Raw genomic sequence first — 72,089 nt, 5'->3', positions numbered from 1 at the left:
CTCAAATCAGGGACGGACCAGTGAGCCGAATACTGATGGTGAAAAAAAAAACATTTAAGAAGAAAGAAAAAAAATTAAATGAATAACTAAGATTACTACAACATGAGCAACATGAAAAAAAAATCGAGAAGATCCAAATTCAATATTTTGTCACCATTTTAAGTATACAAATCTAATTGAGGGATCAAAACTGAGTGATTTTAAGATAGAGGGACTAATTTTGTGATGGAGTAAAAATAAGGGGACCAAACTGTAATTAAACCTAATTTTTTTCAAATTTAATGACGTGTATTCAATGTTGAGTTAGCCGGTGATTTGTGTGTGTGAATTTATGATGATTTTTTCATTTCGTCCATATATCAAATAAGATACTATGTTTAAATATTGAGATGATAAAACATTAATAAATATGCGGATGTGGCAAGTGGTATCATGAGCAAATAAGAACTTGGGAAATAGTCCCCTTAACATAGTTCAATTGGTAGGGATATCGTATTTATATAGGAGAGTTTAGGTTAGAACTCAAATTCTCCACTTATTCACTTTAAGAACTAAATGTTTATTCACTAGACTACTTGACGGGGAAAAAAACTTGAAAAATAAGATGAGGAATAAAATTAGGATATTTAACTTGTTGTATTGTATAAAAAAATATTGTTTTTCTCATTAAATCTCTATTGGTTGGGTTGTGTGAGTTTCATATTATTGAAATCATAATCCAACCGAAAGGAGTTGGGTTGGTAAAAAATTAGAGTTTTTTTTTCTTTCGCACCTATGAGCATCTCACGCACCATCTTTCTTCCAATTTTTTTTCCATTACTATTTAGGTAACGAGTGTGTGTAAAATTGCAGAATCTAGGGAAAAACGATTCGATGGCTACAATGTGAACGAATTTCGCATTGTAGACAATGAATCTGTTGATAGTAAAAAAAAAAGTCTCACATGCAGTCAAATGTGTTTGACACATGACAAATGTGATTGCCCACGTGTATGACTGTGACATGGGTTCAACCAATCATAATTCATGGTGAATTCTATAAATTGGGACCCTTTGTGTTTTCACACTCATCCTCCCAATTTTTGATATTCTTTCGTTTTTTACTTTTTTTGTTGTTCTTATTTTCTTCGTTTTGTGTAAACCGCTGCATAGTCCACCGTCGGTTAGTCATATTGATCCCTATAGTGTTGTTTAGTCATCATGGTCGAGAGCAATATAATAATCAACAAGAAACTTTTTGTGTCTAAATTAAAAACGATATGCCTAACTGAAATGGACGCTACTCAAAAAGTTTTAAAATAGTTTTTAATGTCATTTTTTTAAGAAGTCGTTAATGTTTTTAATTAAAAAAATTGCTGACATGGTCAATTTTTTATGACATGGCACTTGCCAACTGTATAGCTATAACTCTTTAAGATTTTGGTGCTCTAGTCTAGACCAACTAAAGTATATTATTATAATTGTTTCATTTGTGTGCCAGTGATGGATTTTGAACAAACAATTTGATAATATCAAAGTAAAGATAAAAAAATTATAAGTTTCAGATTTTTAAGAATGAGTAAAAATTCAAAAGGCAAATTCATTAATATATATATCGGGTATCAATATGTATTTTGGATGTTAGACATGTTTATGGATGTGGCAAACGTTTGAATAGAAGTTGATTTCATTGTCATCTAATATAAGCAAAAGATGAGGTGAAGTCTTCTTTGTCTCCTGATATGTAGATTTTTTTTTTTTTTGCTTAGAAAAGAAAAAATCCAATAAACTATTAAGTTTTTTTTTTTTTTTGTTAATATGGAATGGCCTAAAAAGTAAAACAAGTTAAACTTTACTAAGAACCTAAAAATTAAAAGAATTTGCTTGAATCAATTAATAAATAGAAGCATTTTAGAAATTTACTGGACCTTTGTATACATGTTTTATTAATTAAAGAGAAGATAAAAAAATTATAATTAACATATTATTAATTTTAAATTAAAAAATCTATTTTAAATATTAGATTAGATAAATTACACACAATTGATTTTCTCTTATTTACATGAATTAAACATGAAGTCATTCATTTCAATTACAAACTACACCACCAACTACGTACCTACACGAACCACAAATATATCAAGCATATCAATCAACGATATTTTACAGAATAAAGTTTCCTCAAATACTCTCGTGCACTAGAGAAGTGAAGAAATGATTTAGATATTATAGGCATAATTTCTTACTCATGGAAAGATGTTTTTTTGTTATGTTTTCTGCCTCCTAAGTGTCTCTATTTATAGAGAAACTTATGTCAAATGATGAAGGGACATAACCCTTGAAAGATTTTCAAAAATGTAAATTTGAATTTCAAATTAACCATCGCAACCTTTCAAATATATTTTGGAAAATCTCCAACACCCTTATTTTAAAATTTGACAGTTTTGGTCATTCCATCAAATATTTTGTCTAAAATATGGTGATACAACAATTTTTAAATTAAGTTTATAAAGGAATTTTCTTACAATTTCATCGATATTGATATTTTCTCATCATCGGATTATATATCACATCATTTAAAACATATTACATCGCCAATTTATAGTTAAAAAATATGATAGAGAGACCAAAACTATCATATTGTAAAATAGGGGGACCAATTCTGCAAAATGATAAAAATAAGAGGACCGAAATTGTAATTAAGTCTAAGCTATACCAGTATACTGTTGGAAGTAAGCCCTAAAAGCCAATCTATTTGATAATATTTGCTTTTGTATTGTGATTTTATTTATATATTTAATATATATAAGAAGGTATTTCTTTATTATGTTTGTTTTACAAAATAATAAAGTTCCTAGAATAGTTAGTTCATGTAATGAAACATTAAGTGAGACTTAATCGTGAGATTACATTAACTTAAGAACACTATTCTAAAAGTATCTGTAGCCATATGAATTGAGATAATAATAAAGCGTAGAGACTATTATGTATGTAGACTGATGACCACATCTCACGGGTCATGGATATGAGATATTAAGCCTATATATATATATATATATATATATATATATATATATTAGGAGTAATATTTATATTGGAGTGACCCGCCATGAGAGTACTACATAGTATGTTATGAAAGTGTCATAGGATACTCTCATAGTGATAATAGTGTATATCACTCTTAGACCTGAAACCACTATGATCCCAAGATGTGGACTTAAATGTTTTATTTCCGCTCAAACGTTATCTGTAACAAGATAATCATAACGTCGATTAATGGACATTTGACGAACCACGCTGAGGTACATGAGTGTCCTAGATGGGATTTGTCCCTCTTGCATAACAGGAGATATATCTTTAGGCCTCTTGATGAACATGACTGAAAAATTGCATGGCCATGCCGAATTAAGTGAATATGAGATATTTGACTTATTCGTTACTCAATATGCTTCGGGATCAAGAAATATAAGTATTGAACTATACAAGGATGACACTATCTATGTCTTGTGTTCAATAAAGATATGAGGACAAAGGAGTAATTGTACACATATACATTATCATGGAAATGTTTCGTAAGATCACCTGACATTCTTGTCACTTGGGTATCAGTGATGTATTGCTAGATACTGCTCACTGTTTATAATATTAAATATAAGATTTAATATTATTGCCAACGTGGCAAGATCCTATAGGGTCACACACAAATGAACGGTCATAAGGAGAAACATAAGTAAGACTTATGAATGGGGTGCAATTAGTAAAAATTGCTAATTAGTTAGTGGGCTTAAGGAAGTCCACTATCACTTGACTTAGAGAGCACACAGAGAGGTTCTATAAATAGAACCCTTGTGCCATAGTCACAGTTTCGACTTTGGTTTTTGAGAAAAACAAAAGAGCACTCTCTTCTCTCTAACCTCTGATTACTTGGCTAGTATCGGGTACCGGAGGAGAACCGTTCGGTATGGACGAGTAGAGGCTTTGCTATGTTGCTCAGCTTGTGATCGAAACTTCTCTTCCACAATTTATAAGGTAACAATACTATCACTGATTCGTTCCTCTTTTGTAATGATCCAAGGAAAGGAAATCGAAAATTTTTAAATTCCGCTGCTCTTTGATAACTCGATTTACCTTCATATACTATCATAGTTAAATCAAATAATTAAGATTTACTAATATTACATTACTCTCACTAAAACAAAAACTATATGTTTGCTATTGCCAAGTTGCCAAAACAGGTTGATGCTATCATAAAAAATTGGTTCATCATGGGCGTGTCTTCGACTCCAATTATCCTTATGAGTTCTCTAGACTCAACTCACCTACACACACACACACATATATATATATATATATATATAGAGTCAGGATCCGTTGACACCAAATGTTACACCTCTCAATAACGTTTTAACCGATATAAATTTTATAAAATCCACCGTTGGATTGAAAGTTTACATCATATAGATCATTTGTGTAAAATTTCAAATAAATCCAAAATCATTTGATATGTTATTGAGATACATCAAAATTAACGGTTTTTGTATTTTTTTAAATGCCGTTAATCTTTATGTGTCTCAATAGCATATCAAATGATTTTGGATTTGTCTGAAATTTTACACAAATGATCTATATGATGTAAACTTTCAATCCAACAGTGGATTTTATAAAATTTATATCGGTTAAAACGTTATTGAGAGGTGTAACATTTGGTGTCAAACTAGTTGGTGTCAACGGATCCTGACTCATATATATATATATATATATAATAACTTTCTTTTCATAAACTCCTAATAGTTTATTATCATATCATATAACTTAACTTATGCAGAATGTATCATCTTTCTCTTTGATTGTATAAAAATATTGTACAAAAGAGAAGTTATAAGAACTTTAAAAAAATCTTATGTCACATTGTTGAATACTTAATAACATCATTCTATATTATAATAAAATCAAACAAGTAACACGGTGCAAAACACAATGTCAACAGATCACAGGTTGATTGCAACACAATCATATCATGCAACATATCTTTTTCTCCTCACCTGTGTTGTGTTACAAGACAACCTAAGATGCTGTACACAAATTAATTAATCCTTCCTAATACAAATTTTCATACTGTCATAGTAACCAAAGAATCCACCACTGTGGACTACAACAACTACAGAATCCACCACAGTGGACTACAACTACAGAAACATTAAACTATGGTTCTACCATTTTTCTCCTCCTAACTAGCTAATAAATTATCAGCACTGCAGCTAGTTGCGATGCTCACACGATCCATATACTATGGAGCAGTATTCACAAATACAGCATTCAAGATGGAAAACTAGCTACTTTGAAATTCCCATGATTTATATGAAATGGATAGCAAAAGGGGATGAATGATTTCAAATAAGGAGCACTAGGACAACTCTAGGTATCATGTGCTTCCTGGAGCATCACTTGCTGCGGCTGGTTTGCGATTCAAATATCGAATAACAGCATCTTCAACCCTGCTCAAAGTTGTTAAAACAAGATGTGAAATTTTATATGTTAATTGATATAGTAGTTAAATGTATTCATAAAACATTGAAAAGGAAAACACATCAATTCAAGTCTTATTTTAACCGGCACATGAATAAAAGAAAACGCAACCATACATTTTAAAACATTTGAAATTAAATCCTATCATGGCCATATCAGTGTTGTCAATTGTGGATGGTATAAAAGAGCAGTTTGTTCAAATTCCGCTAAGCTACAGTGCCACTATAGCTGTTACTTGACAATAATTGTACTGAATTAGTGTACAGTGGAACAATAGGGATTTGTTCAAACTCCGCTATGCTATAGCAGCACAGCTCAGCTACTTGACAACGCTGAGCCATATGACATGAAAATAGGTGTATAAAACCAACGGTCCAACTAACATATATACCAATATTATATCTTATTTTGAGTAAAGCACAACTAATTCCAGCGGACGATGATGAATTAATTTGCAATTAAAGATGGTAGCAAAGCAAGCAAAGGAGACATAAAAAAAAAACAAAATATAAAATAAAATAAAACAATGGAGGACAAAAAACTGAGCAGAGATAGATCTCAAAGCTTACCATGGTTGGTTGAAAAAATCTGCTCGGCGCTCTTTTTCAGCACTGCGACTAGGTTCTCCAGCTGCAGCTTTCAGATCCCTGCTTTGAGATTCAATCAAGGCATTAATAAATTCTACTGGAGATTGACTGAAACCAAGAAAGAATGCCCGTCTCCTACGGTGCTCATGGATTTTTCTAATGATTCCACATATCGCTTCATCACATGTTTCGATCTCTTTGTTCTTCTCAACATTAGCCAATAATGCAGACAACTCCCTCTGAATAGGAAAAGGAACATCGACCGTTACATCATAACAAGCACTCCCAGCTGGACTATTTCCCGATAGTTTAATCTGGTGCTCCAAAACTATAGGCGCTGGAGGGAACAAATGGTGTGATATTCTTTGCGAAACCGTTGTAAACTTCACTTTTTCTTCCCCAAATACTTTCTGAAGAGCCTGATCGCAGTGAAAGAAAGAAGGGTCATTAGGGTTTTGCAGTTTCCTAGCCTTCACATAGTGCCATATCGCAGCAATAATTCTTGGACGGGTTTCAACCTCAATACCAAGAACTTCAGTCAATGCTGGCGAAAGCTTAAACTTCTCAGGTGCATAATTCATTTCCAGACGTATATTCACCAGAAATTCTTTATCCCCTTTCCTCTTCACTTCAAAACCCTCTTGAGGACTGGGTGATCGAGAATTCTCCCACACAATAACATGGTTATCGGGATATAGCCTCTGATCCAAAGAAATGATTACTCTTTTGAAAAAAGCCGAGAACTTTGGATACATCGGAGACGACTTTTGAACTACACCCGGCTGATCAGGGTCAATACCATCTTCCAATATCCTCCCAACTACCTTCAGTGTCCACGTCGGAGGCTCAGCATTTGGTTTCATAGGTATCGTGCGAATTTGATTCGCAAAAGTGTTAAATACATAGATACGAAGAGTTTTCTGAATACAAGGCGGATTCTTCAGCGCTTCCTGAATATCAACCTTCTTTCTAGAAAGCGCAGCATCAACACGAGACTCAAACTCAAGAAGCTGTGTATAAAGAGCAGATTCTGGCAGTATAGCAGCCACCCTTTCCTGCAACTGTTTCTCAGGAAGCTTCTGCTTCTTCCTCCGTGCAGCAGGCGTGAGTTCCATTGGTCTCAACGGTGAGAAATTATTCTGAGGCAAAAACCCAACAGGCCTCATAGGTGGTTTCAAAGGACCACGTTTCGCACTACCACTCCCTGGTGTGGACATCGACGACGACGAAACTCCCAAATTCCCTAAACCACCAACCTGATTCTGGTTAAGAGTCAACCCTTGAGCTTGCAAATGAGCTTGGAGTTGAGCATGAGCTACTGCCGCAGCTTGCGCATGAGCTGCCTGAGCCTTAGATTGTGCTTGGACAATAGCATGAGCTTGAGACTGTGGAAACTGCCCTTGAAAACTAGCAGCAATTTGAGCTTGGGCTTGGGCTTGGGCTTGAGCTTGAGCTTGAGCCTGGGCTTGTGAAAACACAGGATTTGTAGACATAGAAGGTGAAGGTATTCCAGCATTACCAAATGATGATGAAGAGGCACCAATGCCTTTAGAAGTGTTATTATTGTTTACAGACATCACTATCCAAAATCTAATCAACAAAAAGAGACAAAACCAAAAAATCAATAAAATAAAATCTTTAAGACCCAAATGAAAAAATCTTAACTTTATGTAACAATCTCAATCATGAACCAAGTGGGGGACAAAATTCAACAAATTCAAATGTTAAAATTCATAACTTTGTAAAAATCCTAAATTTACGTTCTCAAAAATGGAAAGAACAAAAATCACTGACTTTGAATCCAAATCAAGTAGTGTTTACCTCGACCTGGATTTAGCTTGATCTACTGACTCTGAAAACTGTGATCTTCGCTTGAATAGAGATTTGGATAGTGAATTAGGGTTTGGTGTGAGAGAGAGATGAATTGAATTAGGGTTTTATGAGTGAAAATTGAGAAGAGAAAGAAGTGAATTGGAGAAATTGAAGAGAGTGTGAGAGATTGAGATTGGTGAATATTGAGGAAGATGATGATGGTGAAGTTTTGCTAGGGTTTGGAAAATGGCACAAATTCGAGAGGGTCAAAGTTTAGTCAGTGTAAGCGTTTTTCACTTCTAAAATGCTTTACTTTCAAAACGATGTCGTTTTTGTCCAACATGTTCTAACCAAATGTAATAAAATGTGTTTAAATTTTTTTTCTGTTTCCTAATGTAATAAAATGTGTTTAAATCACCATTTCTACATCGAACAAAAAAATTACTGTAAAAAAAAAATCACCATTTCTACATTATTATTTTTATTTTGCAGATGAAGAGATAGTAAAAATGCCAACTAATAATTTTAATATTTGTCGGTTGAGTTAAGATTTATCAATATTTTTACATTACAAACTACTTTAGATCTTTTAATTTAATTGAAAGTTTTTTGTTGACACAATATTTAAAATTCAAACAATTTCTTTATTATTTTAGATCAAAAAGATAATTTATCTTTTTAAAGAACAACGATATTAGACTATTACTAATTTTTTGACCAAATATGTGAAATGATGAAATGAATAGTGTATATTTTTAGACTATTATCGATTTTTTTAGACTATTACCCTCCCAAAGTGTTTGATCAATCATAACATGTCGTCTCTAGCAAGAAATTGACGAATACTAAAAACTTCATTCGCAAACCGGTGATGAGCAAAAACTTCTTCCCGAATTAAACTAACTATCTAAAGCGAGTCTGAGAAACAAGTGATTCTCCTGAATCCACTCTCCCAACAGATTTGCAAACCATGTAACACAGCCATAAGCTCTGCTAATACAATACTTTGGACTGTTGCAGCCCCGTAGAAACCCAAAATAAAATCATTATTATTATTACGCATCAGACCACCATAACCACCCAGAGAACAATAAAAAAGATAACCAGTTTTACTTACCAAGATTCTTAATTTTGCATCAAATAATTAAATACTAGCTGACTACTAAAGAAAAATAATAATATAATGCATGACGAAATTAATTGGATATGAAGACTTAGTCCGTTTAACCCTTTATTCACAAGATGAAATGCGATTTGAAACTAACCAACACTAATTGGTTTGTCCTCTCGATTCGCAGAAAACACAACATGGTGGAGTGTGTCGCCTCTTTGAGCACTATCTCCATTTATATCTCCATTCACTAAGTCATCATTTCTATTTCTATTAATCTTCTTGCCACTGTGCAATAGTTTGAGATTATAAAGAAGCATAATTGTGAATTCGGACCGAAAACCAAGAAGCATAATTGTGAATTCGGACCGAAAACCACACCAATAATACTTTGATGTGTGGGACAAATGAATTGAAGCAACCAAATCAAAATGAATGAGAATAAGCAATAAATCAACAAAAGCTAGAACTACATAAAGCGATAAAGAACACGATGAAAATTGTTTACCCAGTTCGGTTGAAACGAACCTACTCTGGGGGAGAGAGACCCTCAATTCCACTATCAAACTTCCTTCTTGATTACAAAGATTCATTACAAAAGAGTTGCAAGGACAGGACTTTAACCCTAATTCTACCATTTTCCCAAATCTCTTCCCGTAACCAAGAGATTTCAATAATAAGTGATTACCAGGTGTTAGAAACACTTCCCCAACCCTAGAATATACCCAAAAGGAACCCCCTTTAATCCTAGATTGATGTTGGATGAAGAAACCTAAAAAACCTCACATTTTCTCTCTCTTACAACTACAGAAACGTGACACACACACACACACACACACACACACACACACACACACATATATATATATATAACTACGCGATTTTCGCCCAGGGCACAGGAATTTTTGCCCAGGGCGGAAAAACAGCAAGTCAGCTCCTGCTCTGCTGAAATTTTCGCCTGAGGCACCATTTTTTCGCTTGGGGCGAAAAAAACAGTTTTTTGCTTCAATTTGAAGGCAAATTCCAACAATCTCCACCTTGCCTTTAAATTGATGGTGATGCCAACTTCCCACCAACCATCATGCTACCCCACCTTGAACTACCATCCAAGACACCAGATCAAATCCAAGTCCCACTCGAATATTGACCTTGACACCAACCTTCACTTGTTTCCAACAACCATTGCTAGACTCAAAAGCATCCGGTTTGAACCTCCTTCCTTCATCCCTCGAAATGCCTTCCACCCTCACGAAGTTCTTGCCTCCCACTACCATAGGATTTTTCGGTAGCTCCACAAGTTCACACCACCCCCTCTTCGAACCCCAGAATGTTCCTTTCCGTACTCCCGAAGAAACGCTTGCTTTCGACTATCCATGGAATTTTAGAATAATCCTACAAGCCTCACCACACCTTCTCAATCCCCGGAATGTCTTCCGTACTCTTGAAGATTTGCTTGCCTCCAACCAACCTTGGAATTTTAGGTGGTTCCATAAGCTGCAACACCAAACTCTCCTTGCATCCAACTACCTCTAGCAATCCTACAAGTTACCAAGTCTGATCACTGTTGCTTTCAATTGCCTCCCCGAAGATCTTCCAAGTTTTGCACTTCTTCGGGCACAATCGAAACATAACCCACAAGGTCTCTATAGCTATACCACTTTGGTGCAACAATACAACTCTCTTCCATATCTCACATTAGATAATCAAGAGCTAATGTCGACCGTCTTCTTCTAGTCCCACTAGTAAAAGACTCCACCTCAAACTGAGTTTCCTCCACCAAAATCTCAAATTGGTATATCCACTATGTCCTCCACCTTGTAACGCAAAACCTTTCAATTACTCTGAAACACACTTCAAATCATTGTTAGTCTCCAACACTTTCCGGTTTAGTTCCACCACCTAGTAAACTTTGTTTCTCTAGTCCAACTAAAACCAATGTCACTACCAACCTGAAGTTCCACAACTTGTCAACATCATGAGAATAACCACTAGTAACTGATGCATTACCAATAATAATAGAACCATCTAACAAGTATCTGCCTACTATCTATGCATCCAAGTTCAAGAAAATACCTCACATCGTGTAGAAGAAACTACTGATTATCAAACCAGACAAACTAAAACCATACCTCGAACCTTGCAAGCTTTCCCATCTCCAAGATGAACAAACTCCACCTTCAACTAGCTCTAGGATTCAAAATATTTCTTCTTCAAACACGTGTGATAGGAGCATCCAAAGTTGACGACTTAAACTCCACCGATTCTCAACTTCACCACACTAGCACCTCTGCATTCTCACAATAATAAAGTTGTTGTTTCAAACGTAATCCCGAGTATTATTCCACCGCCTCTCCAGGCCGATGTGGAGTATTATTCCACTGCCTCTCCAGGCCGATGTTAAGTATTATTCCATCGCCTCTCCAGACCGATCTCGAGTATTATTCCATCGCCTCTCCAGGCTGACCCTAATTCTACCCTTTTCCCAAATCTCTTCCCGTGACCAAGAGATTTTAATGATAAGTGATTAAAAGGTGTTAGAAAGACTTCCCCAACCCTAGAATATACCCAAAAGGAACCCCCTTTGATCCTAGATTGATGTTGGGTGAAGAACCCTAAAAAATCTCACATTTTCTATCTCTTTCTCCTGGGGCACAGGAATTTTCGCCCGGGGCACAGAAACTTTCGCCCGGGGCACAGAAACAACAAGTCAACTCCTGCTCTGCTGAAAATTTTGCGTGAGGCACCATTTTTTTCGCATGGGGCGAAAAAAAAACTGTTTTCTGCTTCAGTTTGAAGGCAAATTCCAACATTAATAATATGTGTTTTCTTCGATTTTAAATAGAATTAAAAAAACATCAATTATATATCATTTGATTGAGAAAGTACATTTAGTTTCTACCAAAAAAACTACTCGAACTATGTTGAGAGTGGATTCTATATATCAATTCTTTTTACCTCATGTTCCTCAAGTGTGTACATGAGTACATCATCACCCTTTAATATGTGATCGGATCCTCTCCTTCACTCTCCCCTTCATCCCTCTCCATCCTCTCTATCTCTCTTTTCAATTAAATTTTTTAAAATAATAATGAGAGAGAGTGAGATTATGAGAGAGATAGAGAGGATGGAGAGGGATGAAGAGGATAGTGATGGAGAGGATCTAAATCCCTTTAATACACCTTTTTCTTCCCCCGCCCCTCCCTCCCTCTCTCTCCCTCCCTCCCCCCCCCCCCTCCCTCTCTCCTTCGAAATTAATGATTGCAATAAAACTTGACCATAATATCAATGAAGAGAACCATTTCTTAACTCTGCCACTAGCTCTGCTTAAAACAAGTTAATGGCGTGACGAGACAATCTAACGAGAAATTCTATGGCACATGTGCAAAATCAACATGTACTATTATACTATTGGTTTTTAAGTCAATAATGGAATGAATTATTATTTAACAAAAAACTATTTCATACTATTTATTAAAAGTGTCGACGAAATAATTTTTTGTTTTTTTGAAGTTTTTATCTCTAATAATACTGAACTTTTAATACTTTTAAGAAAAAATAATAGAAAATTAGTATAATGTTTATAGATAATGAAATGATTTTTTTTTCTTTGTAATTATTTTTCTTATAATATAAAACTTTGTTTTGACAATATTATAATAATATAAAACTTGAAAAATAGCTATTCAATTATATAAAATGTATTTTACATTGTCAAGACATGCTCATCGATGTGTTTGGCACCAAACCCAAAGGACTTAGGGTGTGTTTGGTTAGTCCAATAAGCTAGCTTATAGTTTATTGGACTAGCTTATAAGCTTGTTTGAAAAAAATAAAATTGTTTGGTAAAAAGCTTTTCTCACGAGCTTATAGCTTTTTTTGAGATGCTATTTCAAGTAGCGTTTGAGCTTATAGCTTATAGCTTTTTACAGTTTTTTTCATTTTTAACCTTTAATTTAATTTTATTATTTTTTATAAAATAAAAAACAACCCACTAAAACATAAACTACCCACTACATATAAATATCCTTTTATGTCTTTTTATATTTATCAATCATTTAAAAAGCTAATTTTACCAAACATTTTAATTTCAATCAGCTAGCTTTTCAGCTATCAGCTAGCTTATCAGCTATAAGCTAGCTTATAGCTTAATTTTACCAAACAGAGCCTTAGTTGGTCTACTCCAAGAGTTCATATCTCTACCAAATTTCAGCGGATAAAACGTACTCCATTGGTAACGCCCGCCTAGTAAAATAAGGCTTTAATGACTTTGTTTCTCTTCTGTTATTGATGCGGATCCCATAATTGCCTCCGCTCCCCTCATCAATGATTGAGTCTCCGTGTTGGGACTATATTTACTCCTTCCTATAAGCAGTGCCGGTTCCGAGATTTTGAGGCCAGGACAAATAATAAAAATGAATACCTAATAAAAATTATAATTTTTTTTATGCAATTTTTTTTTTAAAAGAACATCATTTATTTAAATTGTAAATAGTATTAAAAACATAAAAAATAATCATTTATCCGTGTAACTAACATAAAAAAAAAGTCATATTCTGCATCGTTTTTTTTTTTGAAACAATATTCTGCATCGTTGAAATTGAACCGATAAATAAAAAATTAAGAAATAATTAATAAATAAAATTAACATTTACACAACAAATAAAATAAATAATAAAATACCTAAATGTTCAATGGATTCAACAACTTTTCTTTAATTCCTTAATTGTTTTAATAAAAAGACTCTTAAAACATAAAAAAATAAACAACTCCTTACCAAAGAAAAAAAAAAGAAAAAAAACAAAAATATCACTGGGAGAGAGTCAAACTAGCGACCTCTCCATCTAGGGGTCTTACAACACGCGCGCGATACCATTGCGGCAGATACAACTAGTTGTAAATTTTATGTTACGAACTATACTTAACCAATTATATTAATGATGGGCCAAAAAAAAAATTTGAGGCCCCAATATTTTGGAGGCCCTGAGCTGGAGGCCTGGTTGCCTTGCCCCAAAACCGGGCCTGCCTATAAGAAGGACTTAGGTGTGCAATCTCTAAACCTAATATATCTCACTTCACACATCTTACTAACTCGAGTATTCTGAGTGTTTACATGGGATTATGATCCTCTTCATTTCTGAAAAGAAATAAAGAGCTCCATTTAGAGAAATAAACACAAATAATTATTTATTTATTTACTTCACAAATTTGAATAATTTAAAAAATATTTAATGATAGTGTGATCCACTTAGTGGTGGAATTCACTAGCTATTTTTGTGGCTATCTCTCTCCAAACTCTCCAATTTTTTTTAAGAAATAGAGGTCTATTTCTTTATGAAATAGAAAGGATCCTAACTCGTTTGGAGATATCTCACCACTAACTTTAACCTTGAAGCGATGCTACTCGACGCGGACCACCCGTTCAAATTGATATTAAAATTTATTGTCAAATTTGTGTGTTAATATATATAGCACACCTTTATTGATTATTAATACATTTTCTATTTTCCTTTATCTGTTTTTTTTTAAACAATTTTCCTTTATCTGTTAGATTCTATATATAATGCTAATCATACGCAGACATCACTATAAACCAATCAACTATCTTATTTAACTAGCAGTTTACATATACTAATTAATTAACTACTTAATTAATAAAAAATCCTAATAAAAAATACCTAATCATATTCAAACTGTTGATAATATTAAATATGTTTGATAGTTGATTAAGAAAGTGATGTAGACATCAGTACTATAATGTCCAGCTAAAGTGTAACCTGACTTGGAAAATTGTATGTTCAGACAATGTGGTCCTTAAAATTAACAAAATTTAAGAAATAATTTTTAAAATTGAGAATCCTCGATCACACTTTTTTTTTTTTTGACTTTTGTTTCAATCGAAGGGATTATAAATAAATTGTGAATATATATAATTTATATGTAAGATAATTATATACTTAAATAAACGACAAATGAACAACAAGCTGCGACGTTAATTTTTTTTGAATATGACAATACAAATTCTTTTAAGCACTACATCTAAAGACTTAGGAGATACAATATTGTTATATAACCTCTTACCAACACAAAATGACCAATTTAATGTGTTTAACCATTTTCAATTTCAAAGATCATTTAAAAAATTTATTATTTTCTGAGTATTAAATTATTATACATTCTCAATAACTAAATTGGTGGTTCAATTTAAATTAACTTAATGTGTAAAATAATAGATTTTTAATTTTGAGAAGGAAATTTGGAAGATAGAAATAAACAACAACACTTTTGCATTAGAACTTTGAAGATTAAAAGGTGCATTTACCTCTCATATTATTACATAAGCATCCATAGATGGTGCATTTACCTTTTTCATTCCATGCATAGTATAAAGATAAAAGGAACAAGATACATAAACAAGCTTGGTAAGATATTAAGCCAATGATCATCAAGTAGTTTCATGAAATGAAACCATATATGGCTTAATTACTAGAAAAACATTTTTCTTTTTGAATAAGGCTTACAAGCTAGCTAGAAAGTTTGAAAAGTAAAAAAGAGAATTCCGCCAACAACGAAGATTGCTCCAATTGGTAAGAGTTCACCTTAGATTTCACAAGGACTTGAGTTTAAACTTTTCTGTCGATGTGAGAATCTCGTTGTTGGATTATAAGTAAATATTTTTCTTAACTTTCTCTTAATCTTTAGACTTTCCTTAACCCTAGTGAGTCTTTGGAGACCCAACTTGGCTAAGTTTTTATTCTTCATAAAAAAAAAAAAAACACACACACATAAATAAAAGTCCACATTAACCTTCAACTTTTTCTTCCTTCGTTTCCAAGAAACTCCACTTATTCCATGAACTTCAAACTTCAAACTTTAACTTCTCAAGCTAACATCACAGCACAATTGTGAATAAAAGGATTATGATTTCCACTACCACACACAATTTGCTTCCATTCCAAAACCTCCAAATCAGGATGAGGCAAACAAGTATAACAAGAGTTAGAAGTAGTACCAATAACAATCAATTCATTTCCCAAAGATTTGAAAGCTACACCCCAACCACCTTGTAATTTATCGGCTCGAACAGGAACAAACCCTAATTTCTTCCACGAATTCGTACCTTTCACATAAACCTTAACCTCATTTGATGAAGCATCAAGTGTGTACAATTCATTGTTAACAACAGCTATAAGAGGCGATCTCGAACTCGAAAGAACAATATCTTTCAACATGTTTGGAATCAAATACCATTTGTTGGTCATTTCATCGAAGAATTCGCCACATGTTAGATCCTTGTCTTTCTCATCTTGTCCTCCAATCACATAAAACTTGTTGTCCAAGTAACAACCTGAACAAGATTTTCTCGTTTGGTTCATGTTTGGAAGTTTTTCCCATGTTTGGTTTTCTGAATTGTATTTTTCAGCTGAATTTAGAACTTGAATACAGTTTTCAGTTTCAAGTCCACCAGCAACATAAGCAAAAGTGTCACAAGAAGCTGTTGCAAAACGACACCTTGGTATTATCATTGATGGATCTTTAAACCATTCATTTGTTGTTAGCTCATACCTCCAAATAACTGCTCCATCCATCTCCATACCTGTTAATTGATTTGTTCAAAGAATAAATGAATCAAACACTTCTTTTAATCATTAAAAATGTAAAATTATGAAAGTTGATTGTCATTTTGGTCCATATTGTGCGAGATTGTACCTTTATAGTCTCTGAATCTATTGAAATTACAAAAATATTTCAGAGTGTCTTTTATGTTTGTAATTTATGCATGGACCTAACTGACTAATAAAGATACAAACGAGGACCAAACTACCTTACTAAAGACACATAGGAGGATCAATTTCACTACTAGAAATTTTTGTTTTCCTACGGATTTTGATCAAAAATCCATAGAAAATACATTTCTTGCGGATTTTCTCAAGGATTTTGGTTCCCAGCTAATATCTTTGTGGGTAATTGTTTTCTACGATTTTTGGAATCCTCAAGAAACTTTCTTGCAAAATTTTCTACCGAAAACAAGCACAAATCCGCAGCAAACCTTCATGCGAACAATCCTCGTATATTTACAATGTTTCTCAAAAGACACTATATATAATAATGGGCCATAACAAAGGCCGCCCAAAAGACTAAGAAGCCCAACTAAATAATAATTAAATTACCAACTAATATAAATTCTAAACTAATAAAAATTCTTAAATTATTTATTTAATATAATTTCATCCTATATCGCTGTTTAACTATAGTTCCTGAATTTTGTCGAAATTGCAAAAATATTCCGAAGTGTGTTTCATGCATGTATCAAACTAACTATAAAAGACATGTCTACGGACCAAATTAACTAACGATAGACAAATATGAATACGACGATTAAACTGACTAATATAAGACACACGTTTAGATATATTTTATAATTTTTATACAATAAGAGCAAGTGACACACTCTTTCACACATTCAAAGACTAAAATGACTAATGACTCAAATTTAAGTAAATTATCACTATATGTATCATATTTACAAAAATATCCTTGAGTATGTCTTCTTTTAGCAATTTCATGGACCGAATCGACTCGTAAAAGACAAATATTTAAAAACCAAACTAATTAACAATCGAAAGACAAATATATATACGAAGACCAAACTAACTAATAATGTTCAGAGACTATCGTGACACCGCTTCACACATTCAATGACTAGAAGAAAATTACTCAAAATTATGTTCATGTTAGAAATTTACAATACCTGAAACAAACAAATGTGTGCCAGCTGAAAAGGAGTCTTTAACACCAAATTCAAATTTGTAATCAGATGGAATAATAGGAAGTTTCTTGCATGACTTGAATCCACCATCAAACAAACACCAATTCCTTTCACCACTTGCTAACATAAAAACTAATGATTCTTTCAACCCTATCATTCTCCTTATCTTATAAATTTCACCACTCTTCATTAAATTCAAATACTTGTTGTTTAAGCAACATAATTTCCAATGTTTTGATATTGGAAACCTTGACAATATCATTGTCTCTATCTCATCACTGAGACATGGTAGAACATAATCTGCATCCTGAGGCTCTTGACCTAAGGAGGAACCATTTTTGTCACTTGAAAGTGACAATTTTGGAATTCTCAAATTTTCATTGGAGGAAGAGGAACCAATGAAACTACACATAGGTAATGATCTTTTTCTAGATACACTATAACTCATTTTTCCAATTTTTTTTCTTCCTTCTTTTTCTTTGAATGTTTTGATGAACCAAAACAGGCTTGAAAGTTTACACCTTATTGCTAATTATCTGTATAATTGTAGACAAAAATAAAAAAATGGTTAAAGTATGAGCAATTAAGAGTTACTAGAATTATATTATAATTTCATATGTTATAAGAACAAGAAACTCCATGCATTAATAATGAACTAAATCAGTTATTTTTATTTTTATTTTTATATTAACCCTCTGATTTTTAAGGAAAAACATCCCATAAAAACACTAGTTTTCTAAACACTAGTATACAACCTCGATCAGGACTCAGGAGTACTATATAGTTCGTACTTTGACCGAAAAATCTTTTATCATACTTTATTTTTAAAACCTTCATCGAACTCCGGATTATTAGAACCAGAGAGCTAAGACAAAAAAAGTTAACGATGTTGAAAATAAAGATGTTATAAAAGATGCTTACCTAGAAGACTTCACATCATGAGGTTGATTAGTGTTGAGAGGTTAACACACAAACATGCCAAGATTAAGAAAATAGAAGAGAATAAAAAGCCATCCACTTAAGACATTGAATTAATTAGTATAGTCTAACTCTAATCCATGCTGTAGTTAATGCTTGAAAGACTTGAAATGAGGAAATGAAGCAATTAAGAAGTATCAAACATGAAGACACCCTCCATTTTTTGTTAGGAAAATTAAGTGATTAAGTTAAGTAAAATAAGGTGTATGTTTAGAGATTAAAATACCCTTAGAGAATTAATATTTTATAAGATATGTCATCATCAACACTATCATTAATCCATTTTCTAACTCACAACTATCATTGTCATTTTTTATATTTTTTTTTTAAAAAAAAAGCTAAAATGAATATGCATTAAAGAGAAAGATACTATGTGTGCTGATTTCATAGTTCATATAGTATAGTTTAATTTTTCAATGGTTATTCAGCACTCAAAATGTGACAGAATAAAATATAAAAAACTAATTAAAGAATGAATAAAATATTAAGCAAAAGTGTGGGGCTTATACTTTGCTTTTTTTTTTGTCATTAATTATTCTATTTTTTCTGTCATATAACCAAATACCACCTTCAAAACATGTTCTTTCCTCTCACTTGCACAAAAGAAAAATAATTTCAATAATCATATAGAGGGATGGATCAAATTACATCAGTATAACATTTAATAAATAATTTTATAACATTTTTTAATATTAATTCTTCTGAAAATATGCTAAGAATTAAATTGATAGTAAGTGGATAAAGCTAGAAACCATATTGATAATTGATAATTAGTTATAAAAATATAAGGACTTAATTAATAGTATGCGGCTAAATATTACTTGACATAATAATAAAGTCAGAAATCTTTTTGAAATACTTATAAAAATCAATGACCTATTTGAGAATATCGTATAAAGTTACAGACCAATATTTTAATGATTTGCAGCACGAAATTTTAAATAAAGGTCTACAACTGTTATTTGAGCCACATTATTAGATTTTTTTATGTTTATGAGACTGAGTTGTAGTTCTCTGCGGTATGAAGAATCATGGCACGAAACAACCATTATTGTGATTGCAATTTTATTGTGATTGTTTTCAACCTAAATTTGGATTCATATGGTTTTACTAAACCATTCATTAAAACACTTGAATTCAAATAACTTGATTATTGTCATCACAATTTAAAACCTAACATGTAAAAAAATGAGTAATTTGATCAAATAACATCCTTGGTGTAACTAGAGAGAATCCAAAACAGAGAGGAGTGTGGTTAATATTCTTCATCAAGGTATTTACATTAAGATCGTGTATCATATGCACCATCTCAAAATGGTGCATTAGGTATAAGAGAAGTGTTAGAAATACTCTTTTCGATCTTTACCTTTTAATTGGTTGAAGTTCAGGTTAAAAATCATAATAATCCTATGGATGCAAATATTTTTTAAATCAACAGATTAGATTGAAAGATATTGTCTGCATCCCAATTCATGTGAGCATTATAGTTCAAGATGGTAAGTGCTAAGTGCAAAATCTTGAAGAAAAAAAAACAGTTTGCATAAGATGTGAACTGAGTTCGCTAATTAATTAGCGAACCTTATAAAATAGGGACGAAAAAAGGATGATAGATACAAAAATATTGGATTTTTTATGATTTGCATTCTAGAATGTGAACTATTTTTTCCCCCATTTTTCTTGTGTGTGTATAAAACAGCAAAATTCAAGAAAGAAAAACTAATGAACTAAGCAAATAATTTTAGACATAAATCTTGAAAATATATATCATCAAATAAAATATTCTAAAATTCACTACAATGAGTATTCCAAACTTATAAATTCAAGGAAATAATATTCATGCTAATATATTTTTTTAAACAGCTAAAGAATATATATATATATTAAAGAACCAAAAAATTATAAAAAGAAGCCACAAAACAAATCAAATCTATATTCGTGGAATACTAAGCAAACAATCAACACTTCTATTATCTTCACGTTAAATATAGTTAAACACTATACGTGACAAGAAAGATTCAAAAAATGCGCCACATCAACTTAATAACCAATTGGACCCTTCTGAAAAAAGTCAAACACGTGTTTTCTCTCTCTAACGACATCTTCTCTGAACTCTAGCGCCACCCTCATCCCTCAAATCCAACCCCCTCTTTTTCCAAGATGTAGCGGCTTCCGGTGGTGGTGCGACAAGCAGCGTTGGCCCTCCGCATCACCCTCTGTCCAGATCAGCGCCGAAAGTTTCAGATTGTTTCCTTCTAGTTCTGCGGCAGCTTCTTTCTAGTGTGGTGTTGACGGCGGTTTTGGGTCTTCATTCGTGGTGGTACTAGTTTTCCGGCGGTGGTTGCTTGTTTTGGGTCTTCGTTCGTGGTGCTACTAGTTTTCCGGCGGTGGTTGCTTGTTTGCAATGGTGTTGGAAGCTTTTGCTTCCTATTCCGCTCGGTTTTTGTTGGGCTGCATGTGGCGGATTCGGCCGTTTTTCGGTGGTGCTGGTTTGCAGGACATGTTTTTTAGTCTATGATGGTTTCCAAATATGCTGAGATTTGCAGGTTTCTTTGTATCCGGTCGACCTTTTTCGCATCGGTGTTGACGGCGAGCTGGAGACTTAACTGCCTAGGTTTTCATTCTACCGTTGCCCCATTAATTTTTGGCACTTAAAGCTACTTTTTGTATTCTGATGGGCCGATCACTTTTGATTCGAGATCGGGAGTTAGAGTCTTAGAAGAGGCATCTTTTTGGTTCGGGTTGATGGTCCTCTTTGGTGGTCTAGTGTTTGTGGTGTGTGCTCTAGGTGGTTGGAGTGTGTACTAGGTGGTGTCCATCTTTTAGCTTTTTCATTAGTGTTCCACTTATATACGGCGTCTCTATTTTGTAATTTCGTTTATCCCAACCTCTATGTAGAGACCGGTTTTTATTAATAATATTTTGCCCTTAAAAAAAAACTTAGTAACCAATTGTAATATTTTATTAGAAATATAAAAGTAATCCATCTTCTTCATATTCTTTTAATCAAAGTATAACCCCTTTTTTAATTGGTACTAATAGTATTTAATATTTACTTGATTGTACTTGTTGGTAACACAATGAGGGGAATCAAATCAAGCACGTCATCTGTTCTGTTCTTAATGCCTCAATCGTTGTATGTAAGTTTTAATTTTATACTTTTAACAAAGTTCATTCGTGGCATCCACAATTAATAAAGCTAGCAAGCTAGGTTAAAGTGTAAGAATAATTGATTTGATATATTTTCAAATTTTATTTTCTTCAAATAAAGTGTAAGAAATAAAAAACACTCTAAAAATATTTAATATCATGTGATAATTTGGTAATTTATTCTAATAAATGGGTTAGTAATATACAATAGTCGCAGACACCCGGCACATGAATATGAGCCGGATTTGCCTGTAAGGTAAATAAAATCTAATCGAAACTCACCAAAAAATAAATTCAAATTTTTCCGAATAATTCGTCACATGAGAAACTCACTAACAACTTAAATTCAAATATTACTTTGTTAGGTTTGTCCTTTTTTTAAAAAAATTCTAGGGTCATCCGTTTTCCCAAACTAGTTTATTAATGTAAGCTCTAGAATCAGGATCTGCCTGCATTGTGATTATGATATTGTGGACTTGCCTTTCAATATTTGTTTTGTCCTTTTAGTATACTTTTTTTTTTTTTTGTTGAAATCATTTTTTATTTTTTAATAAAAGAGGATCGGGTAAAATTCATTTTCTTTTTTTACTTTCACTACCAGTTTAATCTGGTTCGAGAGCCAGTTCTGGTATCAAGTGGTTACAGTCTTCTCCTGGTCGTAGATACGACGGATCGAATCGTAATTTTCCCTACCAAATTCAACATCAATCACCAGTAAAGCAACTAACGATTGTTTGGGTAAAATCCTTTCTATAGACTACATTTCAACGGTATCTATTATTTTATTTCTAAATTAATCATGCATATTTAACGTTTGTGTTAGAACAAGAGTACTTGGTTGTTTAATTTTATTTAATTGTAGCACTTGATTAGTGGAAGTGTATAGGATAAGCTTTCGGAGTTGGCCAGAGTATTAATATACTTTTATTTTTACTTAATTAATATACATATAATTTACAACAACAGAAACATTATACTTTTTCGAACGGCAAATGTATTATTATTAATAATCAGGTCTTTATACAAGATGAATATAAACCGGTAAAAGCTGAGCTATAAAATTAATGCTCTGTATATAAGCGGAACAAAAATATCAAAACAGACACTGCCTAAACGAGATCCACTTTTAATTTCATTCTTAGATACACTCCTCAGCTTTCAGACCACCCAACCCGACCCATAATGATGCAAGTAGACACTAACCCGAGTCAAAAGTTGACGAGGCAACGGTATAATGAGAACCTAGGCATATAAGTCTTAGCTCGCAGACCGCCTCCAAATAGTCAACACCGACGCAGTAAAGGTCAACCAGATACAAAGAAACCTACAAATCTCAACAAAGTTGGAAACCATCAGAGACTAAAAAAGAATCATGCAAATCTCAACAGATTTAAAAAACAGTCGGTCAAAACAGAGACAAAGAAACAAAACTAGAATGAAAGGAACCCAAATGGAATGAAAACAGCACACCTCACCGGAAAGAGGGTACGGGCCGGCGACGAAAACAGACTTACCAGAAAACACGCGACTCGACACCGGCGAGATGAGGTGATGTTGCGAAGCCAAAAACACGACCCAAAGGAAAACAAAAACGCGAAACAGAAACCACACCAAAGAAGAAGAAAGAACTGATATAAAACACGGCGCCGATCTGAAACACGGTGGTGCGGAGGGCTAGCTGCATCCTCGTCGCACCACCACCGTCTCCTTGTCTACATAGTGACAAAAAAGTTTGGTTTTGAGGGAGGAAATAGATCTGAGATTTCTTCGAGAGAGTTCGGAGAGAAAAGGTTTAGAGTTACTGATAGACTGGCCCTACAAGAACACAAGGGATTATTGAGGGCCAAAAACCCTCAATAATGCACAAAATTCACCACAAATGCAGGTCTTTTGACCGCTCGCCAGCTTTTCGTCTATTATTTTATTTTTTTCGTTGTTCAAGAAGGCAAAATACATTACTGAGGGTTTTTAGCCCTCAATAAGTTTGGTCAAAAATATCATGTTTTCTTATAGTGTGGAAAGCAAAGAACGACAAAAACATTATACTAATTAGAAAGCTATCAACATATTATTTTCATGAGTATAACTCATTTAATAGAGACGTTGTATATAATATATATGTAAAGATCAAGAGTTTTGGTGAAGTTAACTTAAAAGGTTGAAATTCTAATCATTCACTTAACTAAGAAAAAAAAAATTATACCAATACTAGTCCGAGTAGAACTAGACTTTGATTTCTTAAAAAAGAGGGGTTGGAAGACCCTATTGCAGGAAGTTGGAATCTATCCATTTTTTCTTTCCATTCACTAACCAAGTTTTTTAGTAGAGATTAATAATCAATAAAGTCGGAAGATACTTTAATCCAACAACATGGTTACTAAATCTAATGCTAATTCTTCATAATGCCTTAAAAAAACTAATGCTAATTTGGTTTAATCTATACTTAATAAACCCACTATTTTCCTTCTAAATTAGTACACATTTCCAAACACTAATGCTTTCAAAAGCAAGGGAAGATTATTAATCAATTATATTTTTATTAGCACTTATCATTTACCTAAACCATCACTTTTTGGGCTGCACAAAAGGTGTGATAATCATGGTATACTTCAAAAATGGAAAAAATAATTAATTTATGTTTTTAGCTTTTCAATTGGAGCTCACGAAAGGTGGTGATAATACTTTTGTTTAGTTTAATATATGTATAAATAAAATAACATCTCGTATCTTCATATACATTGAACCTTGCATGTTCTTCCACAGAATTATTTGTCTCATGTAATGCGACCAAATAATTCTTTTTACCAAGATACTAAAAGATTAATTAGAAGATATGCTTAAAGCCTATTTATATATGCTTTAAGGTTTACTAGTTTTGCCTCTAGTGTAGAGGTTGATTTTTCAAAACATATATAAGTCTTCAAAATCAAGATATTGTTAATGGTAAATGATACTTAAGTGTCGTTTTAGATTATTATAAACATGTCAATGCACAACTTTGATCACTAATATATTTAATTGTCTATTATAAAAATTATGTAAATTTTATATTTTAAAAATACCCATCGAGACAAATTGAACAATATTTTATTTGCTAATATTTATTTTTATATATTAATAAAAAATCACGATCAAAATAGATTATATAAATAGCGCGCATAATTCTCAAACGACACTTAAAAGGAATGGATGGATTATACAATAATATTTTAATTTGAACAGTTTATGTTTGAAAGTGAATTAGTGGCAACAAAGATGTGGAATGGAAACTATATATCATTATTTTTAGGTCATGTTAACTAAACTGAGACATTCTTTAAGTATTCTATTTATTCAAAAAGTCAAACATTTTAATTTCCAATGCGTTAATTTTACATACTTTCGTTTAGTGACACTTTAAAATCATGCAAAGATCTTTAAAATCAAATAATGGAAAAATTCAAAATAAAGGTATTTAACTAACTTAACTTCCAAAACAATAAACATACAAAACACCGCTAATGAATAAATATTATAAAGTTATATTGGAGCACTAGTTATGAAATTCAAAAGAAATAAATTTTTATTCGAATAAATATTATTTATAATTTTAAAAAGTGTAATACAAAAATTTCAATATTTATTTATCATATTTAGTTGTTTAATTAGTGTTTGAGAAACACTAGTTAGCATTTTCTAATATTATAATAGTCATTTAAATGATATTCCCTATTCTCCAAAACTTGTAAAAAAAAATACATCATATTAGTTAATTTTAGTTTATCACATATTCAGAGTTTTGAAAAAATCGCAAATTATGATAACAATAAAATGTGAAGATTGTGTCTTTTACCTCTCATTGAATACGTCGACTTAAGATTCCGTCTTTTAGACCCTTATAATGTTAACGAATTATGGTTTACCCCCTCACTGACCATGTCACGTCATTATTTATGCGGAATACTAAGTCAACATATTTCATAAAGGGGGTAAATGAGAGAATCTTCACATTACAGGCGGTAAATCAAAATTCGCCCACATTGCATGGGGTAAACACCTACTCCCTCCGGTCTTTAATATAAGAGAGATTTCACTTTTTAGATTCATTGAGAATCTAATGTATCTAATCCATCTAGATACATTAGTTTTTCAATGAATCTAAAAAGTGAATTCTCTCTTATTAAGGACCGGAGGGAGTATAACCCAATATACTTTTTTTTTACTCCCTCCAATCCTAAATATAAGAGAAAATTTATTTTTTAGATTCATTAAGAATCTAATGTATCTAGTTCATAATATGGTCCAGATGCATTAGATTCTCAATGAATCTAAAAAGTAAACTTCCTCTTATATTTAGAACTGGAGGGAGTAGTCAGGTAGTCTAGTACTTAGAAATTCTATCTTAAAAGTAAATATAGAGTTCAAACTCTAACATTTCTATATATAATGCCATGTTTCTACTTAACTAAACTCTCAAAGAACTCAAAATCTACCTTTTTACTAGAAGTCAAAGATATCAAATATGGAATGGGTAATAAAACAGTCATATCCACTCATATTTTAGCCAAACTATTGTGCATGTATCCGTAAAATGTGTTACTCAGTGGTAGAGTTGGGACCAATGAATAAATGTTATGAAGATTCTCCCTAACAAATTAACTAGTAACTTTTAAATGTAAACAAATGTTTTAGTCATCTAAAGTGACCATCTCACAAGTTGAAAAGCCATACCAAATTACAAAGAGCCAAAGTTGATGCTAAGGTATGGTATGGTGATGCATTCCTAAGTAAAAAGAAACTAATAATAGTAATATTATAAGCAGTTCCCAAGGAAAAAAGAGAGCATCTCACACGTCATGTTTAATTTACTCCCCCGTCCCTAATTATAAACACTTTTTTAAAGGAAAAACTTGTGTCTAAATATAAGCTTATTTTCAATACCCTAGACACATTTATTATTACTTTTCTAAATATAACCCTACTATTACAATATAATAATTATAATACCAAAAAAATACATATTTATTACACTATGAACTTCTTTTTTTGGTACATCACTACCAACTTTTTTTAATAAGCGTGAAAAGTTACAAAGGGGACTAATATTAAAGGACGGATAGAGTAATTAGATAGATTTTGAGTCATCTGTGAAGTGACTATCTCAGGAGTTGAGAACCTATAAAAGGACACTACTCTTGGTCTATATTGCACATTTTTATTTGTTTTCTGAATAAATATAATATATAAGATACATGAGTGTATGTTATTTTAATGAATTGTTTGGGTCTGTCTAAACGGTATGAGAGATAAAATTTCATCTTCATCCTCATACCTATTTCATGGATACTTTTTCCTCCATCCTCATCCCCACGAGAAAAAATTCTCCGTCTTCGAATCCCTAAATGGGACAATCCCCACGAGGATCTCGATTTACAGATCAAATTGACATCCCTATTAGTTACATGTATGACTGTTTTTTATGTTATTAATTTTAAGCCACATATGCATAAAAATGACATGTGCAAATTAAAAAAAATTAAATGCCACATATGCATGTCACCTCATAAAAAATAAAGATTTTATGCCAAGTTGTCAAGCAGAGGGTAAAAAGAGAGAATCTTAATATTGCAGGGGGTAATCCCAAGTTTTTTTTTGCAGGGGGTAATGCAAAATTGGCTTATTTTGCAGGGGGGTAAAACCCTATTTACCCTTAATTTTATTTACATTTGAATAAGGATTATTCTTTTTTAATTTTTTACTTCTTTTTCATTAAGAAGACTATTTTTAACATTTGAAGTCGAACCTCCAAATAGTCAAAACCGACCCTGATTCGAGTCATGTCAGAAATAATCATCCGTAAGATTTTACTTATCTTTCGGTAGAACTCTCGACTTCTATTAGTTCATTTCCTTTAATAAGAAAGAGTCATGTCGCACACATTTTTTTTTTTATATTATATCACACACATTACAAGCACCAAATATTCATGCTACTTTTTGTTTTTTTACTCAATGTTCATATGCTACTTTAGATCCGCATGGTTTAAATGTTCTACCTATTAAGGTGGTGTGAAAATATATTTTTATATCTACGATGACTCTAGAATTTCACGTTGTGAGGATAATATTCTTTCTTTTTGGGTACAACAACATACACGGGCAATTATTCTATATATATTTTTTCAAAAATGGAGAGCATCAGATCATAGTAAGTCATCGACATCCTAACTATGTTGGCACCTCAATGAACTATCACTCCTCTACCACCTCAATGAGCATGGCATCATATATCTTGTGCTCTATTTCATTTTATTATTAGTCATTAACTATTAACTTTTACATATATTAATCTTTAATTTATGGTTTTTTCTAATTAATCCTCTTATAAATTGAGGCTATATGTCCTATGGTGACGTGACATGATGTGGTACCAATTAAATTCATTCACATGTATTTAAGTCAAATATAATTAATTTTTTACCACAAAGTAATTTTAACTACTTTTATTTTTAAATTAATTATATTTTAAGTATTATATTCTATGAATTTACATTTTGATCTTAATTGCTTCTAATTTGTTTGTCTCTTCTTCAAATTATTTTACGGTCTCAAATAACTTTCTTCTTCGCATTAAAAAAAAAACTTTCTTCTTATCGTCAAAAAACTTTAAATTCATCTTCGTTATGATTTCACCTTCAGATTCGTTCTCTGATTTCACATTCAAGCTTCAGATTCGTTCTTTGTATGGAACCTTCAAGCTTGAGAGTGATTAAAACACACAACAAAATAAAAAATAAAATCAATGTTACCTAGTCGAATCCGATTCTGGAACAAACGTAGCCGATGATGGACAAGTGATTCCGGAAGAGGTGAATGAGCGTTTGAAGGTTGAAGGAATGGCAAGAAGAAGCGGCAATTGCAGAAGAGGAGAAACGACGACGACAATTGCAGAAGAAAAGAAGCGGTCACGACAAAGAAGAAGACCACGACGAAGAAGAAGTGTCTTGTTGAAGGAAGGATCACAAGTGAAGCGGAAAATTGTGGCCAATGATAAGAATGAAGAAAGAAGCAGTGAAAAATTGGTGGTTGATCGTAAAATTTGGTGCTTGAAGTTTGTTGTGATGAAAATTGACGGTAAAATGAAGCGTTTACACAAATAGCCTAAAATATAATTAAAGAAAAATAGTAACCTAAAATATAATTAATTGAAAATAAAAGTAGTTAAAATTACTTTGTGGTAAAATATTATTTATGTTTAACTTAGATACATATGGATGAATTTCATTGGTGCCACATCAGCATAGGGCATATTCCCTCAATTTATGTGAGGGTAAAGAAGTAGTCACCTTAATTTATTGTTTTGAGACAATTTTATGTCTAATTTTTCTAAAAATAGGTGAGTAGAGGTGTTCACATACATGACCCAAAACTGGTGTTTTTCTAAATTGAATCCTAACTAAAAAGAACACAGGTAACATGTCAAAAGAGAATCACACACCTCAATTCAAAGGTTAGATTAATGCACAAAAATCCATCTTAAGCTCCCAAGAAGATTATATAAATTTTCTAGCCTCACAAAATTCTTTCTACTCTTCCTCGTCATCGTCTTCTTCAGGAGCCTCTTTTAGCCACTAAAGAAGAAAAAAAACAAATTAATGGCTTAAATAAGAAACTAATGAATCTAATGGGAGAGCTGTGAAGAAGAAAGTAACATAAGCTTAAGTGTGTAAAAATAGATGAAGATACTTACTTGAATAAAAGTTTGTGCAAAATACTTTATCCGACTCATCTGCTTCTTTCTTCTCATCTTCCCAACTCAAAATAGCATCTTCTTCTATAATTAATATCTTCATTATACATGTAATGCAAAATCTGAAAGAAATTAACAAGTCAAAACAAAAGGAAGGGAAAGTCGAATGTCGTGTTTGAATGTGAAACTGTTGACTCAAATCGTTTTAACAATGAGGTAATCCCTCCGTAACATTTTATAAGCAAATTTCACCTTTTAGGTTAATTGCATAATTAATGTAACTGGACTATATTATGCAATGAACCTAAAAATGTGAAATTTGCTTATAAAATGTCACGGAGGGAGTAGTGTATAAACCGCATCAAAATGGGAGATCTACTATCACAAAATAACTCTACTGCTGCCAACAAATCAAGTCATGAGACTGTATGAGAGTGTGAAATATTTGTAGGAACTTTAATTGTGTTAAAATCCATTTCACAACATTGTTAACTCACTGCCTTTTGACAAAACGGCGGTGCTTAAGTTGTGATTTATCTTATAAGTCGTTTCCATATGACTGATATATAATACTGTTTAAAGTTGAGTCCATGTTACAGTTTTCCTAATTTAGGAATGATATACAAATATCTTTAGAAGTAAATGGAAAATATAAGCTGCTTTATACTCCAGTAACCTTTTGGATATGCATACCGGCCAAACGAATAAACACAATCAATAACCTGTCTGACCAGTAAAAGATAAGCATACCTGTGTGAACAAAGGAGCATACTCCTTAGCAGATTCCAAACACATTTCTTCAAATTTTAGAATCACTTCAATCTGGAGCAAAAATATTGAACGTATGAGCATAGGGTAGACTGTTAAGTCAAAAAAATAGAATAGGAATGGCATTGAGCAAACAGCCACAAAGCATTTGAACAATCAACTTGCTGAAAACAAAAAAACTTGCACAGTTCAAAAAATAAGAATCTTATTTTACAATAACAATCAGATGAAAATTGACCAAAATCAAAGAATACTCAGCATAGAACCCAAAAGAGATTTTAATTGACACTGCCAAAGAAATAAAAGAACTATAAAACACCAATGTACTTCTCATAAATGAAAATAAATTTCAGCAAAACCATATAGAGCAAACTCTTTTTCAGTGGTTTTCAAATTTCAAAGAATTTCACAATGAGATAAAGCTTGAAAAGAATGGAAATGAATTCTTGTATTCAATCCTCAAATGAATATTATGGTACTGAGAATAGTATTATTTATACTATTGTAAATGCTTTAACTAAAAACTGAATTAGTTATGGGAGTTGCACACATTTCAGACCCTTGCTGAAGGACTAAACTATAGCTGATCTGATACAATTATTACAGCCAAGTTATACATACACCCAGTGGTTTCTCTTGATATTTTATTAGATATTGATCTATATATGTCTTTTAATTTTCAGTATCTTCCATTTGATTCATCAATTTCCTCACAGAGCCACCCAGTTGATTTATTTAACATGAACATTCTGCATAGTTCGTTACTTATCTCTCAAGTGACAATAGAAAACTGGATGAAAGCTCACCTGCTGAACTATGTGGCATGTCTACAGCATACTTCATCATTGCATAAAATAAAGCTCCAGCACAATCAGCAGCTATCTTATTGTATGACAACCTAGCAAAAAGTAATGTTTCTACAAATTAGTTGCTAGAGAATGCATATTAAAAGTGTCATCATCATATAGGAACAATTAAAACATATAATGAATGAGAACACTGGTTCAAAAAATTGAAGCTGTAGAGAGATAAAAGTTCTAAATACGTTCCATGAAGATAGAATAGCTTCTAGACGAAATGGAACACTGGTTCTTTAGCATATTTAGATAGGGTCAATTAGAGTCATGTCTGACTGTGTGTTGTTAGTAGTGATTGTGTTACTGTTATTATGTGTAACCTATTCTTACAATCAAATATGGAAAAGGGGTAAGATCTACATAAGCTATTTTTATCTTGGGGGGGTATGAAAATAAGCTAAGCAGTCTACACTCAACTTCAAATAATAGACATAAGTGTATTACATACTTCAAAGAGTTGACTTCTAAAGTCAAATGATTTTCTTGTATATTTTCATGCACAGCTCTGAGAAAAGTTGCTTCAACCTGCAAATGATGGACAATTAAAAATCTGACATCCACAAAATGCAACCAGTGTAAGTTTGCATGTAAAAATCCTCACCTCTTTGTCAAAGTCATCTCTTAAATCGTCATTATCATCTTCATCGGAATCAATAGAATTAGGTTTCAGCTCCCCAGAAGGTGGAAGAGTATTTCCATCAAGAATTAACTCCAGTTCATCTTCCAAAGCTTTCACTGCCTCCAAAATTTTATCTTCAGTAATAGGTGCCACTGAATGCCTCCACTCTTCCTCGTGGCCTCCTTCACATTTTGGCCAAATATAACCAACCCCACCAAAACCTAGCTGATCAATAGAAGAATGTAAAATAAGAAACAGTTAATTCCCAATAAAATGAAATTTTTATCAATCAAATCTTAGTGTAACTAAACAGAACATACTATAACAGCATGTATCGACTATGAATTGAAGCTGAATTGTTACCAAGAAACACAAAGTATCAGCAAATTTCTATGTTGGAGTTGTTAAGAGACCCACGTTGGATGCGAGATGGCCTAAAGATATGTTTTTATAAGTGAGGGTAATCTATGTCAAAAAAAAAAAAAAAAAGTGAGGGCAATCCGCACCTCGCAAGCCGGTTTTGTAGGGTTGAGTTAGGCCCAACCCAAAATTCTAAGAGGAGTCAAGCAAGTCTCCAGATATATTGCTCGTACACTACCAGCGATACTTGAAACATCAGATAAGATAATCTATTGTGAAGAAGTTTATCAGTGCTAATAAGTCAGAAGACATCTCCCATATATCAGCTTCAAACTTCAATCTACAATATACTCATGATGAGAGTGAAAAACAGGGATCATATAACAAACTCAAGAAAGAGCTGAGTTACAACAAACACACAGTGAAATGGAAGCTAGAGGCACTCCTATCCTGTGTGGATCTGTTAGTTTAGGTGCAACTTGCAATGGTCATAAATTAATTTGTTGACACAAGGTCCTTAATTTGTTGTTACAGTAAAGTTAGAACCTTTCTAAACACTTTTTCCCACGTTACTAGAGAAAAAGGAAGACTAAGAATAATTGGGAGACCATTCATCCAAAAGGACTCAAATCTATACAGCCTCTCTAAATTGGATTTTGACAAACCATAAAAGCAAGGTTGACCCATGTACTCAACCCAAAAAAGTTAGAAAATGTTTTGATAGTGATTATTGCACTTTCAAAACTAAAAAATGCATGAAAGAATTATCTTAAGCAAGTTAAAAAATGTTTTGATAGTGACCCATGTACAACCTGGAAGCATGAAAGACAACAAAGAATAACTGAAAAAATGCATCTATATTCCCATCAAATAACAAAAAACAGAAATAAACAAGCACAAAGAATTTGACAAACATCTTAGATACACTTAGGATCATCAAACACGAAAATAAATCACTAGATTTATATATGTACAATATAAGAAAGAACATTATGGCAACTAATAATATTTACATATTATAATAATACAAAAACACTAAACCAAATAATTAAGGGCTTCATTTATTCTTGAGCATCAAGTAAAGTATACAGTTTAAAAGATCCTGATACTTAGATTTAGTGACAACCTGACTACTGCGGCGAAGTGTTAATAATTTTGAAGCAGTCCAAACGTATGAGAAACATTAAGGATGGCAGTATGGGTACTAAAATGGAATAGACAGCACAGGACACAAACCTTAAAAGACAATACAACACCAGGTTCCAAAGCAGATCCTGATTTCATAGTCACCCCATCGCATACAATGCCATACCTAAGTTTACACCCATCTTCTTGTTGAATATGTAAATTGATTTTGGGTTTGTTAGTTTTGGGCCTTAGGAAGTTTAAGCCCAAATTTAGTAATAAGTAGTAAGTCTAAAGAATGTTCTAGAGATATGTGGAAATAAGTAGAAGTCATAGTAGAAAATGTATGTAGTAGTAGAAGTGTGTAGAACTCTCTCATGGAATTATGTAGAAGAGTCTCTTGAAGTATGTAGAACTCTCCCTTGAAGGCTATAAATAGGGGAGAGCTAGTCATTTGTAAATCAAGCCAAAAATTACAAACACTCAATAATATAAGTAGCATTCCCTTCCAACAAGTTTCATATCCTCTCTCAAATACTTAAACACTTTCTCCACCTATTAAAGCTTCCTTCCAACAAAGTGGTATCAAGAGCTTGAAGGTCCTCTTAAAGATGGCGAATAGTGGTGTTCCTCTCCAAGTCCCGATGCTCACAAAGAGCAACTACGACAATTGGAGTCTGAGAATGGTGGCTCTCCTTGGCGCACACGACGTGTGGGAGATAGTCGAGAAAGGCCTTGTAATCCCGGAGAATGAAGGTACTTTATCTCAAACTCAAAAGGATGGTTTGAGAGATTCAAGGAAGAGAGACAAGAAGGCTCTCTGTCTAATCTATCAAGGATTAGATGAAGACACGTTCGAGAAGGTCTCGGGAGCAACGACGGCTAAAGAAGCATGGGAGAAACTTCGAACTTCTTACAAGGGAGCCGATCAAGTAAAGAAGGTACGTCTTCAAACACTAAGAGGAGAGTTTGAAGCTTTGCATATGAAAGAAGGTGAACTTATCTCTGATTACTTCTCAAGAGTTTTGACGGTTACTAATAATCTAAAAAGAAACGGAGAGAAGTATGATGATGTAAGAATCATGGAGAAAGTTCTTAGATCGGTAGATCCAAAGTTTGAGCATATTGTCACCGTCATCGAAGAGACAAAAGATTTGGAGGACATGACAATGGAGCAACTTCTTGGGTCATTGCAAGCTTATGAGGAAAAGAAGAAGAAGAAGGAAGATATCGAGGAGCAAGTACTCAAGACACGAGTCGATTCACCTAGAGAAGAGCATGGTCGAAGCAACCAAAGACGAGGTGGCGCTCGAGAACGTGGACGTGGTCGTGGATATGGAGGCGGACGAGGTTGGAGGCCTAATGATGACAACAACCAAAGAGGAGAAATCTCATCAAGAGGTCGTGGGAGAGGATCTCCAAAACCAAGGTATGATAAGTCACGGGTTAAATGCTATAATTGTGAGAAGTTTGGGCATTATGCTTTCGAATGTAGAGCTTCTGGAAATCATAGAGTTGAAGAGAAGGCCAACTATGTTGAAGAAATAAGGCAAGAAGATGGAACATTATTGTTGGCGCACAAAGATAATGAAAGAGGTGGAGATAATCAATGGTACCTTGATAGCGGTGCAAGCAACCATATGTGTGGGCGAAGAAGCATGTTCGTAGAGTTAGACGAATCAGTGAACGGGAACGTGGCTTTCGGAGATGAATCAAAAGTGGCAGTGAAAGGTAAAGGAAACGTTCTCATCCGCTTGAAAAATGGGGATCATCAATTTATTTCCAATGTTTACTATGTGCCAAACATGAAGAGCAACATCTTGAGTCTAGGACAACTCTTAGAGAAAGGTTATGACATTCAATTGAAGAATAATAACCTTTCTATAAGAGATCATTCAAACAAGTTCATTGCTAAGGTGCCAATGTCAAGAAATAGAATGTTTGTGCTCAACATACAAAATGATGTTGCGCAATGTCTCAAAATGTGCTACAAAGAAGAGTCATGGCTTTGGCATCTTCGATTTGGGCATCTTAATTTTGGAGGATTAGAGTTGCTCTCTAAGAAGGAAATGGTCAGAGGGTTGCCTTACATCAACCACCCCAATCAAGTATGTGAAGGATGTTTACTTGGAAAGCAGTTCAAAATGAGCTTCCCTAAGGAGTCGAGCTCAAGAGCGCAAAAGCCGTTGGAGCTCATACATACAGATGTGTGCGGTCCGATCAAGCCAAGATCACTAGGTAAGAGTAACTACTTCCTTCTCTTTATTGACGATTTTTCAAGAAAAACTTGGGTATACTTTTTGAAGGAGAAATCAGAAGTGTTTGAAAACTTCAAAAAGTTTAAAGCCTTGGTTGAGAAGGAAAGTGGCCTCGTGATTAAAGCCATAAGATCCGACCGAGGAGGAGAGTTCACTTCAAACGAATTCCTTAAGTATTGTGAAGACAATGGCATTCGACGACAACTGACGGTACCAAGATCCCCTCAACAAAATGGAGTAGCAGAGAGAAAGAACAGGACAATCCTTGAGATGGCGAGGAGCATGCTAAAAAGCAAGAGACTACCAAAGGAACTGTGGGCAGAAGCTGTTGCGTGCGCTGTTTATCTATCAAACCGTTCTCCGACAAGAAGCGTGTTGGGAAAAACACCACAAGAAGCCTGGAGTGGAAGAAAGCCTGGAATTTCCCATCTAAGAGTCTTTGGAAGCATAGCTCACACTCATATACCGGACGAGAAAAGAAGCAAACTGGATGACAAAAGTGAAAAGTACATCTTCATTGGTTACGACGCCAACTCCAAAGGCTATAAGCTCTATAATCCTGATACCGGGAAGACTATCATTAGTCGAAATGTCATTTTCGATAAAGAAGGAGAGTGGGATTGGAAAACGAGTAATAAGGACTACAACTTCTTTCCACAATTTGAAGAAGATGATGTGGAACCAGAGGAACCAAGAGTAGATCCTGCTACCCCTCCGGCTTCACCAACTCCGAGTTCTGAAGAAGGAGAAAGCTCTAGTGAAAAGACTCCTCACTTTAGAAGTTTGCAAGAGATTTACGAGGTAACCGAAAATCAAGACAATCTTACTCTTTTTTGTCTATTTGCGGATTGCGAGCCCATGAATTTCCAAGAAGCATTTGAGAAGAAGACTTGGAGAACTGCCATGGACGAAGAGATCAAGGCGATAAAGAAGAATGAAACATGGGAGTTAGCTTCACTTCCAAAAGGGCACAAGGCGATAGGTGTAAAGTGGGTGTATAAAGCAAAGAAAAACTCCAAAGGAGAAGTTGAAAGATACAAGGCAAGATTGGTGGCAAAAGGATACAGTCAAAGAGCCGGCATCGACTATGACGAGGTATTCGCTCCAGTTGCTCGATTAGAAACTGTTAGACTAATCATTTCATTAGCAGCTCAAAACAAGTGGAAGATACATCAAATGGATGTCAAGTCAGCCTTCTTAAATGGGGTCCTTGACGAAGAAGTCTACATTGAGCAACCACCAGGCTACGAAGTTAAAGGAGAAGAAGAAAAGGTTTTGAAGCTAAAGAAGGCACTCTACGGGTTGAAACAAGCCCCAAGAGCTTGGAATGCTCGAATTAACAAGTATTTCCAAGATAAGAACTTCATCAAATGCCCATATGAGCACGCACTCTATATCAAAGCGCAAGGCGGAGATATTTTGATTGTGTGCTTATATGTAGATGACTTGATCTTCACGGGGAACAATCCAACCATGTTTGAAGAGTTCAAGAAAGAGATGACAAAGGAGTTTGAGATGACCGACATTGGATTAATGTCTTACTATCTCGGCATTGAAGTGAAACAAGAGGATCATGGAATCCTAATCACTCAGGAAGGTTATGCTAAGGAGGTGCTCAAGAAGTTCAAGATGGATGATGCAAACCCAGTTAGCACGCCAATGGAATGTGGAATCAAGTTATCAAAGCACGAGGAAGGTGAAATAGTGGATCCATCACTCTTTAAGAGCTTGGTTGGAAGTTTACGATATTTAACATGTACGAGGCCTGACATCTTGTATGCGGTCGGAGCTGTAAGTCGATACATGGAGCATCCAACAACAACTCATCTGAAGGCAGCAAAGAGGATTCTTCGCTACATCAAAGGTACAACAAACTTAGGCTTGTACTACTCTGTTTCTGATGATTACAAGCTCGTTGGATATAGCGATAGTGACTGGGGAGGAGACGTGGATGACCAAAAAAGCACAAGCGGCTTTGTTTTCTACATTGGAAACACAGCTTTCACATCACTACAAGAAAATTAGGCCTTTGCGACTGTGGAAATTGCAGTTTGCAACGGTTGAAACCGTCGCAATTTGACATTTGCGACAGTTTGTGAACCGTTGCTGATTTCGGTGTCGCAACAACACTTTGCGACGGTTCTAAAAACCGTCGTTACATCAATTTTGCAACGGTTACAAGCCGTCCTTATATCCTTTTTGCACGTAGCTCTGAAATTAGTAATAGGGCTGCAACGGTTTTGAAAACCGTCGCAAATGTATGTTTTTTTTTTAAAAAAAAATATTAATTTAAAACATTTTATCTTCATTTTGATGGCTTATTAAATAACAATTAAAACAATAAATAATTAATTGAAATATCCATACAATAGTAAGAAAATTAAAATGCACAAATATATAAATACTATTACTAAAAATATGAACTAATCCATAAACAAAAATATGAATTTCATATAAATACAACATATACAAATGATACAAAAAGGTTTCTTGAGTTCCATGAAAATTAAATCAATTATCTGGATGGTCCATCACAAGAAAATTACTTGATCATCCCGAGGTAAATGACTAGAATCAAAAGAATGTCGTACATAGTTTAGTAATTCCAAGTCTTCCACCTAAAAATAAAAACAAATTATATAAGAACCCCTAATTAAGAAAAAATAAGCAATATAGTCACTAATGACTACTGATATGCAGTTAAAATAGAAAAAGTTAAAAATAGGATCACAGCCTGCCATATCGAACTGGAGAAATATTGATTTACAAAATAATCACTCATAAGCAATAAAATACTCTTCTACAAGTGTTAAACAATAGCATAGCAGTAAGCATCGAGCTAAAATATTGGCTATAGTTCTTTTGCTCAATATAGTTGTAGCATCCTAAAGAATGGTTTAAGGTATGTGCTTTTTTCAAGTTCTCATGTATCAATTAACAACACACACACCCCATCATATAGTATTAATCAATAAAATACAATGCATATGTACAAATAAGTTTTAATAGACAAGCACTTTAACTAAGTCACTACCACTTTAAAATACAAATTACACAGATTTCATACCATAATATCACACACCAACAAGGTATGTCATTACCACTTTAACTAAAAATATTTCTAAACATAAAAAATACGTCATTTACTGATTAGGAATGAGTGTACTAACCTTTTTTAATCTAACAATATTTGGATGCTTCAAGGATCTATTGTTTGTGATTTTCTCTTGACATGTTTATCAATCTGCATACACACATCTCATACTAGGAAGTTAATTGTCAATCAATTTAGTACCTACACAACCACATGATTTTTTAAAATGTTACAAGACATTATCTAGTCTCCATATTTTATTAGCTCTGGTTCAAACATACAAAAGAATAGTAGGCAGTAGCAAGAATATTGGTAACATCACTAACTACAAACTAATTACTAACTACTTACAATTCTAACACACGCACAATAGCAAATAATGCATCACTGTAATTCTTGAACAAAATAATACAACAAGTCTTGAACAAAATAAAAATAAAAAAACCTTGTGAAGAAAGATGGATGAGAGCTCATATATAACAAGCTACACTGCTGATAATAACCCATATTCATATCCCCTTCTCAATGAGTTTGGACAATAGCATATTAGTAACACTGTAATCTTACCTGGACAAAAAGAATAAAAAATGAGGGGTGCTAGTGTCACACCCTCTAACACACTCTTTTAAAGATGAAGACGAAGCTCACAATAAAGATGAAAGACGACAACATCCACCGGAACACATTATAGGTCCGACGATTACCAGAACACGTGACATAGACGGCGACTAAATAAGACTGCAATTAAGACGATGGACGGCGTCAAGTGGCGTGACCTTAGCATTACTCATAAAAAATTGAAGCTTAGATCATTTCAACATTGGCCATAATAGTGTCACTAAGAAAAACCAAACCAAATACAAAAACTTTAACAAAATTTAGGCACAAACTTAATTGGTACCACAAACTCAAGGTGAGCCTGGATAAAAGGAAGGCAATAATGTTACAGCTGATGCATAACACTAATGTTTGCGAGCCTGGATATCACAAAAGAAGTACAAGGCATTGCAATAGCAGTTTGAAACACAAACACTGCCAGTGCCATGCACCGCTACCACTACTGCCAAGAAAACTATACGCCCACCACTAAACAGAAATTACTACAAAACAACACCAAATAAAAGCTGGAACTAAAACCATCACCTTACCCAAACCAAAAACAGATACACAGTCACAAACAAGAGAACCAAAAACCATACTTAAGGGCCAAAAGACTGGACGCCAGGAAACCCAAACCAAAGCATGCTTTCACCAATAACATAAAATCAGAATCCAATCACACAAGAACTGAGCAAGAAAGCACATGAAAACCAGTACCAGAGGCCAGAAAAACCAGCAGCCGCAAGCGGAAAAAGACCAAACCAATGCACACACCAGTTTATCCGAACCAGAACCAAAACCAAAATAATTCATCTACAAACAAAACAAAACAAAACAAAACAATGCACTTTGAGTCAAACATTAAAGAATAAAATTGTGAAATATAGTGAATCAACAAAAGAACATAAAGCCATAAGGTGCATAAGAAAGGAGAAACTAACAAATTTTGGGTTTTGTTATGGAGAAATAACAGAGGTAGCCGCAATTGAAAGACTTTACTTCCATAAATCATTCAGCTCAATAAATAGAACATAGAGAAACATCAAAATCAAACATCAACAAAATAAAAAATTGAAAGACTTTAGTTCTTTAATATCGTTAACCTCAATCCTCCAAATACCTAATATTTCAACGCATAGAGATATATTTAAGGGGAAAATAGAGGAGACAAAAAGAGTAATTGGGTTTTTAAGATTCTTACCAACCAGAGAGGCTCGAAGCGCATAGAAAGATGACGAGTGACAGATCAGCGGAGGGAGAACAAGATCTGAGAAGAACGACAGAGAAAATGAAAACAAGCAAAATGAAAACAACAAAATTGAGATGTGAGGCTCAAATGAAATCAATTAACTTTGCTCACCGAGAGACCAACGAACCTGAGATGAAAACAACGAACTCTGCTCAACGAGAGAAAGAAAGGGAAGGTCCGTCACTTGTCGAAGAATGAGAAGCTTTGTCATATATTTAAGGATTAGTGATTAGAATTGAATGATGAAAGATTTAGGGGTTTGGATTTGGAAGGAGTTAGGGATTTGAAAACTAGTTCGGGATTTGTAGTTGCAGGAGTTAGGGATTTGAAACCTAGACCGGCGATGCGGTGATGAAAGGGTTTTAACGTTTCAGAAGTGTTTTGCCTTTTAGAAGTGTGTTTCGCTTCTTTTGTCTGGATGTTCAATTTTTTTTGTTTGGGATTCAATTATTTTGTTTGGGAGCAAAGGATTCTATTTTCACTGGGCGCTGAAGTGAAATTTTTCCCGGTTTTAGACAAAAACACTGTGACGGTTGTCTAAATTGTCGCATAAACCGTTGCAAACTTCATAAAAAAAGCACATTGCGACGGTTATTTTTTAAATGTCGCAATTGAAGTGTCACAAAGTGACAATTTTCTTGTAGTGCATGGATGTCAAAGAAACAACCGATTGTCACTCTTTCCACATGTGAGGCGGAATACGTGGCGGCCACTTCATGTGTTTGTCATGCAATCTGGTTGAGAAACCTATTAAAGGAGTTAAGTCTGCCGCAAAAGGAGCCGACCAAGATATTCGTGGACAACAAGTCAGCAATAGCTTTGGCAAAGAACCCAGTCTTCCATGATCGAAGTAAGCACATTGATACACGCTATCACTATATTAGAGAGTGTGTCTCTAACAATGATGTGAAGTTGGAGTACGTGAAGACAGATGACCAAGTAGCTGATATCTTCACCAAACCTCTCAAGCGTGAACACTTTGTCAAATTAAGATATTTACTTGGAGTAGCAAAATCAAGTTTAAGGGGGGGTGTTGAATATGTAAATTGATTTTGGGTTTGTTAGTTTTGGGCCTTAGGAAGTTTAAGCCCAAATTTAGTAATAAGTAGTAAGTCTAAAGAATGTTCTAGAGATATGTGGAAATAAGTAGAAGTCATAGTAGAAAATGTATGTAGTAGTAGAAGTGTGTAGAACTCTCTCATGGAATTATGTAGAAGAGTCTCTTGAAGTATGTAGAACTCTCCCTTGAAGGCTATAAATAGGGGAGAGCTAGTCATTTGTAAATCAAGCCAAAAATTACAAACACTCAATAATATAAGTAGCATTCCCTTCCAACAAGTTTCATATCCTCTCTCAAATACTTAAACACTTTCTCCACCTATTAAAGCTTCCTTCCAACACTTCTATGGTGACATTGTCCCAAATATAGCATCCCTCTATGTGTACATTTGACCCGATTTTACATCCTTCTCCAACAACGGAATTTAAAATCTTAGTGTTGTTGCCAATTTTGGTGCCAAATCCTATAACAGAGAATGGACCAACAACAGCTGATTGTGATTGCGAAATTTCTGAAATGGGAGACAGAATTTGTCAAAACATATATAGTACATTAAATAAATGAAACAAGAAAATAGGTAAAATTAGTTCTGACCCAGCAATCCACAAGGGTCCTAATAATACAATAATTACTTACTTGATAATTAAATCATTCAAAAAACTTGATAATTAAATCATTAAAATTAGTTCTGACCCAGCCAGCGTATATTATTTAATGTTATAAACTTTTCACCAGCACACCTAATCAACACTAAAGCTTTCATCCATACATACCTGAGGCACGATATATTCCTTGTCTTTCAAGCTTAGTAGTTGTGTTGCCAAAATTCATAACATCTGGTACCAGTGGATATGTCCATCCATGAATTATATCCTTGCTGACAGTGTCATAGCTTCGGAAATTGTCTATCCTTGCAGCATAGTCTGAGCAGATTTCATGAACGGATAATCTTTTTCAATCTATTAAAGACAATAATGCATGTCAATTTAGCATGGGGAAGAGAAATTACATCATCAACAAGCAATCCCTTGACAAAATGACGCCGAAGATGTTGGTAGTCAAAATTGTCTGTAAATAGGCTAAGGACTTCTGGTGAGCAGATGTTAATGTAACAATCCTGCAGAAAAGAAATTATTGACTTAATGGTCTCAGAAATTTTTATAAGGTTTATCAGGTGAGAGATATGAGTATGACCAAACAAAGTAGCACTAATAACAACAGTAACTAGCTATGTTACCAACTAATATCAGTTGGTAATAAATCATTATTGATTGAGAATCAATAGATCATTTCTTGACATAGCCCAATCATGAGGTAAACATCACAGGTATTGCTAACTGAGCTAGAACAAAACTGCAAGCTTTTGTTCATGGTCATGAATATTTAAAAATAAATAACTACATGCATTTTGTCAAGAAAATAATAAGATAATTCTTTTATGAGTATGTAGCAGCAAAGTAGAAAGATCTGAGAAAATGAGGGTTAACCTGCTTGTCATGGTGCAGAGAGAGGGAAGGATTATCAGCAAGCAATGAATTTTCGAGATGTAGAGTGCCTTTTGAATAGTCTACCTTATCCTCATAATACAAAAGTTGCTTGGTATCAGGATCAATAGCCATGAAAATTTCATCAGTACCAAGTCGAGACTGGTGGATATATAGCTGGATTAGTTTTTGACCGTTTGATAACCATGGTCATTACAGCATTACTATCTTTCTTCTTCCTTTCTTTGTGTTCTAAAAGTGCCTGAGTAAGCGACATGTTGCTCACAGTATCTCCGCTGACAAGGACAAAGTCTCCATGTATCTTTGAAAATAACAAATCATCCAAGAGTGTTACTACTCAAAACTTGGTCCCAATGAATTAATAGAAGCGTGAAAAATAAGTACATTAATATCACTACTCAGACAGTCGCAACAACAGCTTGATGCATAAACGGAAGTAACTATTTTTAATAATCCAGCAAATCATAGAAACAAAACTACAATTTAATTGATCTTACAAATATTGTTGTACACTTGTACGCCATGGTTGGGTTTCATTCATTTTGATTGATCTTAAGGTGACAATTGCCTCTTACTTATAAACCATATCATACTATATATTCAGGCTTATTAGCTAAGAACCAATTCTAAGCAAGAACAGAACAACCATTGTTCAATAAAAATTTCTAGTTCTAATACCAAATTATCAAGTTTCTTAAGTCTTACAATACACGTCAACATACACTAGTAGTATATTTACATTAGCTAGTGATTTTCCAACATAAATTGAAATTGAAGAATGAAATGAAGATAATACATACCACATTGCACTCGTAAATAACACGCAGAGCATCTCCAGCACTGACAGAATTCTGAGACTCAATAGTTGTTACGGTGAAATTAGGTTGATTAAACCACTCAGATTTCTCCAAATAGTTAATCACCTGCTTCGAATGAGCACAACAGAAAACAAAAACCTCTTCTACACCAGCTGACTCTAGCCATGTCAATGTGTAATTTATCATCGGAGCATTCACCAATGGCAATAGCACCTTAAGGATATTACCGTTTGACAAATTGGTCCTTTCCGTCCATTTTTTGTAAAAAACGTTAACTTTTGACACGTGGCATTGTGGTTGTGTATGGTGAACCAATATACATAATGGTACACCGTGGAACTTAATAATATTTTAAATTTTAACCATTCAATTTTTCTTGACAAAAATAAAACCATTAGATCTTGTTGGTCTATTATATCTAATAGTGAACCACTAACATATGATAGTGAACCACTCAATCATCTAAAGACTTGCAGCCATAGTACGCAAGTCTTTGTTCTGTTGCTACCAGAAGGAAAACAATTTGTTGAAGTACCTTGATGTTAAACCAATGGGACAAAGTAAACAAACTGGTCACAAAAGGGGTTAGATTTATTTATTTTGGATTTGTTTTGAAATTTTGGGCTTGAATGATGAAGTTGTGAAGAACATGAAGGATTGGAGGAAGAAGATGAAGGATGAAGAAGATGATGGTGCACCATTAGATTTGGTGGACATAAAAAATCTAATGGTTTATTTTTCTTCTAAAAGATCCAATGGATTAAGAATAAAAAAAGTATTGAGGTATATGGTGGACCACCTACAATGAAGGTCCACCTAATACATTTGGAGTTGATAAATTAACGGAAATGACCAATATGTCAAACGGTAATATCTTTAAGGCACCAAACCGAAACTTTTTTTCTTTAAGGGACCATTGTAAAACTTAAAATGTCTTTAAAGGACCATTTCACTAATTAAACCTTATTTTTATTGCACATTCTGAAATGGCTTTCATAGTCTCTTTAAACTTCTTTCAAGAATTAAATTTCTTTATTGCAATGTTACATTTGCAATTTATTATTGAATTATTACCAAAACTTATCATTTTCTATTGATTTTTTTTGCTTTTTTCAATAGTTTAATGGTTAGACTCACATACTATAAGTATGAAAAATAAAATAATTCAGAGTTATGCTCAAATAATATTTGAAGTACGTAGTTACCAACTGAACTATATTTTCTAAGACATTTTTTATCGATCATTTAATCCACCTCTTATAGTATACCTCCACAAAATTAAGGTACCAAAATGAACCACTAGATGCCATGATTTCACATCTTTGATGAAAAATCCAAAAAATCCAATATATATATATAGCCTTTCGGAGGTGGCCAAGAGGCATGTTACCGGGAACCTTTCATCCTGGTGATGTCCATCTCACAATGATTTGAGCATTGGCACACACATGACAACTGGATCTTTGAGGCACTCTTAACTATCACGACAAGTTTTTTATTTTTTTTTTACAAAAATAAAGTGATATTCATTCATTCAAATTAGTAGAATACATCAAATACAATCACATATTCAACATCACTAAAAACGTAAAAGTATGAATATGCGAACAAATAAACAGCATCCAAGTTAATAACATATAACAACAAATTGCCTACTACAAATAATATGATAAAATTAAAGTCACCGGAATATCCATTATTCCGGATCTGCAACGTTGATGCCCACATCATTGATTGAATATGCAATCGACCGAAGTTGATCTTTCAATAGGAATAAGCGAACCCCACAACAATACTAAAAATCAAATAACATCGCACAAGACGACGACAAACATAACGCCGCACTTAGACGACGACAACACGAAAAACAAAACGAAAAAATAAATATGTGACAAATCACTTATTTATATGTAAAGAAGAGGAAAAAATGTGTAGACGGGGTAATTCTAGGCAAAAAATGACCTAAAATCACCCCTCTAAGATGAACAAAGAACAAAGAGAAAGAGAAAGAGAAAGAGAAAGAGAAGGCTCTCTCTCTTAGAATGAAAACTGAAATTATATAATAGATAAATATATAAATTAATATGCTAAAATATATTTTTGGCTTCTTAATTTTTCAAATTTGCAATTTCGACTCCATAACTTTCAAAATATCATTTTTAACCTCCTAATTTTCACAAACTTACGATTTTGGCCTCTGATCAAGTTAACACACATGTGGACAATGGCACACATGCCATGTCAGACAGTGTGTCTTGCCACATGGCCAAGGTCTCACATGCCACATCAACATATGTGGCGAGACATGATGACGTGACGTGTAACTCACTTGCCGCATCTGTGTCGACTTTGTCAAAATCAGTGGGTAGGTATCTTTTGCAAAATGGACAAAAATTAGGGGGTCAAAATCGCAAGTTTGTGGAAAATAGGGGGTCAAAAATTTTGTATGGGACCAAAATTTTAAAAGTGCTATTTTAAAAGTTAAGGGACCAAAATTTGTAAGTTTGTGACAGTTATGAAGTAAAAATATGATATGATGATAAAAATTTTCTATTTAATTAATACCTGTATTCAACTAAATTTCAAAGTACCAGAGTAATTACCATTAAAAACTAGGGGTGATCGTATTCGAACCAATCCAAAAGTAAAACTGCAATCCGAACCAATCCAAACCGAAACCGCAAAAAACTGCATTTAGTTTTAACCGCACGGATCATTTTTCTTCTAAACCACATGGTTTGGTTTGGTTTGCGGTTGTCATTTCACAAAACCGAACCAAACCGCAATACTTAACTTAGCTCTATCAACTATTAACAATCAACCCAAATTGAGCATAAAACAATAGGCTATCAAAACATATCATTTCACGCGATCTAGAACTATATTATTGGTATTAAAAATAAGTTACTACGTATATGCAATTTCTGTATATGCATGTTGTATATGTAAACAATAAAATAAATTAAAATTTTTTATGTTTATTTTGTAACAAGTTGAAAATATTGTCATATTTTTTATATCGCACAAACCGGACCAATCCTAACCGCATTGGTTTGTTTTGGTTTGGATGTTAATTAAAAACCAACCGAACCAAACCGAACTGCATACATTTTTATCTTACGGTTAGGATGACTTTTATGCTCAAAACCGAATCAAACCGCACGGCGAACACTACTATTAAAACCAACATGTAATATTGTAATTGATATTTTGATAGCAAAGATCATCGCGGTATCATCATAGCATTATATATTAAGGCGCATTTCAAGTGGTGCATAGTGCATAAGTAGTGAATAATATTATAACGAATACAAATTTTAAAAAATTTATTGTTGGATTGAAAGTTCATATGATATAAATCATTCATAATTTTTTTATAAAAATTTAAATTATTTAATATGTTATTGAGTTCCAATTTTAAATTGAAATTCTAAAAAAAATGTAGCTTCATTGATAAACATCAAAGTAGGTTGTAGGACTTTTTTTCTTTTGCATCTTTTAGAATTTAGGAATAATAATATTCAAACATTGGAGTCACTCTCATTTTACCAACACCATTTTTTTTATAATGGCACGTTTCCGTGCCTGCTATAATATTATCCGATGATTATGTTTTAATATGTAAATGCAATGATATACTATTTCAAAGTTTTAATGAAATAAGTAACCAATGCTTGTCAATGAAGCTACCATCTTTTATAACTTTAAGTAATTCTTTTACTTTGATAAAAAAAAAAACAGTAATTCTTTTACTATTTTAAAAATTTTAGCTACCATGTAAATTCTTTTACTATTAAAATTTAGTTTTCGTAAGAGTAACTGTTAGTAGCTACTAAAATGTTAGTGGAAGAATTGAAGTTTGAATCTCGATTCATTATTTCTTTACATTAATAATGTGTCAGTTTAACCACTAAGTAATAAAAAAATTAACTTAATTAGTTATGTTCAGATAAAATAATTATTGTTTGCATTAATCATAAAAGATATTAACTTACTCATTATTTATATTTAGGCTTAATTAATAAAATGGTCCCTTAAAGACATTTTTGGTTTCATATTGGTCCCTTAAAGAAAAAAAGGTCTAAATAGGTCCCTTAAAGAAAAAAAGGTCCGAATAGGTCCCTTAAAGACATATCCGTTAATCAGTTTGGTCCTATTTAGACTTCTTTTTAAGGACCAAACTGATTAACGGAGATGTTTTTAAGGGACCTATTCGGACTTTTTTTTCTTTAAGGGACCTATTTGGACCTTTTTTTCTTTAAGGGACCAATCTGAAACCAAAAATGTCTTTAAGGGACCATTTTATTAATTAAGCCTTATATTTATACCTATCTATAAAGAGGATACAAAAATTTTGGTGTGAACTTTTCATAATACTAATAATACCCATATTTATTTTAGTAGCAAAAATTTTTTATTATCAAACTCACGATAACATAAGACATGCATTTTTTTTATTTTTTATTTTTTACATAAATTTAATTAGTATGAAACAATATTTTTATATATATATATTATTATCCAATAATTATACATGACATTCACACACACACACACACACATAGGCTTAATTGCACATTTGATCCCTTATCTCTATTTTAGGTTTCAAGTTGGTCTCTTATCTTTAAAAAGTTTCAAATTGGTCCCTTATCTTTTCTTCCGTCTAATAAGTTAGTCCCTCCCGTCAACTTTTTGACTAACGCCGTTAAATGTGGACAGGTGGCAAACAGAAAGTACACTACAAGAAATTTAACTTATAGCAACGACATATGTCCGTAGGTAAAAGTCAATTTCACAATCCAACAACAACAACAACCACAACAACAACCAACCTCCCATCCTTTTGTCTTTGACCTCTCTCTAGACAGAAAACTCGCGATTCACTCCCTATACCCATCCAAACCTTAACTTTCCGATGTAGCCAACCATGGTGGTGGTGCGATGAGCGGCGCTTGCCCTCCGCACCACCGTTGTCCGAATCGGCATCGGTGGCTCTGTGGCTGTCTTCTTTGCCACCATCCGAACCATAGTGTTTTGCGGCGGTTTCGGTTTCAGTCAGTATTGTAACAGCCCGGTCCCCTTTTCTACGTATTTAGTAGGAAATCCCGGCTGTCACCTCACGATCTTCTCCACCCCCCTCACTAGTAGAGTTTTTGCCTTCCGTGAGAATCGAACCACATACCTTGGGGTTCAAGTACGTGTTCAATCCATTCTTACTACCAATTGGGCTACGTAGCTTAATTGGTAGTGGGAATGGATTGAACACGTACTTGAACCCTAGGGTACGTGGTTCGATTCCCACGGAAGGCAAAAACTCCACTAGAGAGGGGGGTGGAGAAGATCGTGATGTGACATTGCCGGGACCATTTTATTCCAATAATATTATATGGGCAAATATCTTTGTATATAATTATATTAGCTATTTATCAATTAGGAGCCTTAATTGATTAAGTGATCAAATAAAGTTAAAAGGCTAATTAAATTTCTATTTAGAATTAATTAAGTATTTAATTAATTGGATATGGACTCAATATGAGTGCATGTCAGGATGAGCCATTTCGGAATAATGGGAACCCTAATTGGCCATCACACTATATATATGCTATGGTCCCCGATATACCGTACATGAGCAAAAAAAATCTCTTCTCCCATTTGAAGAGAACTCAAGGCATTAGGGTACCGGTTCAGGAGTGCTACGTGTCGCATCAACAGTTAGTATCTAATGGATTCTTCTATCCAGGTATTTCTAATGCTGATCCTTGGTAAATCAACATGTCGTAGATCCAGTTTTATGTACATGCTTATATGTTTATTTGGTTTCCGCACTAAAGTAAGATTATGAATTTAATCTTTGTTATTAAGAGCTTGTTTTATGATTAAAGTATTAAGTTAATTCCAACATAAAATACCAATAGTTTTATAGTTTAACTATTTAATCTTTAAATAAAATTTGATATATTTAAAAGGAGTAGAAACATATTTAATAATTTTTTTTCCTTGAATACTCTAACTATATTAAACGCAATAAAATCTTACATACGATTTGATCATCCCATGTTTAATACTTTTTTAACTAAAATATTGACTTTACCCTTAAAAATTAAATTGTTTGCCAATAATGTGGGAATGGAGGTAATTGGTCATCGAATAATGGGATGAAATAGATTAATGTATACATATGTCATTTTCATGTTTTCCATGGACAATAAATAATTGGACATATTGCAAATAGACCATATATTAGAATCCAATCACAACAGTTTCTATTCTCCACTTTCTTAAAATTATCATTTATATAGACAAAGTTTCTCAAACTTTGTTCTAATCCAAAAAAACATTCTTAAGCTTTTTTGTAAGCTTTGTCAACTTCATATATTTATACAAATTTGTGTGTTCAATGAGGGAGGACTCAAGTTTTGTAATGGAAAACATATCAATGAATGGAAATATGGAGGAAGAAGAATTTGAAGGAGTTGAAGAAAGAGATCCAGAAAGAAATCCAATGAATGAACCTCTTCTAAAGAGAAATAGAACACTTTCTTCAAATCCACTTGCTCTTGTTGGAGCAAAAGTTTCCTACATAGAAAGCTTAGATTATGAGTAAGAATTCAAAATCTCTGTAGCACTGACACTTCTGATCGAGAGTGTATTTGGTGTCCAATACCTAAATATATGATTGATTACACTCAATTAATTCATTTTATCAAATTATTACTGATATTGATGTGCCGGTGTCGTGTTCAGTGTCTGTGTCGGTGTTGATTCATATAGCTCAAAATAAGGCGCACACAATCCAAATAAGTAACTCATTTTGCAGGATCAATGAGAATGATTTGTTCAAGCAAGATTGGAGAAGTAGATCAAGATGTCAATTGTTACAATACATATTCTTGAAATGGTTACTTGCATTTCTTGTTGGACTTCTTACTGGTATTATAGCAACTCTTATCAATCTTGCTGTTGAGAATATTTCAGGATATAAGCTCCTAGCTGTTGTTGAATACATCCAACAAGAAAGGTTAGAACAAATAACCTTCCCATATTTTTTTTATATGAGAAAGTCTCAACAATATGGTATGCAAGATTTTAAATTGCGGTCAGCAACTGCAATTATGACCGCAACGTCAAGTTTTTTTCAAATTTTAATTATGGTCGCATCAATGGTATTTGTCGGCAATTTCAAGGATCATATGAGGTTTTAAATCACAATCCCGTCATGAATCTTAATATTGCAAAAGTTGCGGTCAAATGTCGCACTATCGGTCTTGTTTTTCTTTTCTCCAAAAATTAGAGAAGTATATAAATTATTATTAATCAGTGACACTAATGAAAACATGACATTGAACTCAAGTGACACAAGTGAGCTTCATCAAAGGACGGATCATTCAGGAGAATCCGAGTTCGATTTTTAGGATCACGGAGACATTAAAAATCTTGATGATATTATCGAAATTATAATACAATTTTAAACCTTAATCATATTGTGAGTTTTCAAAAAAAAATAAAAAAGAAAGTGTGTGAAACATAAAATTAGAGAAATTTTATTAAATTAATGTAAATTAGAATTGTGTGTATTTGTGGATGCAGGTACTTGATGGGGTATCTATATTTCACAGGAACAAATTTCATTTTGACATTCATTGCTTCAATTCTGTGTGTTTGTTTTGCTCCAACTGCTGCTGGACCAGGCATACCTGAGATCAAAGCTTATCTTAATGGTGTTGATACTCCTAACATGTATGGTGCTACAACTTTGTTTGTTAAGGTGAGTTTGTTAATTTGTTAATGCGCTCCAAAAATATGACGCAAAATAAAATTATGATTAATTAAAGTGATTATTACCATTTTACAACCCTTTTCGAAGAGATTTGAATTTTCTCCTTAAAGTTACAAGACCAAATTCTTCTTATAATTTAATGGTTAGCAATACAAAATTTAAGATATAAAATTCATATATATATATATATATATATATATATATATATAAGGGTATATATAAGGGATAAGGTTTCCCTTTAACTATTTTTAAGAAGATATAAAATTCTTCTTAATTCAATGTGATGACATCGATATTTTAAGCTCCTCTCGCCATTCAACATATATAAAAAATATTTTATCATAGTTTACTTACCTCTCGAAAAAAATTTCAAGTATATTTTTTACCGCCGATTAAAAAGTTATTGTTATTTTTTTTTCTTTCTTAAAATAATTGATTGATGGGACTAATATCCTAATAACTCCAAGAATTGAGAAAATAAATTGCAAGTAGGAGTTGATGTGTGGAAAGGGTTTCTCCAACCTCATTCATTATCATCAATCAAAGATATATGGGGCGGGTCGAAAATGAGTGCATGGCAAGGGAATGTAGATTAGAGGCAGGGTAAGGCAAAAGGTGCTTATCTTTGTGTCTTTGTCATGTCTTGTTGTCTTATTTAATAGGACCAAAATTGTGTGGCCCACATACCTTGTCCTTGCACATCAAATTGGTCATCATACAAGGATTGTTGTTTTCAATCATTGTCATTTTTCTAATATATTAATGGTACTAATATTCATCAAGGTAATAATAATAGTATTGTCACACAAACAATTATATAAATTTTGTTGTTAAGAGGGTCACAAGTTTCATTAATGTAAAAAGTAATATCAGATGTGGTAAAATGGTAAAAGTATGGAATCCGGATGGCAGTGAGAAACCACATTCATATCTATTAGATTAAGATTAGACGGTTCATATTTATGTTTAATATTAAGAAAATGATACAACAAAGTGACATCACACTAAAATTAATTTGATCAACCGATTGTGCAATTTTTTTTACACTGACAATGGGTAATCATCAAACTTGTGTCTTAGCCTTAGAGAATCAAACTCTTTACTCTAGAGTTTACATCACTCACACATATTGTGCGCCAATCACTTGCAATATTAGATACATTGGGTCAAGTTTTTAATTCTCACATAGCCAAAAATAAGAAATCTATGTTAAGAGAGATACATCGATGAGATATAAGGTCGGAAAATATTTTAATAAACGAAAACAGTACTAACCTTACAAATCATATTAGTGTTAAAGTTGAGTTAGGTCCAAGTTCAACCAAATTCTAATATGATATCAGAGCTTATCAAAGATCCATCGGGCCATTTTCTATCATGTCATCGAACCACTACGATCACGCTTCAGATGCCCAATCCTTAGCGTGAGGTGATGGCGTGTGTAAAGTGTCATACATTTGATGAGATAATCAGTCTTATAAATATATTTACATGTGGGTGCGATTTTCACCTTATAAGGCAGGTTTGAAAGGTTGAGTCAGACGTAATCCAAATTCCAATAATCTAACCAATGCAAAAATGATTTATTATATTTTACATTTAATTATGAAAGCCAATATAATGACTAATGAGTTAATATAACAAGTACATTTTCTATTGTAGATAGTTGGAAGCATAGGAGCTGTCTCAGCAGGTCTAGATTTAGGAAAAGAAGGTCCATTGGTGCACATTGGTGCTTGCATTGCATCCTTACTAGGCCAAGGAGGTCCAGACAATTATAGAATCAAATGGAAATGGCTAAGATACTTCAACAACGACCGCGACCGTCGTGACCTAATCACGTGCGGAGCTTCTTCAGGGGTTTGCGCGGCTTTCCGAGCACCGGTCGGTGGTGTTCTGTTTGCTCTTGAAGAGGTGGCAAGTTGGTGGAGAAGTGCTCTCCTTTGGAGAACTTTTTGTAGCACAGCTGTTGTTGTGGTTGTTCTAAGAGCATTCATTGAACTTTGTCATGATAGAAAATGTGGTCTTTTTGGTGAAGGTGGTTTGATTATGTTTGATGTTAGTAATGTTGCTGTGAGTTATAATGTTATGGATATTATCCCTGTTGCTATTATTGGAATCATTGGTGGTGTTTTGGGAAGCCTTTATAACTATCTTCTCCATAAGATCCTTAGGGTTTATAATCTCATCAATCAGTAAGTTATCTTATCATTCCTTATGCTTAATTTTAGTTCTGTAAATTAGTTTTTCCCATGTCCTAGTTGCATTGTGTTGTACTCCCTCCTGTCACTATGATAAGCAAAAAACCACTTTTCAGGTTTATTGGCGCCAGATGCATCAGTTTTTTAAAGAACCTAAAAAGGAGTTTTTTACTTATAATAGTGATCGGAGGGAGTACCTTCTAACTATTTGACGATGACAAAACATAATTAACGACATTATGCATTTTGTCTGAAACCTATCTAAAATTTTAAGATTGATTTTTTATGGCATTTCAAAGTTGGACAATCGCGACATTGTCACGTGATGTATTCAATTACATTTGATTATTTTATCTCAAATACTTCCTAATTTGTCTGAAAGTTGGTAATAATTTAAAAAAGTTGAAGTAATTGAATACATCACATGTGCCAGTGTCTTGTCAAACACTAGACACAAACACTGAACACGAGACACTGACAGTTCGACACTGATAATATGAGAAAATGACACACTTTAATGTAATTATAAATATCGATGTCGTGTCGATGTCTTGACACCGACGTGTGTCAGACACCGGGACATGTCTAATATGAGGAGTGACCGTGCTGGTCGCTGCTATATAGTGTACCACAATCCAAATTAACATTTTTTAGATTATGTGATTAATGATGAAACTTTTTTTACTTATTGCAGGAAAGGAAAAATATACAAACTCCTTCTAAGTCTCTCAGTATCAATTTTCACATCAGCATGTCAATATGGTTTACCATTCCTAGTAAACTGCACACCTTGTGAATCATCATCACTTCATGAACAATCATCATCATGTCCTACAAATGGAAAATCAGGAAACTACAAACAATTCAACTGTCCAAAAGGCCATTATAATGACCTTGCTACCCTTCTACTCACAGCAAATGATGATGCAGTTAGAAACATTTTCTCAACAAACACACCTCATGAATACCAACCTTATTCAATCCTAATTTTCTTCACACTTTATTGCATATTAGGTTTAATCACTTTTGGCATTGCTGTTCCATCAGGACTTTTTTTACCTATTATATTAATCGGTTCGGGCTATGGTCGCCTCCTCGGAATCTTAATGAAACCTTACACAAACATTGATCATGGTTTGTTGGCTGTTCTTGGTGCAGCTTCTTTGATGGCAGGATCAATGAGAATGACTGTGTCACTTTGTGTTATATTTCTTGAATTAACCAACAATCTTCTTTTGCTACCGATAACGATGATTGTTCTTCTCGTGGCGAAAACCGTTGGAGATAGTTTCAACCCAAGTATTTATGAGATTATACTTCATTTGAAAGGTTTACCTTTTATGGATGCAGATCCCGAACCGTGGATGAGAAATTTATACGTCGGAGAACTTATCGATGTGAAACCATCGGTTGTTAGTTTTCGCGGAGTTGAAAAGGTTGCTAACATTGTTGAGGCTTTGAAAAATACTACACATAATGGTTTTCCTGTGATGGATGATGATGTTGAAGTTGAGATAGTAAAATTGCATGGAGTGATTTTAAGAGCACATTTGATAAAAGTGCTTAAAGAAAAGTGGTTTTTGAAAGAGAAAAGGAGAACTGAGGAATGGGAAGTGAGGGAGAAATTTTCTTGGGTTGAGTTGGCTGAAAGAGAAGGGAATATTGAAGATGTTGGTGTTACAAAAGATGAAATGGAAATGTTTGTTGATCTTCATCCTGTTACTAATACAACTCCTTTTACCGTGTTAGAGAGTATGTCCGTAGCAAAAGCTAGAATCCTTTTCAGACAGGTTGGGCTTCGTCATATGCTCGTTGTACCGAAGTATCAAGCGACCGGGGTGAGTGAATTGCATTTATAATGAATTTTAGTTCCACATTTGATCAACTTATTTGAACTTACATACTAACACTAACACAAACACTTGAGATAATACTATTTGAGAGTGTTTATCGAAACAACTTATTTTCATAAGCTCTTCATAATTAGTTTTTAGTTTTTTTTTAAGTATCAAGCGACCGGGGTGAGTAAATCACATAATTATGATTTTTTTATTTTGGTATTAACCCTCTGATTAGTCCAGTAATCTAGAGTTCAGTCACGAGGTTAGTAAAATTGTTTCTACCAGGAATTGAAATCGTGTTCTACCGAATGATTCGTCCTATGAATTTTTACTTTCACATGAGTCAAATTTTGATCAACTTATTTGAACTTATCTTCTAATATAAGTACTTGTGATATTGTTTGAGAGAATTTATAAAAACAACTTATGACATGTCTATAAGCTGTTTTTGGCTTATTTTCATAAGCTCATCAATATAGAAATAGCTTATGCAAAAGAACTTAAATCACTTTATTAAGCTTTTATTATAGGTATATTTTTATAGATGACTAACCTTTTGATATGATCTCCATGTAGTTATGTCCTGTAATTGGGATATTGACAAGGCAGGATCTGCTTGCATACAACATTCTATCAGTCTTTCCCCACTTGGCAAAATCTAAAGGGAGAGAAAAGAGGAATTGAAGCTCTTCTTATATATTGAATGGTTAATGATCAGTTTATTGGAAAAAGTTTCTACTTTCATTCCACAAATATTTTTTCCCCTCAGTTTTGTATTATTTTGGCCAATACATATAGAGTGATAAGATATGTATAATAACAATGTTACACTAAAAATATAACATTAAAAAATATCAATATTATTTTTAAAATCATTAACATACTCTATTTTTAAGCTATACTCATTTTATATTATGAAGAGATATTTATTCAAAAAATTTCTACTAGTATTGTCTTTGGTATTTTTTGGCCTAAATGTAGGATGTGCGGTTGAATTCAATTGCAGGCAATCCTGATTCCCTAATAGCAGTTTTGTCCTTAACATTTATGTATCTGATGCGTATCTCAAGTGGTTGAGCTAGACTCTTAGGATCCCCGAAGAAATTTGAGAAGGAGATCGAAAATTCAAATCCTGATCAATATTAATACAACACATATTAACAACATATATTTGAGAAGGAATTTATGTATCCAATGCATAGTTCAAGTGGTTGAGCTAGACGCTTAGGATACCCGAAGAAATTTGAGAAGGAGATCTAAGATTCAAATCTTGATCAGTACTAATATAACATATTATCAACCGACATTTGTCTATATATAAAGAAAGAGACAATACATAAAATGAAAAAGATTTTAATAAAGCAAAAAGAAAAATGTTGGCATACACATTCACTTATAAAACTATATATATGGAAAGAAAGAAAAAAAAAAACTTATAATACTATATATAAAGTATGTGACTTCTCTGTCTCTTATTCAACTCTGCTACATATTTGCAGAATATGATGAGGTAAATTAAAATTGGCATGCCACCACCATACCCCTCAAGTGTATATATATGCTTTTGCTTATTGGAATTACAAACCAAACTTCATATAATCAATTAAAGAAAGAAATCATTGTGACAAAGGATAGTGTGACAATGAACACAAGAGAGACAAAGTATTGTGAGGCTGAAGATGCATCAGTTGAAGTAGGAGATGATGATGACGACGACGACGAGGAAGACGATGATGATGACGGTGATGATGCAGAGGAGGAAGATTCACTCCCTTTCACTATATTGATTTTGACTTTCATGCCTTGGCCACAATGACCTAAGGTACCACATGTGAAGTACCTTGTACCTGGTTTGTCCAATTTGACAACATCTTTTCCACTACTTAAGGAGTTTAGTGCAGTGGTAATGTCACATTTTTTGTAGGAATTTTCATTGCCTAGTTCAACCACACTATGCATAGAAGAGTATTTGAAAACTGCAAAAAATAAATATTTCATCACATTCATAGATGATTATCTCTCGTCAAATGTAGTTTTTAGAATTTTTTTAATTAAGTTTTAGTCTATTTTTATTAGTTTAATTTTTATTTTAGTTTCAATTTGAATAAATTGTGATTTTTAAATTTTAAGAGTCAATTATATGCTTATGCTTTTAATTTCCTCACTAATAAAATATATTTGTGTAGTGTTTGTTTCATTTCATTGCTTCAGTTAATCAGGTTATCATTTAAGTGGAACACTACTACTAAAGTTGTGAAGTTATTGCTATTATGCCAAATATTACAAAGAATTGAGGATTATATTATGAGCATGTGCCAAAAGGAAGATATGAAAGCAACTCAGCCTTGGCAATACGTGGGCTGAATAAAGAGAAGGTTTTACTAGCCCATGTGACTTAAAGAGCAAACCCGATAGCAACAATATAAATAGAAGGGATAGTTCTTCTAAAAAATCACGCAGGCACGGAGAAAAGAGCAAAAACGCAGTCACGCACCGACGGCTTGCACAACAGAGAGAATTGGTGATTCAAGTCATTCGACCGTAATTTTATGTGTAATTCTGAATACTCTTATTATCTTTAATCAATATTATGAGTAGCTAATTTCTCAATTGTTAGGGATGAGTAAACCTAGATGACTATTCTTATTTTATGATTTGATTTATGACTATTGAAGAATTCTATTGATTATTTTTCTTATATCTGTGCTTAATGCTTTTATCGATTGATCACCGTTAAATTGATTTACGATTCATATTGTGATACGGGAGTTGAATTTATGAATGCTTTGATATAAGAAATTCTTGCCTTTGTAATTTAGGAATAGATGCAAACCCTTGAAACCAATTTAGAATTCTTGTTCATTCATGCTTAATTCTAATCTTAAATTCACTAAGGAATTAGGAATTATTTTAGAATTAACGACTCTGTCACTAAGGAATTAGGGCACGAATACTTTAGGGAATTCGGTAATAATTTGATAAATAGCTTCAATAGTCATAATCAAGTCACTACATTAAAATAGTAGTCTAGTGAAACTCATCCCTGACATTTTTATTATTATCAAATACAAAGTAATTTTCGTTGTTATTATTATTATTGCCATTGCAACCAATCAAACTGAAACCTTTTGTTCAATCGAGTAAAAATCACAATTCAACAATATAACGCGATCCTTGAGTTCGATACTCGGTCTTACCGTTTTAAATATATTACTTGCACGATTTCGTACACTTGCGAAAATCGTCATCAAGTTTTTGGCGCCGTTGCCGGGGATTGCCAAATCACTGTTGAATTTTTCTTTTTGCTTAATTGAAATTTTTTGCTCTGCAACAAAATTCTAGTTTTTCTTTTATTTTTATATTTATTTTTTTTATTTGTTGAGTTTACTAATGTTGTGTGCTAGTGGTGTTTTTCTTTTGATTGAGATACTTATCCACCATATAGCATGAAAGACTTTGATGATTCTGTCCTACGACAAATATTGGAAGAGCTTGATACTTGTCTTCTAACTGCTCAATGTCGGATACTTGAGGGACAAATCACAAGAGATGAACTTGAACAAGAGCTTCTTCAGGTGCGATTTCTTAGGGATGATGTTTATGAAGAAGAATATAAGGATGAAACTTTTGAGTATAATTTTCCACCACCAGAAGAAGAGGAATGTTACATAAAAAAGATCAATTGGGAACAAATGTTACCTCCTCAAGTGTTATCGAAAGATTCATATGACAAGAACTCTCACATCAAAGATGTTTTGATTGAATTCATGAATATTAATCAAGGTTCAATTGACAAATTTGAAAGCCAATGCGAAAGGTTATATGAACAAATAGTGGAATTTGAAAAGATGAATGAGAAGTTGGAGATTGGAGATGACCTCATTGATGTGAAAAAGAAAGATGAGGAGGAAGAATTAATAAAAGTTGAGGATGATCTAGTGGAAACTCAAAAGTCTCAACTTTTGAGTAGTGAATATGTCGAACAAGAAATTTCTCAACATAAAAACATTCCTCAAATTGTTTTTAGCAACAAGGTAGAGAAAAGAGAGGAGATTGATGAAGTTTTGGATGCCATTTATGCTTTGTTCATTAATTTCCACTTGAAAAAGTTATGGAAGAAACATCATCTATATCTCAAGTTCATGGAGTTCCTACCCAACAAAATGAAGAAGAAGGATGATGTGTTCTTTGTGTCATATATGCCACCTTAATAGTGGTTGATGTGTCAAGCTAATGACATTAAAGAAGCGCTGCATGGGAGGCAACCCATGAGAGGTAACTTAGCTTTAATTTCAATTTTATTTTCTTGTTTATGTTAGTTCTAAAACTTCCTGTTGAGTCTGAATAAATACTTTTGAGAGAATTAGTCACGTCCCGAATTTGATCTGTTTGAAATATTAATTTTCTTGTGTGGTTTGATTTTGAACACTTGACTTGATTGAACTGTTAGTTTGTCTCTATCTTAGAAAAAACTGTTAGCTTGCACAATTGATTGCTTTTTGATTATACTAGTCTGCCGATGATTTTGATGGAATAATATCTTTTGTTTGACATGATGCCAAATGCTCTTATTTCTCTCTATTGTCCCAACTGTGAGCTTTTGAGCCTAAACACTTGAATTTTTTTCTTGATGTGTGAATTGTCCAGACATGTGTTTTTACTTCAGAACTTGCATTTATTCTTAACGGCATTGCATATGATTTTTGCATTACACTGAGGCATGTTGTTTGGTACCTTGAGCCTTTTTTGACCACCCTATGAATAATATTATCCTTTGCTAAACCCCTTTGAGCCTGATACCCTTTTATTGTGTTACTGAGCCACATTACAAGCCAAAGACCGGAAAAAAAAATATATACCCTCCTTACTTGGAGTTAGTTAGGGATTTCTCATGGAGTCTTGGTAAAATTTTAAGTTTGGGGTTGCTCATGGGATAGCAACCTTTAAGTTTGGGGTGACAATTGAAAGAAGAAAGAAGAATGAATGGTTTTGGGGAAAAGAGAGCAAACACAAAAAATTGAAGAACTGTAATGAGAAAAAGAAAAAGAAAAAAAAAAAGAGAATTGAAAAAAAAAATGAAAGAAAAAAATAGAAAAAAATAGAAAATCAAAATCCAGAAATATGCATTTAAATTTTTGTGCTAAAGGTTGTGATTAGACAACAGTTCTCTAAGCTCTCAAGTTTTATCTTATTAAAGGTTTTGATGTGAATTGTAAGAAGTGGATACACTGAGATAGTCTATCTAACTCCAAGTCTTTAGCTTACTATCCAAAAATATCCCACCTTCACCTAAGCCGCGTTACAACCCGAAAAGTCCTCTGAAAGTGTATGCATAATTATATTGTGATTGCTGTATAGAATTCTTTCAAGCCTATGGTAGGAGGATGCATGATCTAGGATTTGAGTGATATTCTTAACCCTTAAACACTTGAGAGAATTTGGTGAGATTGTGTGAAGAGAGAGATTTGAACCTGATGGATAAGTGTTGAATGAATTGCATTGTGTTCCTGATTGATTGTTTGTAGATGAAAGTGATCTTGAGTATGATGTTTTTGCTTGTTGACATGTTTGCTAATATTGATTATGAAGATAGATTGACAGGAAAGTTTGGTCATGTGTTTGAAGCTGAATTGCACTCTCACTTTTTGAAGCTTTGTTCCTTGAGGACAAGTAACAGATTAAGTTTGGGGTTGTGATTATCTCTCGTCAAATGTAGTTTTTAGAATTTTTTTAATTAAGTTTTAGTCTATTTTTATTAGTTTAATTTTTATTTTAGTTTCAATTTGAATAAATTGTGATTTTTAAATTTTAAGAGTCAATTATATGCTTATGCTTTTAATTTCCTCACTAATAAAATATATTTGTGTAGTGTTTGTTTCATTTCATTGCTTCAGTTAATCAGGTTATCATTTAAGTGGAACACTACTACTAAAGTTGTGAAGTTATTGCTATTATGCCAAATATTACAAAGAATTGAGGATTATATTATGAGCATGTGCCAAAAGGAAGATATGAAAGCAACTCAGCCTTGGCAATACGTGGGCTGAATAAAGAGAAGGTTTTACTAGCCCATGTGACTTAAAGAGCAAACCCGATAGCAACAATATAAATAGAAGGGATAGTTCTTCTAAAAAATCACGCAGGCACGGAGAAAAGAGCAAAAACGCAGTCACGCACCGACGGCTTGCACAACAGAGAGAATTGGTGATTCAAGTCATTCGACCGTAATTTTATGTGTAATTCTGAATACTCTTATTATCTTTAATCAATATTATGAGTAGCTAATTTCTCAATTGTTAGGGATGAGTAAACCTAGATGACTATTCTTATTTTATGATTTGATTTATGACTATTGAAGAATTCTATTGATTATTTTTCTTATATCTGTGCTTAATGCTTTTATCGATTGATCACCGTTAAATTGATTTACGATTCATATTGTGATACGGGAGTTGAATTTATGAATGCTTTGATATAAGAAATTCTTGCCTTTGTAATTTAGGAATAGATGCAAACCCTTGAAACCAATTTAGAATTCTTGTTCATTCATGCTTAATTCTAATCTTAAATTCACTAAGGAATTAGGAATTATTTTAGAATTAACGACTCTGTCACTAAGGAATTAGGGCACGAATACTTTAGGGAATTCGGTAATAATTTGATAAATAGCTTCAATAGTCATAATCAAGTCACTACATTAAAATAGTAGTCTAGTGAAACTCATCCCTGACATTTTTATTATTATCAAATACAAAGTAATTTTCGTTGTTATTATTATTATTGCCATTGCAACCAATCAAACTGAAACCTTTTGTTCAATCGAGTAAAAATCACAATTCAACAATATAACGCGATCCTTGAGTTCGATACTCGGTCTTACCGTTTTAAATATATTACTTGCACGATTTCGTACACTTGCGAAAATCGTCATCAATAGACAAAAGTGGTTTAAATTATTTCCACAACCATAGTCAAGGTTACAAGTTGTGTGATATTTGATATTGCAAAAAATTGTTCAATATAGTTTGTGAAATATTCGTCACAATTTAGTTCTCTTGGGTGCAACTTAGTTTAGTTTATAGTTTTTATTGAGGAGTCCAGGGAGCTCATGAGAAACAATAAGTCAAATGCTTCAGAACCACAAGAGAGGGAGATGTCACATCACCACCCAAAACTTTAAGATATTAGGTTAATGGGTTACCTCTTTTATAATTTCAACATTATTCTCATTCATAGCCGATGCGGAACATAACCATCCACACTTGAAATCCAACCGTCTTTTCCAGTTATCCTAATAGTATATTCGAATTTTTAACATCCTTAATATCCGAATCCAACTATAGGAAATTCTTTCTCATGTAAAAATAGCTAGTTAAAATTATATCATAAACCAATTTATATATAAAACTTTTTTTTTCTTTTATAAAATGGGAGTTATAAGGATGATTTGGTGGTTGAAGGTAGATTTGTTAGGGAGTGGAGATGAAGAGGTCAGGAATTCGATTTCCACCCCTCAGCAAAAAATTAACAGTACTAATTACTAACTACTAACATTGGCTGTTTCAAAAAATAAAAATAAATTATATATAAAACCTACCAAGTTGATCTCCAACTTTAAATGTTTGGCCTGAACTCCATGTATCAAAATCTGAAGATGGATCCCAACCTTGGCTTCCACCAACAACATGTTGTGTTGCCAATGCTTCCTTTGTGATCAAAGTTGCTACTAGCACCAAGAAAATCATGTACTTGCACCCCATGGTTCAATATCTTTCTTTGTTAAGTTATATGCTTTTTGCTTACTATCACTCTCTTAGAGATTGTTTGGTTTGAATATTTCTACAATTCATCCCTATATTTATAAGCAAGGGTAAAAAAAATATCTTATGCTTATACTTATACTTTACAAACAACTTTCTTTACATTATTAATATATGTTTAAAATAATATTAAATTGTGGATTCTTTTCAAAGTTACTTTATTAATAAATATAAAGAAAAATGTATGTTTATGTCTAATTTGGTCATCTAGAACTTTTTTCAGTGTTTGGATTGGCTTCAAAGCATATTCAAGTTGGTATAAAGATTATTAAAGCTTGGCTTTCAAACAAAGTTGTCATGAGTCACATCTTTAGGATAGCTAGTTTAGATTCTCAAAATTTTAATTCAAATGATATATAATGGTAAAAAATTTAATCAGGTGGCAAAATATAAGTGTACAACACCCTTTTGATCCTCAATATTGACAAGAATTTTAAAGATGCTCTAAGATTACAGAAATCAAAGGACCAAGTTAATTAAATCTAAGGCTCTAAGCAACCAAACTTAGATTAGTCTCGTGGCTCATTCAAAAGGTCGAAAATCATTCTATCCATACTTTTTTTTTGTTAAGCAAATGGGGAGCCACCTACAGCATTTTAGATAAATATAAAATGAAGCAAAAATAAAAAGAGAAGAGACACATAAACCAAAATTTTCTCAAGTATGAAAAGCGAAAGTAAAAACTAGGGGACAAAAGTCAAATCTAGAAAAATGAAAAATGCGAGAAAATAAAAAGCATAATAAACTAAGAGGAAATGAAAAGAAAATGAAAAAAAAAAAAACAAGAAAAACTCAATCTAGTAACCTACCTCTAATAGAGCGGGTATTATGAACCTGAAAATCCTTTTGCAAATTCTCTTTCATGGCCTTAGACACCACTTCAGTGAAAGGCTCTTCCCTAACAAACATCTTCGAATTCACAGTCCAATCTTCAAAATATGATAGTTGTCGTTCTCTCTTCCTTATCAGTACTGCCATAAAAACTCTATGTCCCATGTCACACTACCTTCAAATTTCCTTTCGGTATTGCTGTAAAATTACCAAATCATGAGCACATTGAGATTTTAAACCTCATCTATAACAATGGCGCTGGAAGAACTCATACCACACCAAGATGGGAGAATATGTGGGATCTCAGACAGATCAAGGATATCACGTCAACCTGTACTACATGCACAAGATTTGCCCCAACGAAAATGCTAGGAGATAAATCTTCCGAAAGTTTAAAATATGTGCTGCTGGCACACTAGTTGATACCTCTTTAAACATTATAATATCAATAATAAGAGAGTCTGGCAACTTTAGTGCAATCAATCACTACATGACATGCCTTTTAGGAATAAAATCATGTTTACTATCAATTTTATAGGTAAACTAGCGGGCCAGGAAGGCGCGGAACGCGCCTGCCTGTGTCTAACTTATGTACCAAAAAAAAAGATACGCCTTATATTATGGTGAGTTTGTTAATAAAAGATTTTTGTTGCTACTAAAAAAAAGCAAGCGTAATGTTGGTATTATGAAAATTCTACCCCAAAACTCATGTATTCTTTTTATATATTATAGTATAGAATAGATATAGATGAAAAAACCATAAAAAAAAGAGAGGAAGTTAAGGGCAATTATGGAATAATTAAAAAACCATAAAGGAAGTTAAGGGCAAAATGGACCAAAAAAAATCCAGCCCAAACTCCCTTATCCTCTTTATATATTGTTATAGATTATCATCTTATACATTGTTGAAGTGAATAATTCAAATAGATTTATAAATAATGTTCATTAATTTTTAGACTTATTAGAATTATTCACCTCAGCGATGTACTATTACATATCTAAATAAGTTGTGTACCAGAGTGTTCGCCCTCCTATATTCCTATAATAAGCAAATATAATAGATTATGGTCACAAAAGAACATAAAATTTGCACATTTCATTTCATTTGCAATACCAAAGCACCTAAAACTTATTCACAAGTGAATCAATGGTTAAGATTACTACCACATGATAATTGGAGAGAATCCAAATCTCACTTGAATTACTAGCTCATGAACCTAACCTTTAAACTGTACATTGATAAGAGCTTAGCATTATAACCTCAAAGTATTGAGTTCAGAGCACCTAAAACTTAGTGATACCAAGATACTTTTCTCTATATATCATACAATTTTTTTTACACTTTCTAATTAAGATGCAATCAGGGTAATTAAGAAACTGAAGCACCCAAATTAGTCAATTATCACCATTTTTTTAACAATAGCTTTCAATTATCACCATTGACGCTTGAAAAATGATGTAACATTGTTGTACACTAAGTCTTTGGCATTATAAGCCATCATGTAATCAGCATGAGCATAGTTAGCAATGAACTGAACACTAAGCTTGTTTGCATCATGGTTCTCAAAATATCTGAGTAATTTTTTAACATCGGCGACATCAGAAAGCGCGTCTTTACCACCATAGCTCATGAAAATTGGAATGTCTTTAGGAATTTTTGTGAGGTCGTATTCGGGAGGAAATAGTTGTCCATAATGCAACATGTTCAAGTCTGGTCTAAAAAAGTCAAATTTCGTCAAGGTATCACTTCGAACGGCTGCATAAATTTATAATATATGGTTATTATTAAATATTAAAACAAATTGAATTATGCATTCTAGTTCAAATTCTGACCGAAACAAGTTTTAGGTCGTACTCTAGGCTACCATACCCCTTTCCCTAGTAACAGGAGGGTTACGACAAAAAAAAATAAAATGGATTGAACGATCAATTGCAATATTAAATAGCAAAGTCGCTAGATGCGTAAATCTTACTCTGAGCTAAATGAAACATGTTCCTTGTTGAAGATGATTGTGGTTCAACCTCCATGAATTGATTAAAAGTTGATTGTTGTAAGCAACAATTTTCACCTAAAATAGGACAATTTAAAAAATATTCATTATAATATATTCAATCAAAATTTTATAGATTTTTTATATTTATTTGAAAATATATCCATTGAAATTTAAATTTGATAAGGGAGAAAATTTAAACCTGTTGCTGCGGTAAACAAGTCATCACAGTTTACTCCAGGATTAGCACAAACACCCTTAAAGAATTCAAGAATAGGATACCTAATCAAGTTGAAAAAGACTTACATTAATTAAATTATGTATAATATAATAATAAAAATATCTTATGGCTTTAAAATATTAGGGAGAAGCTTCTTATTATAAAATTGTAAGTTCTATGTTCTTACGCTTTGAGATCAAATTCAGGAATGCCCAGAAAAGTATAGCCCTGTTTGGATAGACAAAAAGAATTAATATGAATTAGGAATCTCTAATTAATGTATATATTTTATATTTTTAAAATAACAAAATCAAAATGTGAGCCCTCCGATCTTTTTCCAGCAACTAAGATCGATTTACCGGTTATCAAAATTAAATGGTTAAAATTTCAAGTTTTCAATTTGCTAAAGTAACAATGTGAGCCGTCCGATCTAATTTATCCAATGGCTAAGATGGATTAACTGCAGTTAGTGATCTTAGTCATTAGTCAAAATCGAATGTTTAAAATTTTAAAATTTTGATTTTCAAATGTGACAATATGAGATGTCTGATCTCTATCCTTAAGATAGACTACTGCAATGACGGAAGAAATTATGACCGTATAGAATTCAGGTTCAAAAATAATAAGAGTCAATATTATCGATTAGTTACCTCGGCGAGTAAGGTTCTTGCAGCAATAGCTCCTATTGGAGTTGTCATTCTAGTCAAATAGGCAATAGGACTCAACAATGCTACTGACTTCACATTATCTTTTGTCCATCTACCCTCTGCCATTGATGCCAAAGCTACCAAAGTCCCCTGCCAAACAAAGTCTTAAAATTTAGTATTACAAATTATTTTTATTAATACAAAACTATTATATATTATAAATTTTATTTATGTGATACATTACCAAAGAATGGCCAACATAATTTATTTTCTGTCCCCCTGTATTTTTGGAGACAAAATCAAAAATAGCTGGCATTTCATCAGTAACCAATTCATCCCAAGACCAAGCCCAATATCCCTGCAATGTTTTATAAAAAAAATGTTATTTCAATTAGTTAAAAAAAATTTTAAAAAAATCATTAAAAATATAAAAATTGTAATAGGTCATGAATAATAGGAGTTATAATAAATTTTCATCAATGACGTCTTGTAACCAATATTTTGATGGCCGAACTCGGATATCTTAAATAAGGTTTTGAGTTCAAAACTTTATAGATGAAAAAAATGTGGCTGCGAAGAAAAAAACTAACCTCGTTCGAGGTGTCTAGGGAAGTGTGTTTGCGGCTAAATTTGGTTCCTCTTGTATTAACAACCCACACATCAAAGCCATTATCAGCAAGAATCATAGGCAGGTTTTGCTCTGGACTGTTCATAAACCATGTTGATCCATCCTGCATATATACAACCAAGTCTCAAAATATTCAAAAAAAGCATAGTATATAGAACCATAAATATATATATATATATATATATATATATATATATATATATATATATATATATATATATATATATATATATATATATATATATATATATATATATATATATATATATATATATGTTCCTTAATTTGCATCATTTTATTTGTTTAATGGTTTTTTTTGAAATTTTTTTTGACTAATATTAAAAATATCTGAATGATAAAATATCAAAAATAGTAAAGAATGTATTGTATAAAGTGTGATAAGAAGACTTTTAAAACTTGACCAAAAAAAAAGTTTTTTAATTAAATCAGAAAGAAAACTATTTCTTTTGTTTTTGGGTTAAAATATCCATTTCTTTTGAATGACTTATTAAATTAAATTTAAATTTAGAAATAAAAAAGTATAATCGTGGAAAAAATTCGCAATCATAATTCACGAATTGTTTTGGTAAAAAATAATTCATGAATTTATAATGGATTGAATCTAATTAAATTTAGAAAGAATTTTATAATTAATTACTAATTAATGTATGATTAGAGTTATATTTATCCCTTCTAGATCTATTAATTAACTCTTAAATTTAGAAAGTCAGTTTCATGTAATGAAACATATAAAGAATATTAAAAGGTGGTGGATCTTTTTCTTTTAGTTCTAAAACAAATTTTTCTTTTTCTTGTTGTTGAGAAAATGATGAAAAAATAAGACATTTGAGCTTAAGTGGTTAACTTAATCAGCTCTCCTTATGATGAATCGTTCTGGAGAAATCGAGTTTAATTAATGATTAAAATAATTTTTTATCATATTTTACTTACCTCACGATAAAAATAAAATGATGAAAACAGTAATCGATGTATTTCTTTGACTTACCACTAAAACCCCATGTTGTACAACCACTGGTTCCTTCTTAGTAACATTGCCACTAACTTGAGATCGACCTTCTGGAATCCTTTGAACACTAAGAATATATCCAGCTCCAGTTGTAACCTAAAAATATTGCATAAATGAAAAACATTTGAATATGTAATATAAAAAATATAATCAACAACAATAACTAAAACCATTTCATGTTAACAAACATATCATGAATAATGTATATTATAAGTGTTAAGAGTCTCACATCGATTGAGAGATGGCCTGATTAAGTGTTTATATACTAGAGGCAATCCTCACCTTACAAGCCGGTTTTGTAAGGATGAGTTAGACCCAATATCCATATCTAAGATGATATCAGAGCCTCTCCCCGATCCGTTGGGCCACCTGTTTTCAGGTTTCCGTTATCGGGCCACCTACCGTTTATATCCACGCACCAAGCCCAATAGTGCTGGGCGTGAGGGGGTGTGTTAAGAGTCCCACATATCCACGCACCAAGCCCAATAGTTCTGGGCGTGAGGGGGTGTGTTAAGAGTCCCACATCGGTTGAGAGATGGCCTGATTAAGTGTTTATATACTAGAGGCAATCCTCACCTTACAAGCCGATTTTATAAGGATGAGTTAGGCCCAATATACATATCTAAGAATAAGCAACTCTAATTCAAATTCAAATTCCAATACGAATTTATTCTATAACTTTTCTTAGCATTCCTCAACTTTGTTAGCGAAATGATATATAGTGCGAAATACATTGCTACGAAGGAAATATGAACCAATTGTGATAAGGTGAAAAAGAAGAAAATAATTCGAGAAACCTAATCGCAAGACAACAATTTAATTCGTACGTGCAATTTTTGTATAAAAGTTGTTAGTTTGTACCATCACAACCATGCATGCATGTTAATTTGTTGCATATATCTATGTTTGAAGTTCTTACTTCATATTCTTGGCATTTGTAGCCATGGATAGTGACGGAAGAAGCACATAAACCGTTTGAAGAAGATTGAATATTTTTCTTACCAACAAGAGTCGAAGCCTGGGCTTGATAATTATGAGTTACTAAGACTAAGACACAAAAGGTCAAAGCAGCAAAATTTGTCATCAAACCCAGGAAAGCCATATATATATATATATTTTTTTTTATTTAATATGGAATTTGTGATGTTGAGGAGGAGGAAGATTCTCATTATATAGGTGTTTAAAGTTGAGATGAAACTGAAAAAGTGGAGAATTTGGCATAAAATAGAAAATTAATTGATCGTTTTTTTTCTTTCTATCCATAATTTGATCTTGTCTTTAATTTGCTTATTGATTAACTAAGAATTCAAAGGCTTGAATTTTTTTTATCGGTTTTATTTTTAGATTTTGCTACATTAAGAATTTGAGTTGTATTTATGATCAAGAGTTACCTTTTTTTAGTAATGCATATGGATAACTTCCAAAAATCTAGTCAAGGGTTTAAACCCTTGTGAAGGTTATTTATTTGTTTTGAAGTTATGTTTGAGTCAAACTTTAAAAAGAAACAAAGTTAAAATTAACAATTTGTTAAATAAATTAACATGTATTTGTTTGAAGGGTTTCATTGTTTAAACACTTATTAAACCTCTCACCAGTAGACTAATTTCGGGGGCTTTTATTTGTTCTTCAAAATCTATATATATTAAACACAGAATATTAACTATCACTATTGCCAAGTTTTCCAAAAAAAAAACTATGACTATTGCCAATGTTTTTGGAGAACTAATTTATTTTTATGATATTATTTTAATTTAATTATTGATTGTTGCTTATGCAAACCATATTCGTGTGGATGTATATATGTTTATTATATTGTCGGTGCCATTTTCAATAAAATTTAAGATGGTTTGGTCGTTGGTTTTATTATTTTTATGAGATGTGATAGACAAAAAAGAGAAAAGAAAAACAAGTCAACTTGTTGGCTTGCCGTTACTCACAAGCGATGAGTTGACTTGTTTTCCATCCGCAAGTTTACCCTTTCGGAATTTAGGAAATAAATAAGGAAATTTTGTCTTGAAACTCGTGCATTCAATGTATTGAAAGTGTAAAAATTTGTTTTTATTAACATTAACTTTATGTTTTATTTCTATTTATGGTATGCTTAGCAAGTGCACCGTATATTGTTTAACATGACCTTTTTTTAATTAACTCAAATTTCCTAGAGCTTAACCCCAAAAAAGTTTGAGTAGAAATGATTTTTTGAAGTCAAATTTTTCAAGGGTTAAAGCCTCTAAAATTTGATCAGGAATTTAAAATTTAAATTCTGATGGCACAATCATTAGGAAATGATTGTGCATAGTATTATTATCTTAAAACTTGTGAAGTCAACATCTTAAAAGTTTAAATTTTTGTTTTTTCAATGCAATTTTTTTCCTTTCTTTCTCTTTTTAGTTCCTTAACTAGTGCCCCGGGGGCACTAGTTAGCATGACCCTTATTATTTTTATGAGATGTGATAGACAAAAAAGAGAAAAGAAAAAAAAGTCAACTTGTTGGCTTGCCGTTACTCACAAGCGATGAGTTGACTTGTTTTCCATCCGCAAGTTTACCCTTTTGGAATTTAGGTGGGGTATTTTTTTAAGAAATAAATAAGGAAATTTTATCTTGAAACTCGTGCATTCAATGCATTGAAAGTATAAAAATTTGTTTTTATTAACATTAATTTTATGTTTTATTTCTATTTGTGGTATGCTTAACAAGTGCATCGGGTACATTGTTTAACATGACCTTTTTTTTAATTAACTCAAATTTCCTAGAAAGTAGTTTGAGCAGAAATGATTTTTTGAAGTCAAACTTTTCAAGGGTTAACGCCTCTAAAATTTGATCAGGAATTTAAAATTAAAATTCTGATGGCACAACCATTAGGAAATGATTGTGCATAGTTTTGCAATTAGAAATCCAATTTTTTTAGGGTTAAACGATAAGAAATTTATTTATAAAATAGACTAGACATCCTTCTCTCTTTCATTTTCAATTTTCCCCATATCTCTTCTTTCTTTTTCAAACTTTCATTCTCAAACATCACGTCCCATTATTCTCAACTCAATAAGCCCACGACCACTAAATAATTCCGTCCGACCACCTTTGTAGTTGTGTATTATTTTGTCGTTCACCATTTTACATCAACAATTAGTTAATTAACGAAGTTAACAAAGTTATGA

At 32.8% G+C, this 72,089-nt stretch overlaps 5 protein-coding genes and 2 long non-coding RNA genes across 11 annotated transcripts; 1 reads left to right on the top strand and 6 right to left on the bottom strand.

Moving 5' to 3' along the window:
* Positions 1 to 4,889: 4,889 nt before the first annotated feature.
* On the bottom strand, positions 4,890 to 8,269 carry LOC123884524 (SWI/SNF complex component SNF12 homolog). Of its 2 annotated transcripts, XM_045933639.1 has the most exons (4): positions 7,913 to 8,200; positions 7,549 to 7,681; positions 6,074 to 7,518; positions 4,890 to 5,473 (listed from the first exon to the last, which is right to left on the bottom strand). In XM_045933639.1, the coding sequence occupies exons 2-4, from the start codon at positions 7,666 to 7,668 to the stop codon at positions 5,401 to 5,403; spliced, it is 1,638 nt and encodes a 545-aa protein (XP_045789595.1). In that variant the 5' UTR covers positions 7,669 to 7,681; positions 7,913 to 8,200; the 3' UTR covers positions 4,890 to 5,400. The 2 variants fall into 2 exon arrangements, with proteins under 2 accessions (XP_045789595.1, XP_045789594.1); XM_045933638.1 differs by having other exon boundaries at positions 6,074 to 7,681; positions 7,913 to 8,269.
* Positions 8,270 to 15,286: 7,017 nt separating this feature from the next.
* Positions 15,287 to 18,939, bottom strand: LOC123884892 (F-box/kelch-repeat protein At3g27150-like). Its single transcript, XM_045934117.1, has 3 exons — positions 18,703 to 18,939; positions 17,764 to 18,317; positions 15,287 to 16,608 (listed from the first exon to the last, which is right to left on the bottom strand). Exons 2-3 carry the CDS (start codon positions 18,227 to 18,229, stop codon positions 15,893 to 15,895), a joined length of 1,182 nt encoding a protein of 393 aa, XP_045790073.1. The 5' UTR covers positions 18,230 to 18,317; positions 18,703 to 18,939; the 3' UTR covers positions 15,287 to 15,892.
* A 19,062-nt stretch (positions 18,940 to 38,001) lies between these two features.
* Positions 38,002 to 41,207, bottom strand: LOC123884529. Of its 4 annotated transcripts, none has more exons than XR_006800826.1 (4): positions 40,676 to 41,207; positions 40,517 to 40,582; positions 38,792 to 40,128; positions 38,002 to 38,239 (listed from the first exon to the last, which is right to left on the bottom strand). It is a non-coding gene; the product is annotated as an uncharacterized LOC123884529 (long non-coding RNA). The 4 variants fall into 4 exon arrangements; XR_006800828.1 differs by having other exon boundaries at positions 40,257 to 40,582; positions 40,692 to 41,207; XR_006800825.1 differs by having other exon boundaries at positions 40,692 to 41,207.
* A 1,351-nt stretch (positions 41,208 to 42,558) lies between these two features.
* On the bottom strand, positions 42,559 to 44,157 carry LOC123884530. Its single transcript, XR_006800829.1, has 3 exons — positions 43,930 to 44,157; positions 43,112 to 43,430; positions 42,559 to 42,741 (listed from the first exon to the last, which is right to left on the bottom strand). It is a non-coding gene; the product is annotated as an uncharacterized LOC123884530 (long non-coding RNA).
* Positions 44,158 to 50,212: 6,055 nt separating this feature from the next.
* On the top strand, positions 50,213 to 56,647 carry LOC123884864 (chloride channel protein CLC-a-like). Its single transcript, XM_045934098.1, has 6 exons — positions 50,213 to 50,547; positions 50,765 to 50,965; positions 51,535 to 51,712; positions 53,387 to 53,919; positions 54,620 to 55,763; positions 56,343 to 56,647. The coding sequence occupies exons 1-6, from the start codon at positions 50,345 to 50,347 to the stop codon at positions 56,448 to 56,450; spliced, it is 2,367 nt and encodes a 788-aa protein (XP_045790054.1). The 5' UTR covers positions 50,213 to 50,344; the 3' UTR covers positions 56,451 to 56,647.
* Positions 56,648 to 57,103: 456 nt separating this feature from the next.
* LOC123884863 (mavicyanin) lies at positions 57,104 to 63,618 on the bottom strand. Its single transcript, XM_045934097.1, has 2 exons — positions 63,364 to 63,618; positions 57,104 to 57,742 (listed from the first exon to the last, which is right to left on the bottom strand). Exons 1-2 carry the CDS (start codon positions 63,524 to 63,526, stop codon positions 57,366 to 57,368), a joined length of 540 nt encoding a protein of 179 aa, XP_045790053.1. The 5' UTR covers positions 63,527 to 63,618; the 3' UTR covers positions 57,104 to 57,365.
* Positions 63,619 to 65,846: 2,228 nt separating this feature from the next.
* On the bottom strand, positions 65,847 to 70,032 carry LOC123885280 (triacylglycerol lipase 2-like). The gene is made up of 9 exons (XM_045934557.1): positions 69,850 to 70,032; positions 68,910 to 69,026; positions 67,866 to 68,006; positions 67,520 to 67,633; positions 67,279 to 67,425; positions 66,816 to 66,856; positions 66,611 to 66,690; positions 66,391 to 66,486; positions 65,847 to 66,173 (listed from the first exon to the last, which is right to left on the bottom strand). Exons 1-9 carry the CDS (start codon positions 70,030 to 70,032, stop codon positions 65,851 to 65,853), a joined length of 1,242 nt encoding a protein of 413 aa, XP_045790513.1. The 3' UTR covers positions 65,847 to 65,850.
* Positions 70,033 to 72,089: the final 2,057 nt, after the last annotated feature.

The sequence above is a fragment of the Trifolium pratense genome, linkage group LG5 (assembly GCF_020283565.1).
Source record: "Trifolium pratense cultivar HEN17-A07 linkage group LG5, ARS_RC_1.1, whole genome shotgun sequence".
NCBI classification, from domain to species: domain Eukaryota; kingdom Viridiplantae; phylum Streptophyta; class Magnoliopsida; order Fabales; family Fabaceae; genus Trifolium; species Trifolium pratense.
Note: the sequence above shows the minus strand (reverse complement) of the source record. Positions and strands in the feature narration are given on the sequence as shown.

Coding starts and splice junctions, on each gene's coding strand:
- LOC123884524 (XM_045933638.1), bottom strand. CDS start 7,668: ATGTCTGTAAACAATAATAACACTTCTAAAGGCATTGGTGCCTCTTCA. Junction 5,474..6,073: donor GATTTTTTCAACCAACCATG/GTAAGCTTTGAG, acceptor AACTTTGAGCAG/GGTTGAAGATGCTGTTATTC.
- LOC123884892 (XM_045934117.1), bottom strand. CDS start 18,229: ATGAGTTATAGTGTATCTAGAAAAAGATCATTACCTATGTGTAGTTTC. Junction 16,609..17,763: donor CACACATTTGTTTGTTTCAG/GTATTGTAAATT, acceptor ATCAATTAACAG/GTATGGAGATGGATGGAGCA.
- LOC123884864 (XM_045934098.1), top strand. CDS start 50,345: ATGAGGGAGGACTCAAGTTTTGTAATGGAAAACATATCAATGAATGGA. Junction 53,920..54,619: donor GTTTATAATCTCATCAATCA/GTAAGTTATCTT, acceptor TACTTATTGCAG/GAAAGGAAAAATATACAAAC. Junction 55,764..56,342: donor CGAAGTATCAAGCGACCGGG/GTGAGTGAATTG, acceptor ATCTCCATGTAG/TTATGTCCTGTAATTGGGAT.
- LOC123884863 (XM_045934097.1), bottom strand. CDS start 63,526: ATGGGGTGCAAGTACATGATTTTCTTGGTGCTAGTAGCAACTTTGATC. Junction 57,743..63,363: donor TAAAGTTGGAGATCAACTTG/GTAGGTTTTATA, acceptor TATTTTTTGCAG/TTTTCAAATACTCTTCTATG.
- LOC123885280 (XM_045934557.1), bottom strand. CDS start 70,032: ATGGCTTTCCTGGGTTTGATGACAAATTTTGCTGCTTTGACCTTTTGT. Junction 67,634..67,865: donor CCCTAGACACCTCGAACGAG/GTTAGTTTTTTT, acceptor AAAACATTGCAG/GGATATTGGGCTTGGTCTTG. Junction 67,426..67,519: donor ATTATGTTGGCCATTCTTTG/GTAATGTATCAC, acceptor TTTGTTTGGCAG/GGGACTTTGGTAGCTTTGGC.